The sequence below is a fragment of the Toxotes jaculatrix genome, chromosome 14 (assembly GCF_017976425.1).
Source record: "Toxotes jaculatrix isolate fToxJac2 chromosome 14, fToxJac2.pri, whole genome shotgun sequence".
Lineage (NCBI taxonomy): Eukaryota > Metazoa > Chordata > Actinopteri > Toxotidae > Toxotes > Toxotes jaculatrix.
The window spans coordinates 16,849,127-16,919,590 of record NC_054407.1 but is presented as its reverse complement, the minus strand read 5'-3'; the positions used below and the strand labels follow the sequence as shown (position 1 = coordinate 16,919,590).

Here is a 70,464-nt window from a genome sequence, read left to right as displayed (position 1 = left end):
AGTGCCACTTTGTGAAGCTGCCATTCACACTTGAATGGAGACAGACAGAGTGGCAGCCAGGATGATGTTTTTGGTGTTCTCATTGTTACGATAGAAAGATCACATGAGTGTAGGTAACTCAAACAAACATTCGATTAGTTTGCAAATTCATTCTGAGTGGAGCAGGCTCCAAAGGGAAAGCTTGACATGTAGTTTCTTTGATTTCAGATGCGATGTTCATTCAAAAACTTTCTAAAGAACCTCTCCTTTCCAATAACATTTGCTACATTGTCTTTGCACTGCAACCTGTGTGTCCATCTATAGATCTATAGGCACATTCTAGAAAGCACATGCTGTATCTGACATGCTTCCACTCCATCAACACAACAGATTTCCCTGGTCACAGGACAACAGAGCAATCTGTGTTTGTGCTCATAAAGTATGGAACAGCCATCCTGTGTGAGGTTGTGCTCTACACATGAACATGAACTTTGTATTTTGCAGTGAAAGTTTTGCTTGTAAATGAAGCCCCTCCAAAGGTGTATCAACAAAATGTAACACTGAGGATGATGAAGGATGATGAGCTTGATCTCTTAAAGACTGTGTCATTTCTTTGCATCACAGTAGGACAGGTCATGTAAATTTCATGACAAAAGGTACGACTGAAGTCGTAGAGGTTGATCATAATTATCATGATTATAGGACTGAGTCGTTTATTTGACAGCCCACAGTCCTGCAAGACTAAAAATGGTGTGCATGATTCAGTAAAATATTGTTTACTGTAGTTAAAGGCTCACGTTTTTCAGTATTTTCTTTATTCTGCTTGGTGGGGGTTGGGCTATGCTCAGTATGGATTGAAAAGGACATTTTGATTTGTGTGTGGGTGCTGCGATCTATTTTGATTTTGTATGTCTTGACACATGGAGGATGAAATATGACCTATCCATAAATAAACAAGAGTGAAAGCCAAAAAAAAAAAAGAAATAGAACACACTTTCTCCTGCAACTTCAAAGGCTCGATCAAGCTGAACAGTGTCTGTCTTTGAACTGTCCATTAAGAATACAGTGATATAAATTCAGTCCTGTGTCTGTGCTTTTAGATACAGATTTGTTGAATTTTTCATCTTGTATAAGTGTGCCCAACAAATGGTTTACTTTTGTTCACCCTACAGATCGGTCGTCTGTCATTAAACAGACTTCAATACATCTTTTTGTCTTTGCATTGAAAGATACTACTCAACAGCTGCTCTGGGCTTTTATTTAGAGCATAGACTCCCACACATCTCATGCGACAAAAGTAGAAACCAATCAAATCTGTAGCGGCAAATGGTGAGTTTTGGCAAGTCCATTGCCAGGATGCATATCCCAAACATGGCCCTCATCATCATTTGTTGGGCAGTGCTGCATAACATACATTCCTCTTATGTCTATCTGTTTGCCTTTAAACATTACAGCTGTTGGAGAGGAAATGAATGAGTTTTGAGATTTCCTGTTCATAATGAAAAGCAAAGACTTTTAAGTCAATATGAATTTTGAATGAGCTGAGAGATGCTCTCGCTCTGCGATGACAGGTCGGAAAAACCAACAATATTGTGAGAAGCCTGAAAATGGTGTGATGATAATCCAGTTGTCATGCATGATTAAAACAAAATCTACTCGTGTCAATCAAACACAAATCTTCTTGACCTAACTGGAGAATTAAATTTACATTCTTGGGGATGATGTCAGAGACAATACAGGCTTTGGACCGAGATGGTAGCTCACATTAGCACAAACTGTCAGTAAGAATTTGTTGGAAGGATTTGCACGGTTTGTTTTGAGATTTTTGTAGACAGATAAACCTTTTGATATAATAGCAGGTTGTTATTGTTCAGTGATGCAAGAGAGAACACTAAAACATAACCTAAGACCAAGAGAATCCCATCATTTAAACACAATTAAGAGAAAAAAAAAAACACAGAAAAACAATTAGACCCGCTCTGCTTCTCTTGCTCTAACCTTACTGTGGCCTGGACCGCCGTGGAAAAGATGGGACATCGAAGCTTAAAATATTCACCAGATTAGTTCGAGCTGGAGAAATAATTAGTCATTGCTGCGGTTTGTTTCTCATTATTTTCAAACATCACATGACTGAAGTTGTCAGTGTCTGGCTGGAGCTAACCTACATAGAGACACAGACGGAAACAGTGTATGTCAGTCTGAGAATAAATGGATTCAGCCCTACATAGCTCAGCGCCAACTCCCCCTTCAGATCCCACCAGGTGATTGCCATTGACAGGCTGCGGCAACAATTCACGACATGATGAACCTCATACAGTCAAGCTCTTAAAACATCCAAGACCTGTGCAGTTTGCTATTTTGGAGTTAGTCTGTTGTCTGGCTGGTATGTACCTTGGAAAGGCTCCAATCTGTGGACAAAGCCAATTGTTACTTGGACCCATCAGATGACCTTCAGTGCAGCTGTAGCCTTTGCTGCACTGTGCCTTAACAGCCTGGATGAAAGCAAGGCTGTCATATAATTACCCCCCAAGAAGTGGTAGTGCAATTCAGATGTCACTCAAACAATATTGCTGTTATTCATGGAGAAAGAATCTGCAGCTGAAAGACAGAAAAACCACAAGTTAAAGTCATTAACCATGTGTCCAAAGTGTCGCTTCCATAGAGTCTGATTCTGAGGCAGTGTATCTCACCCTGCTACATGTGCTGCAACAGCGGCTAGGTGTGAAATCCAGTTAAGGAAGATACAGAGAACCCTATTTTCAGAAGGAGGAGGTGGATGATGAAAAAGGAGAAAGGCTCTGAAACCGGCTGCCCCCCAACGGTCTTGACAAATCATAACACTGATCATCAACTTTGAATCAACTGCAGTGCTTATATTATTCATGTCAAAACTATGCTAAAACATTGATATTCTGGAATTTTGGACATACATGTCTAAAGTTTGTACCTGTATTGAAAAACTGTCAGTTGATTTGGAAGTGGTTGAAGGTTCTAGTCTTGGCACAACCCTTTTATTTACATTTAGATTGCTTTAAACAGCAGCATCAAGTGTACGTAGCACTCTCTTTCTCCATTAACAGACTCCCCTATGGCTCTGTATTACCTCTCTGTGGAGCTGTAGTGACACTGCTCCACTGTGATCGTTTACCAGCACTCAGGATATAGTGTGTCCATGCCAATGCTAATACTAATAAGGTGGTTAATACACCAGCTGGATTCCTGGTAGCTGTGACGTGTTCATTATCAAATCCACAAGGCAGTCAGTGAAGTGAGCGAGCATGTAATTAAACTGTCCCCTGTCCAGCTTGTACCTGAAGTGGTATCCAGTTTAGTGTGCAGAAGTGATGATGGTGCCAGTCTGTATAGGCTTTACTCCAACATAGACTCTGGAGCAATGTTGTTTGGCAGCAATTCTTGTTTAGTAAAGATAATATAAACACTGTTTTTGGTTTTTTTTTTGGGGGGGGGGGATTCACAGCAGGATTTCCGTTAAAACATTTCTATATCAAACATTTCAGCCTTAATAAACAACATTTATGCTGTTCCTGTTTATATGGGTTTTTGTGAGTGTGTGTGTTGTCAGGGTCCAACAAACAATTTACTAAGTCCCAGTTTTAACTATTCTTGGTTCCATTCTTTCACCGTCAATTAAACACCTCTAACATCAGCATGCGTCCTCAGCGTTCACAGTTTTGTACATCAAAGATTTCACTAACAGAGGAAGATGTATTATTTATTTAGGGGCAGGATGCCAGCCTACAGGCCTAAGTTATAAGTTGTCAGCATCTGTGCTGTCAAACACCAACAGCTGAGCCACAGCGCCCTCCTTTGGTCACAGTGCAACTAGCTGAACCTGAATAATGTCACTTAAAAACAAATCTTCTTTTCAATCACCAACATGTTTGATTTCTCCACTTTTGTTTTACTCATTTCACCAACTCCCTGTTTCGATCATGGGTGTTTTTATTTCAGGTAACATGAATTTACACACAGAGACAACAGAGTAATCTGAACATTTGGCTGCTGAGTCCTGTTGCACAGTCATCACCAAATCATTTTTGAAAATCACCTTGTGTAAAAGTATCCTCACATTAGGTGGATGACACATGACGTTCATTTGATTAAAACCCCATTACCCCCGTTCTCTGCTATCATCTCCCATCTACCCTGTCCCACTAGGACCTACAACACAGCATTCAATTTTATTGAGTCAGCGAGGAGAAAGAGAAGAGTTACTGAGGTATGTATTGATCCTCGTGGGGACATTTCACCCTCTGAGTTTGACCCAGCAGAGCGGTGGGCAGCCACTCTCCAGCACACATTGACCACCACACACCAGAACGCCCTTGCTGTGAGGTGACAGCACTAACTGCCAAGTCACTGTGACAAGTGCTCGTTTATTTAAAAATTGCATTCTGGGTTGTGATCTCTGCGCAGTGCAGAGACTGCATTAAAGTTACAAACAGCCCTCTTGTCGCTGTTGTGTTCTTCGCTTCACTTCAGCCGCGTTTCTGATTTGTTATTGATCAGTTAAATGACCTACTCTGCTCTGTCCACATCATATTTGTTTACCAGACAGATCTCTCTTCAGGGAAGAAGAACAAAGTTGAACAAAGAAGAACAAAACTGTGAAAAGCCCAAGGCTTCCATTGTAAACATACAGTATCTCAGTGTATGCAGCAAAAATGTGAAATCTGTGTTCAGCTTGGTATAATTTGGAACATCAGTTATTTCATGATTGCTTTTTGAATGCATTTTCCTTTTACTTTGGGTGACTACCATTTTTTTGTACAGAAAGAGTTGACACATGGTTGAATCAAGTTAAATCATTTTATCCAGTTTTCTCTGCTGAGCAGTACTACATATGAAGTGCAAAAACAGATTTAAAAGAGCATTCTGTTTTTGAAAGTTCATTCTTGACCTTGAAAACAGTAGTTGACAAAACAGTTTCTGTTCAAAAGCAGTTCTGAAGCTTTCTGTTTTATTTTCTTTGTAATTTAAGCATTCGAGCTTGAGCTCGAAAGCTCCATAAAAGCTACTAAATGGACCTTGTGGTGAGATTGATTTGTAGACCGTTGTTTCCAAGAGAAACTCTCAGGCTCAGCTCTTGAGCCAACAAGAATGAGAAGTCCTTCAAGTGCTCAAGAAAAAAATGGAAATTTTAACATCTTCAGTTCCATGACAACTGCGGGAAATCCATCTGATGAGAAAGATTGTATGATGATAAGCTCCCAAGCCGCCTCTAACCTTGTCAGGTTGTTTTGACAACTTATATTCTGATCAGTGTGTGCGAACTCTTTTTCTGTTTGCTGGACTTTGACATCAGTTACATACTCCCAGCTGTTTTCGTATTTGGTTGGGAGCGTTTTCTTCCTGCCACCACTGCCTTATTGCAAAACACTTTGGTTACTTTGGAATGTCTCTGTTGTCAAACGCTGCTGCACATTTTGTACTTTGTGTGTACAGCTTCTGTGTGTTTTTGCCTTTACTGTATTTGTGTTTTAACTGTAATTGTGAATTTCGGAGCAATTTGTTTAACACCAGCAGTGAATCTTGTGAAAAGCTTTTAATGGACGTCCTTTATAATGGCCCAGGTTTATGTTTTTATATGATGACAGAAACTTTGAAATGTAACGACTAAACATGTACTAAATCTATACTTATTGATTTCTTTGTCATCCCAGGTCACAATACAATGTGTCACAGAGTTGCTGATGTTACAGCAATCCCTTTGTCGTGTTTAGAGGTCAGTAAATGTCATTGGTTACCTCACTCTCCTTATTGTTCTGAGCCCTGTGTTTGATCAAAGTGGCCTCAATAGCCATTGACATCAAGGTGGAAGAATGAGGTTAGTAACCAAAAAGACCTCCACCTCCGCAGTGTGTACGTGTAACCCCCATTCGGGGTGTCAGGGACAAAGTTTTTTTGACTAGATTTGTTCCTTTACTCTATTTCTGGGGTATACCTTTGGGAAACCTGAGTGGGTGAGCTGTCAAGACAACAAGTGTTGCTTCAGAGAAGATGAGCTGACCCTGATCCGACTGGAAATAGCTTCCTCGAGGGGATTTCACCAATTGTTTTGAGACAAGGGAAGGGCATTGGTTGGATTGTATGTGTCGTTTTCAAATTACGACTACAGTAAATGGAAATGACTAAAAATGAAGCAAAGAAGAAGAAATGATTCCAGTTCCAATCCAAATTCCCATTTCCCATGAACATGGTAAAGTTCTTGCTCGTAAAGCTTTCACATGTAAATTAAAAATGCAAAATGCAAAAGAGGTGAAATGAATAAAATGTTCATATGGAAAAGATAAAACTGAAAGTATAAATAGAAATCCTCACATCTGAAGTCATAAATGCTACATGAAACCATAAGTATAGTACAAAAATGATCACACATGAAAACCATCATGGGTCCAAAACATACATGTGCTTTGAATTTATGTGTGGGTTTTTACAGACTTTCGGTGGAGGCGTTACACAGATATAGTGTTTCAGTTCCTCCATTCCTGGATTCTTATGGATTTTTAGGGTACAGTGTAGCGCTTGATTCTTTTCACTGAATGTGTCAAGCAAATGTAAGTGTAATGTGTGAATACCGCATATATAACTATATTTTTAAAAAATTCAAAGTAATTTTCTTTCAGTGTGTATTTGACAGATTTCTTGCAGTCTCTAGGGCATGAACCTGCGTCCAGCTTCCTGAATGATTGCAAATTTCTCTCTGCCTCGAGAGCGGTCCCATAGACACTGACATCTGACTCCCATCATTCAACTGATATAAATGCAAGAAAAGAAGCATCTACAAATTGACTTACTATTGAGTGGGACTCAGGCTGTGATGGCAGCTTGCCAAGATCTTTCTAACAAAATCACTCCATCATTTTATACACTTGGCTGCCAAAAGTGACTCAGTGAATGAATGCCTCTTATACCCCTAAAGATGCTGACTATTTGTCCTATGTTAATAAGCTCTCATCTGTTTTGTTGCCAGCGATGGATGGCATTTGCCAAGCACTTGGAATACTTACAGCAGGTGGATATTAATCATTCTAGATGGATGTCATGGATCAGAAATGGTGTGTTTCTGTGATGAATATGGCGGTGGAGGCTGCAGGACAGGGTCATGAGGTGAAAAATTAAGATTTCCATAGCCAGGGATGAGTGCCATAACCAAGGATAGTGGCATGGAGATACAGCAACTGGCTCAGATGTGCATTTATATTTAACCTATCAGAGAAAATTTTTCAAAAGAAAAGCTTGTTCTTTTTTTTTTTTGGTAAAGGAAGGAAAAAAAACCTGACGGATTAGAAATGGAGGAGAGATTAAGCATATGTCATGAACACGGTCTCCCCTGTTAATCTTTTGAAGCTTACAGTATTTTGAGTTTCCCATTGAGACACAGTGGGGTGCAATCTTCTGCATGGCAGAGGAGCAAATATATGGTCACATGCCTTATTGCTGGTTGTTTGCTTATGACAGCTTTCATATTGTTCATTATCTCTCACCCCAGGAATAACCTATTCATGATAGGACCGAAGCCTGGGCTAATTAAAGTTGAGGATATTGTTACAGTAAAACAGTGACCTAGGAAAAATGAACGCATTTAAAAAAGAATTTTAAAAAAGGAAGGGGAAAAGAGAAGTGGAACAAATGAAAATACATTAATATTCTGAGTGCTGTACAAGCACAGTGTGTTTCATAACACAGACTGTCGGAGAGGCAGGTGCTGCTGTCATACTGGTACTGAATGTTTGTTATGCCTTAAAAAAAAAAGAAAGAAAAAACATCTCATTATGTTTCCTTTTGTGCTTCTGTTTTGGATTTACTGAGGAGAGCAACTCAGCAGCAGACTGAAATCAAGTACACACTCCAAAATAAGAGATTGGAACGTTTTTTAAGCACATTAAGTGAGAGAACGTATTGTATCTAAAATCAAGATGGTTTCATTGTGTAAGTCATAATTCCCTTAAAAAAGTTTAGTTTGAGCCAATCTCATGTACACTCAGACAAAAAATTACTCTTGTATAAGTAGTGTTTAATGAAAACAACAGAGCCCTGCTGTTTTAGAAAATTCTTCTTCATTTTTAAAAAAATAAAATACTTGATAAAAATATACAGCATACTCATGACCCATTTTCAAAGATTTGTATCTACGGCAATGGGACTGGGACTTAGTATCACGGAGGATGGAGAAGTCAGATGTCACTGGAAGACAAACTAGCACATTGTTGGTTTTAGTCTCTTCGTGGGATTTGGTAACAATGACAAAAAAATTTCCTCATAACACGGTTGCTGCTCTGTATTTATATTATTTACGTCAGACTAATATCCATCCCAACACACAGAGAATGTGACCTATGGTATCGATCATTCACTCGTTATGGTCATTCAGTTTCATATACTACAAAAAACAATAACAGGAAACCTACAGTATATCAGCAAAAATATCTTGGTTGTTGCTATTTAAATCACTTTTGTGTGAAACACATATCTTTGTAGATGTGCCTTCTCGACCATGAATTCACGTGTATACTGTAGGCGAGTTAAAATTTGATATTGTCAACAACATGAGAGTCCACATGAGAATAAATAACACTTTAAGGGAGTCACTTTTGTGTCAAATCTCCTCTCTGTGTGTGACAGTAACATATGGCAGTGAATGACTCTGATGCTGAAACATTATTCTTTCCATTGGATAATGTATATGATGTTTCAGTGCACAACAGCAGTCCATCATCACGTGTCAGCAGTGAAAGCTTTTACACCAAAGCTATTTTCAGTGTGTCTTTGTTTGCTGCTCAGTTTGAGTTCAGTTTTTCAAACTGTAGAGCTGGAGAGGTGATTACTGAATTACACAATTATTCTGCTATCATAGCTGTGGCCCTGGATGGTTGCATAGCCAGAACATTTCATTCATATTGCCACAGTTGAGAGCTTGTTCACTATTGAGACCACACATGAAAAATCTGTATTGTACGTTTGGCTGTGAGTATAACAGCTGCTAGAATGAGCAGCACTGGTTATGCACAATGTTTGTTTGTTTGCTTTTTTTTTGGGGTTAGCATTATATTGTTAACAATTTCCACCAAATAAGTGTGATCATAACCGGCAGAATTTATTAAAGGCATGTTCTTTTGTTTTTGAAAAAAGATATCTTCATGCTTGAGTTGGTCTAAAGAGGACATCAGACTGACTGCTGGCCTCAGAGCAGCAGGCAGTAAAGGCTTCAGAATCAGAATGGGCGCTTTTTAAATGGGAACATCAGCACGACCTGCTTCAGAGGACAAAGAGGATGAACCATTTCAGTGGGGGTTCTACATTGGATTGCTCCCTGTCAGGATCATACCTGTCAGAAAACACATTCTCGTGCGAAAAAAAAGCACATTTTTCTTTTTCTTTTACTGCTCTGAGTCTGCTCATACATTCAGCACTGTGTGCCAGATTACCCAGTGTTTAATTTCCAAACACAGCGACAAGTTTTAGAAGCTGTCAGAGAATGCTTCTGCAGCCTTGATGTCTTGATGTAAATTACAGTAAAAGCAGCGGATGGTACCTCAGATTTAAAAAAAAAAAAAAAAAGAAAAAAGAAAAAAAATCTGAACATTTTATACATTATGTCTCAGTAATCCAATCCTATTAGATGCAACTTTTGAGAAACTGCAGGGGAAAAAAGTGGTTTGGCAAAGGCCCTGCGATCTGTTGAATGTAGAGTTTGTTTGAGGGGTGAGAAAATATGTCATTTCGGAGTCGTGGTTTATTCCAACGTAAGAGAGTGCGCACCAATGAGAGGCGTTTACGCTCCACCCTACCTGCCTCCTTTCCGCCCCCCCTTTTCCATCCACATACTCACTACTGAACACGACCTGCCGCCTGCCACATCTGGAGACGCTTCCTTACACGAGAAACTTCAACTTTCGCGTTTACTCTGCGCAGAAACACTCAGGCGTTTGCGAATTATCTGTCCGTCAGGGTGAATTTGGCTTTCTCTTGATAGTAAGTAGAGATTCTTGAAGCCAAGTTGGCGTTTCTCTCTCCTCTAAGCTTTTCACATCACCGTTGGAAAACAGAGCCCGTTTGAGAGTTTCATACATTCAGGTGCTGTGTGATTGCCACGCTAGATTGCTGTGTTGATTGTTGTAGTTCAGCTGGGTCTTAGGGAGTAACACAGATGACACGTTTCCATGTTGTGTTTTCATTAATGAGTGAGAAGGAAGCGTAGCCAAGGAAAGTGAAGAGCAGCAGTGCGTTGACTGAGCTGATTGGCGCAAATCAAGTAGACAAATCTATGAAAAGTTTGTAATTTCACGCTCTGCTCTGTCACAAGATTGTGTTTCACTGCTCAAATGCTAAAAGTGAGCCCTGTCTGAGATCCTGCTGGTTCACTGTCGCCTGCACGGTACTAGATGACCGCGTTGATGGTGACATGAGTCAGAGGGAATCAAATTGTGAAATTCAACAGCGACTGGTGATAGAATGATACATTTAGGGCTTATTTTTGTCCAACACTGATCTAACATTTGGAAGAGAGGACTGGAATAAGCCATAAGGCGCACAGCTCCATACTGAAGTGTTTAAGTTAGTCTGAGGGGAAATTTAAAAGACCTAAAAATACAGCGTTGGTTTCTTCCCTACAAAGAATCATTTGAACTTCCCACCGCAGAGCGAGAGCGACATAAATAGTTCTGACATGTGGATGTAATTTCAGAAGAGGAAAAAAGACAGATGCAGAGAAATAAAAAGAGCGGCTTGAGCCTGAGCATATAGTAGATTATAGGAAATTAAATCGAGGGCAGAGGGAGGCGATTACAGAGTTATGATATCACAAGCCGCCATAAGCATCGAGAGGCCAGATGGAGTAAAAAAAACACAACTCTCTCCACTTTGAAGAGAGTTAAGTAGATTAAATAATTTCATCTGAGCATCAGCAGCGTCTGCAAGGACTCTTGGAGGTAGACCCGCCTCAGGTCAGGGATGGGATCCGCTCTGCTGCTCCACAATCTGGACTTTCTTCTCATCTCACTGCTCAGCAGTTTATGCCTGGTAAGTAATTTTCCTTACATATATACATATACACATATGCAATCATGTGTTTTGCCTAAAAAGCTATTTTGATGTTGCACTCATGAACTGTCCACAGAGCATTTGACAGCATGTCACAGAGCAGACAGAAGCAGCAGTTCAAATGTGACTGTTTTTCTATTTTTCAATCAGACAAAACCTTTTTGATGATAATATCTGTTTTATCTGCTCACTGGAACTAAAATGCAAATTATGATGAAGGTATCCTGTTATATAAGGGATTTGGAAAGATCACTGGGGCAGTTAGGTGCTTAAAAAGTCAAAGCTGACATTAAAGAAAAGGAGAGAAGAATATCACGTCCCTTCCACACCCTTAATTGTCTCTGTGTTTCATGTGTGCATGTCACGCTTCTACAGGAATTGCTATATTGCCAGTGAACGTTGGCTGAATTGCAAATAGGTTGTATGCAAGCTTAAATTGCAAGAGACACGGTTGTGTATTGACACACTTATTGAAAGTTTCATAACCGGACTGAGGAGGTTGACAAGGCTTCAACCAGCGAGCTGTCGTGATTAGTGATTACACCCTTGTTCCATTAAATGCATCTTCCCACAGTTACAATACAATAACACAGTGTTTGTGTAAAGCAGCGCCTGGTAACCTAGTTCCTGTAATGGGCAACAAATTGTGTTTACTACGGATTGTTTCATAGCTTTGCTTAGCACTCACCCACCTGAACTAAAGCAGTTCTTGCAGTCAGAATGGGAGTAAATATTTCATTCATAACTCCAGCAGCACCTGAACAGTTTCACCCCTCCAGTTCACAGCTGTAATGATTTATGTTTGCCCGACATTGTGATTTATAATTGCGCTCTCAAATATTGCTATAGCTGTGTCCAGAAGGCCTGCTACACACACACGCACACGCTGTGCAGGCAGAGCAGCGTACCAAGTTGGTTCTGTGTGTTTTGGCTGAGGCTGTTCTGCATTCAACAGGCAGTTCGCCCAGGCTCTGAGGTACAGTGCATTTTCCCAGTGATGTGGTCCATCACTGTACCGCAGTGGACCTCTAGGCTCATTGGTTTAGATGGCAGAGGAAAACAATTATAACATAGCTGTGTATTTATAGCTGATTCAACATTCAGTCGTTAAAAGGCTCTGTCTGTGAATGGTGTTTACCCGTTTTCAAGTCTGATGTTTGCTTAGTCTTCCTCTCCACAAAAAAGTATTTTTTTTTTCCAAACTGTGACCAAACGGGACGTTGATTTCACTGAAAGCCACAGCTAAGAGTGGAAAGTCTGTGTCTCTGTTTAAAGAAAGAATACACAGCTTTTTAAATTGAGATATACAGTTGTCAAACTACATGGCTGTGCCACTTTCCAGAGGCTCAGCATGCAAGCGATGATATCCTGGTATGATAAATACAAATATTCACCAGCGCATCACTATGAACTGGTCGGGTCTGAATGTGTTATCCAGTATTTTTATCTGAAGGAAATTGGAAGATTCAAGAACAGACAAGGAATCTCTCCATTGTGTTTTACACCTCAGCAGGGCGTGCTACAGTGATAGCTCACAGACAAAGCGCCATACAGCCTTTGTTCAGTGTGACTGGCTGCCTCACTTACTCAGTTATTATGTTTATTAAGCGGAAGCACTGCTTTCAGGAACCTTAGTGAGCATTTAATTTCTACCTCATGACTGTGTTTTCCTCCGTGATGACTTGCATGTGTCTGGATCCTCACTGGAAGGTCTAGAGCTGTATCTGTATCTGCCTGCCATAGCCAAACATTATGTCAGCTCTGGACAAAATACGACTGTCATGTTTTGTAGTGCACAAGGCAATTTTGACTAGTTTGACTAGATGTGGAAAATATCTGTTGTTCACGACTTTAGCCCAGAATTTTTATTTATTTATTTATTTGCAGAGAAACAGTGGCTCGGTTCTTCAGTGTGACAGAAAGTTTTTAGATTCGATAGTTAAGCCGGTGTTGTGTTGAATATTTGTAACCATCAATTTCACACATAATATTTGTCAAGGTAATGCTAAACTAAAATGCCTGATTCTGAAGTCTTGATGATGGAAGATTTATGTCTGTTTTTCTTAGCAGAAAACCACTTTTTTGATGTTCATAGCACAATAAATCAATTTGAAACCACAGGATCACGACTGTAGTCTACGGTTTCATCAAAATGCATGTAACAGGAGAGAAATGCGCCATCAAGTTCACACCAACAAGAGCTTTTTATAATAAAGCACTGCCTTCCTTTTGCCCCTGGTTTGTCATTTGAAAGCCTTTTACAGTTAATGGTCCTAAAAAGCACAGACTGCGTGCCCCTCAGAATAACCTTTCAGAGTAGCTTTATCCATTGCTGCCAAATTATTCTCAGTGGAACCTCACAACCCAGATTAGAGTGCGGAATAATCTCATCTCAATCTGTCTCTGGTAATTAGGGGCAGCAGATAACTTCTCACTAATTCATATGACTGCTTGTGCATTTGTGAAATAGGCTTTAATATTGAAATTCATTTTTGCATGCCTCTTTAACAGATCTCCAAAAGGACTTATGATAATTTTCCCTCCATTTTTGTGACTTTGTGTGGGTATGTTCGTGTTTTCTTTTCCCTGACTAGTTTGGACAAAACTGCAGAGACTGCAGTTTGTTTGATTGCCTCTTCTAATTATACTTACTCTGCAGCTTCATGCACAGAGTTATTTAACTAACTTTCTCCAATAAGAGATGATGCAGCTGGCCCTGCTGTGTAACTCTGAACGGTAGTTTATTATATTTAGAAGTCAAATTTTTTTTCTCTCATTAAAAACATAGTGACAAAATTCTTATAGTTTAATACATTTTATTTTTGTAAAAACTTTGTCAGAATTTTATTTTTATAAAATACAAAAAAAATCATCAGACTCGTTGACCATTTTTGTTTCCTAATTTAATATGTAACACTCGTTCATTTCCATTTGAAAAACAAATGACACCTCTTCACCAAATTACAGGTGACATGAAAGGAATACCCTTATTATAATTGCCTCTTGTTGTAAGATATGTCACCCCTAATCAATGTAACTGGGCTTTTTGCATAAATGGGATCTTTTTTCAAATATTTGGCCATGTTTGTAAGGCAACTGTTTTTCCTCGTGCAAGGGTTGAAAGGAAACTTCTTGATTTCTCTCGTGTGAAGTTTTGACCGCAGTTTCATTTATAAGCAAATATATCCGTCCTCTATTTGAAAAGAACATCTATGCGACACCAGGCCTCTGACCATACATGTTTGATGTTTTCGTTTATTACATCATGAGATGCTACAGCAAAGTGCTACCTACAGCACACGTAACCATTATTTCATGCTGTATTTACTCAGGGAGTTCAAACAGTTTGGATGTGGCCTTGATCTTGAGTCCCTCTCTTATCAGGCCCCATTAAGACACAGAAGAACAACAAAGCCCTGCCGGGACCAGTTTGCTGCTCTCACTCTACATTTCTGTCAACTGTGTGTCATTTCTTATCCCTCTCATTAAAGGAGAACCCCACACCCAGAGATGCTGTTTTCTGGATTTCTGGGTTATTTCATGAAGGGTTCAGTTTTGTGTGTGTGTGTGTGATGTAAGGCCAGACTTTATATTGTGACCTTTACTGCTCCCAAGAGGGAGAAGAGAAGCAGTAGGAGGTATGTCAGCAATGATTAAGTGGCAAAGTGCAATTTTGGTGTCAAGAATTACCACAGTTTGCTGCCTGCCATCAGACCACAACAAAAGCATATGATTCAAATTATGCTATCTGCTATTTGTGTCTGTGTTTTCCCCCACACAATGAACAGATTTCACCCTCAGTAAAAGCCTCTTTCTAAGCAATCCATTAGTGGTGTGCTTTTAAGCTTGGTTCAAGCAATCTCCACTGGGATTTGTGAGCAAAGCCTTTTACAGTGTTGACATTGGCCACTTTTGCTGTACGTTGCCCGTTAATTTACCAATCAGAGCCCATTGTCACACTGCCCACAAAACAGTAAAACGACTATGAGGAAGCTCCTAGTCTTAACCCAATTTATTTTCTTACTTTATCCAGTTAGTTCAACTTTAGCAGCTGAGGATCTGTGGAGCGGATTGGTAATTGTTGCTTAGCTTTGAGCAAATTTGAGCTCTTGCATGGTGGGAAGCTACAGACCAGGCCAAGGAAGAACAGGCCATCTGGCCATGTGAATCCACCAAAGGTCCACACCAGAAACAATAAACAAACAAACCAAATGCTTGTTTGTCAGCTAGCATGTGGGCTCACAGTTTCCAATACTTATACTGGGCTATAGCATTTAAAAGCTATTAAAGTTTTTTAAATGTTTTGTATGTATATACATAGTCATAATAAATTGGATATATAGTGACTTTCAGGTCACTGGCTATGAATTATATATAGTTTAATTAGCTGTTCCTCGTTGTTTCTACTGAAAATCCTCCCCATTGCCTAACGTGTATTTGGTTTGATAGCTGTCATACTGCTCAGCTTCACAGACAAAATAGGCAGTAAGCTTGAATCTAGCCCTAAGGTAGTTGTGACATATTTGTATGCTGCCTAATTTGACTTTGATACTAATCCTACAAACAGGGACAGGATGAAACCTTATATCTTTAATTGGGTGAGATTTGAGTTAATGATTTTCTCCCACAAGGGAACTCCCACTGCCTTTCCAAAGTGCATGGGCCCAGATAGAGATGATACATAATAGTATCTGGTTGTTTGGAGAATTTTAATAATGTGTATTGTGTGTACTTCAGTTCGAGGGTTCACTTAAGAATGTCTCATAGTTATTACTCTGGTTAAATGAAGGTTAAATAAAATGGAAGTTTAATTAAATAAGTTGAATAAAACTATGGGCCAGGTAGAGATAAAAGAAAGTTTTTGCATCATCACCTAATATCATCATACCACTTTCCACATTGTGCAACGCCAAATGTGTTATCTCCACCGAGCTAATTTAATTTAAGGTGCAGTATAGCCTATTGATTTGTGGTGGATCCCTGTCTACCACACAAAGATGGTAGAAACTTTTATTCTGGATCCACTTCACATTGTTCTCTCCATCACAGAAATTGCAGAACTGCTGTTGTATGCAAAGCAAAAGCATTTAAAGTGGAGATAAAGATGCAGTTCTTACACCATCCCTTAGTGGTCATTTATTGTGTCTCTCCAAGTTTCACCCTGTTTTCAACCGTGCGTTGCATGCCCCTTGCCATGAAATCACCAAACAGTGATCATCACCAATCAGTCACTACCCTGTCTGTGCCCACACTACACTGATTTCTGACTATAGAGCCTGAAGTGCTGTAATCAACCACTTTGCCATGCTCACTTTTTTCTCAGCCTGCATCTCCGCTTTTACTTCAGTTAGTGTTTTCGTACAGAATAATGTTTGTTTTGACAATAGAGACAACTATTAAGTTTCTGCTTCGCAATATAGCAATATAATATGATATAGCAAGATAGTGGGGCTTGGCAATAATTCAGTATTACTGTTTATCAATCTTTAGCCAAATCACACATTGAATCTAAAAATGTGTATATCTTGTTCAACAACTGTGTGTATAGGGTGGTGACGGGTTAGATACTGGAAATAGTATCACATCGACGGGACACTTCAAAACACTAATTAGAAAGCTGACATTTATTACAATACTTCTTATGGGTGTGTTTGAACTTTTGAAAAACACTTAACAAGGCGTTGTGATAAAATTATTTATCCCACTAGTCTTGGGTTTGTGGTCTTGGTCTAAAGTGAAAAATTATCATAACAGTAACGAGCTTGACTGAATTGTCGTACTCAGTGTGGAAAATTACCAGTAAACGTCACTCTACAGAGCAGTATACTTTTATCATGGCCGCAGGGTAGATGTGAATTAACAGGTGGAAGGGGTGACAATAAGTCAGGAAAGCTTTTAAAGTTGTGTTTGAAGTATAGTTTTGGATAGTGTTTTAACCACAGAAAGCACAAAGCTCTGTGGAGACGATCCACAGATGCTGCACTCACTTCTTGAGTGAAATGTCACATCATTGAGTCACTGAAACACACCAAAAATAACATGTTTACACTCTCAGCTTTGAGAGTATCATGTAATTGTGTGTGATGGACTGTGAAGAAATGGAAATCAGCAGTAGTATATAAAGCTGAGGGATTTGAGAGAGGGTGTATTGTAGTGCACAGATGGTATTTATACCCACCTTGGTTAAGATGTAATTTCTACATCCAAACAAAATTATGTGTTGGCAGATTGGAGACGTCCTGTTTTGTAATTTAGTTTTACAGCACGAAATGTGGATTTAAGCAGCATGGTGGTGTAAACTCTGTATCAGCTGCTGTACACGGCTTGTCGCTGCATATTGTGAGTCACTTGCTGTCGTCACCGGTCAGTTAACATGTTTGCCTGAATTTTCCTGGGATCAGCATGGGATTCAGCTCACAGAGGCAACTTGTAGTGGGGAAATACCCTTCACACACATATCATTATGCTCAGTATTTCACTGCAGAGCTTTACAGTAGCTACAAGGATTCCTGAGATAACTGCAGAACAATCGAATTTCTTGAGCCCTCGTTTGGAAATGCATACATCCTCATGCCATAGCTATCTTTTTTGTATTGACTGTCACATTGCTCAGTTTTTAGAGGGCCTGTGAGTCAGACTCGTAACGTGTGTGTTAATAGGAGAGTCTTCAGTTTCACCCGCATGGTAAGGTTATACCATGGCTGTGTTTGACTCAGGAAAAGGCTTGTTTTCTTGACTTACCATGACCTCTGCTTTTTTTTTCTTAACTTTTCCACTTGAAGAATGCTAGAGTATGTGTAACTCAATGCCACTTTTACACCTCACTGAAAAACCCACACTTCTAACAGATATTTTAATGATGTGCCTCTGCCCTATATGAACTTCAGCCTTCATAAGGATCTGTTGTTCAGATACGTACTCTGTGAGATTGAGTTGGTGGCAACATTAGCGTTTTTTTCTTTTTTTTTTAAATACGCCTTTATTTTTTTAACCTTGACGACTTAATGATGCATTTAAATCAGCTCATTTGTACTCAGTCATCCTGTGAATGATGCATCCTCAAAAGCTAATGAGTAGCAGTTTGACAAACATCAGTGAAGGTAAAGGAGGCAGCATTTAATGATGCCAAAGATGCTTTGGTAAACTACATCTGACAGTTTCGTTCCCAAACCTCGCCTCTCACTATTTCTTTTTCTCATTGTCGACATGTCATAAATGAATTTTTTTTTTCTGCAGACAGGCAGTTTCCAAGTTTTAGCTGAATTCCCGAGACATGCTGCATGTGGTGATGGTTATCTCAGAGAAGTTAAAGCTATGGCTATGTGTCAAACATTTGACACATTTCAGAGTGATAGGCTGCCCCTCCTCTGTGAGTCTTTGATAAGGTGGTCTGACTTCCATCTTCTCCTCACTGAGTGTTGAGAATTGTCCAATATCAACATTGTTGTCACTCAAGTATTGCACTAAGAAATTGTTGGACAGAAGAATTGGTGTAAATAATTATTCAACAATTAAAAAAAAAAAAAAAAAAGAAAATCAGGGACACACTATGATGAGTTTGTGTCCTTTGTGGTGCTTTTTTCATCAGTTACCTGCTGTATTGATATTGTGGTGCAGACTTCCTTGTGGGCAATATGATTGGAATCCCGGAGTACCTCAGTTGAGTTGACATGTGAAAATTCTCAGCTATGTAGACGCCTTTGCCGTTGACCAAAGGTTCTGCTCAGCCCCTACCCCCACTGTCAGTGAAAGGATTGAGTTTCAAATATACAAACGCTCCCAGGACTCATTCTACTCTCCTAAGTGCAACAAGAATTGAGTTTGTAGACAGTTCTGAGTCAATTCCTTAAATGATCAAGAGCAGGAAGAGTAGGATTGCACACATCTGATCCAGTTGTTTACGTGATTTGGAAGCAGCTCAGATTTTGGGCAGGAATACTCCCCTGGCACATGGCTTATGGCTGAGGAGGAGGCTGCGTTTCTTAAAAGGACCTTTATTAGTTTCTTTGCAAAACTCAGGGGCTTATGGGTTTGTAAGTATGCAGTTCACAGCTCCAGATTTTCCAGGAATAAGTAAAAAATCCTCACACTGCAGTAACGGGGAATTCTTTGCCAGTTTTAAATTCAGATAACAGTTCAAAGTTTGGCTGGACTTTGCTGCATTAGCTCCATGGCACTTAACACATGAGCCAATGAGAGCACAAACTCTGTATGTGGTTGCAAAGTTATAGTTACTTATCCTTGAACTCATGGCAGATCTGAAGTCAAAGTGCTCCATATGAACACACTTGTATAGTTCTGGAGGGATTTAATTAACGTTTGGGACTGACATTTACAAGTGTGATGTTAATTGTGTGTTGAAGGTCAGGTAGATGATTAATTCCAAGTGTTTTTGCTATTTTTTTGCGTGAGTTCTTCCTCCAACATCAGAGGATGTTGGTCAAAGTCTCCCTAGTAAACTGCTGACGTATGTGTTGGCAGAAGCTGTAACGGACCCAGTGACTCTATACCTTCAGTGAACAGCATGAAATGACTGAATGAATTAGTTAATTCTCAAATTAAAATGACTAAATAATAAGTAACTGTATTTTGGTTAATTAGATTTGAGCCGTCTAATTATACATTTGTTGTAGGTTTATTTTCAAAGTTGAGTTGCACTAAGCTCATGTTTTGTTTTTTTTTTATTATTAAATTAAAATCAGATATTTAAAGTTTGACAAGCAAAAGCATGTTAGTGAATTAGTGCATTGCACCCATCAAATGTGTGTTTTTCACGCAATCATACTTCAACTCACCCTAAGTCTGCATTCATGTGTGTACAAATGTGCACAGAGGCAATATTTAAAGCTTAGCTTGCTGCATAGATTTGCTGTTGTTGCTGTTTGCTGTATGTATGGTAACCTGGCAATGTTTTAGCTCAGAGTTTCATAATTTATCAAACTTACCATGTGACTCTCGAGCTGGAACGTCCATTAGAAGCTGTGGCTTATTTCTGCAATTATTTTTATAGGTGATGTAATGTGGTGCAGCAGTTTTTGGAGGAAACAGAGCTCTGTGTGGAATAAACGAATTTGATGTGTTCTTATGGATGAGGGCTTTTGACGGATAATGTGCATCATTAAGACTACAGCAAATATCTGTAAAAGCCAGTCAAGAATCTACATTCAGCACACACTATAATAGATACTGGAGTGACATCATTTGGGAGGACTTTATTTTTCTTACTTATGTCCAAAGTTGTATGATATCATGTCTGCTCATACAAAGTGTCAACACTACATATCTCTTTATGAATAGCCACAAAATAACGACGTGAATGGGTTTTTGAAAGGAGATTTAAGGCACATGTAGTAAACAGAAGGTTTTGAAATGCCTCAGTAACCCAGCCAATATGGGCAAACTATCATGATAAAAACATAAATGTATCCCAGCTACAGTATTACATGCTGTGCTTACATAAGAAATTTGCAATGAATGTATGAGTATGTCAGTATACATGCAGTCAGTGAAAGCATAAAGGAGAACATGGATAGGCTACTGCATAATATGTGAAAAAAGTTTTATGAAGCCTTTTGTAGCTCCACTGGGAGCTGCGTGATGTCCTGTGAGTCAGTCAGTGTTGGTAGGGACTAAGACTACAAGTTTGAAAGCAAAGTTATAGGAGTGCAATGCTAAATTGATGAAGTGGTATTTGGTTGATTTCAGTTTAACGTATGTGACAGGGCAAAAGTTGTGCTATGTGGGGTAAACTTGAAAGGGATTATTTATAATTATGCAGATGTGTGCAAGCTCAGAAATTCTGGTCTTGTATGATCCCTTCATATGCCGAGGATCAGTTCTACTTGAGTTCACCACTGCTTTAACCATGGATGTACAGTATACTATCTAAATTTAAACATATTTTTCATATTATTAAATAGAAAAAAAAAACACCCAGTGCTCCTTAAAAGTGGACTGATGCAGAAATCAAATTCAGTCAAACTGTGTTGCTTTGCTGTGTTTACAATGGGCTAAATGTGTGATCTTGACTTGTACCGTTCTCATGTATGCGCACTGTTTGCCTTTTGCTGTGGACTCTGCCTTTTACCCATGAGCTCTGGTCATTTTCAGTCAAATAAAAACATGGTTCAAAGACCTCAGCACCAGTGACCTTGTAGGAAGTGGAAAGTGGAAAGCTCATGCTGACAAGTCAGTTGCAGGCGTCTCAGTTGGACTACGCTGTTAACAGTCAGCCCATGTGTGCTTGCATTTTCTTCTCTCATTTGACAGTCTGAGCTTCTTCATCCTCGACTGTGTGCATTGACATTTGTGTCTCCGATGTGATTTAAATCCTTTAAATGTGACTTATAAACTGTATGTATCTCTGTAGTTAATCCCTTAATGGTTCAGCACATCATTTAATGGCTTTATAGAATCAGATTTGCGGGAGAATGTCTTTTTATAGACTTTTTATAGCAGGCTTATGGGCAGCATTTGAAATGTAAAAAGCCCAAAAATAATAAATATCAGTCTTAGAAAAATAAAAATTGGCACCTTGTTTACTTGCCTTGTTTGCTTTTTTTTTAACCTTTGTTGAAGTGTCACAGAATGAACAAACATCTTTGCTAGAATGTGACTTTTATTTAATCTTCCTAAACAGCTTGTATTTCAAGTGGACTTGTGTCGTGTAAAGGCTTTTTCTTGGAAGCCATGCTGAGAATTATGGTACATGTTATTTATGTCAACCCTTAAAGCAGTGCTTTAGGGCAAGATGCAACATCATATAATAATAATGTTTCTGTCATGTTTTATTCATTTCTATGCAGAAGGAAAATATTAAAAACAACCTTGTCCTTAAGATAAATTAGAATACCTTTAACTAATTTGTCAACATGGCAACATTATTAATACACTTTGAAATGGATACATATTTCATAATGATTATTCATTAATGAGGATGTAATTGCTTTCACTCTTTGCCGATCTCTTAAATTAGAGAGCTCCGACACGACTTTGCCTTTGATTCGTGATTCGTTTGTGTTAGAATGGCTCCACTGAAAAGCACTTCAATCAAGGTGACAATCTGTACAAGGTTCACTCTCCTCAAAAAGCCTCTTCAATAAGTAGGGTGGAATATTAGCAGGCAATGAAAGACACCTTGGGTGATTGAGCAGTGCCTAATTAGTCCACAATTTAGAGGCTTTATTGGGAAGGCAGTTAGAGTTAGGGGTCTTGCAGGCACCAGGCTGTTTGGTGCCCCTTTGGTTAACAGTGGAAAAGGGGCTGATTGCTTGAAGTGTTGCCCTCTACATGTGTCACCTTTTTGAACTCCTCTCCTTCTTCACTCAAATGTTAAACTACGTCCTGCACTGATTGCTGTGTTGTGCTCAGCTCTCACTGGTAATGGCACACAACATACTTTCGGCAGAAATTATTTTCATCAGGTTCGTAAGGTCATAAGGACAAGCGTCGCACCGGCTTTTGACATCAAAGTGTTCTTTTTATCGCTGAAGTTGCCAAGCTGTCCATTGTGCTGAGTGTTACTGGTCAGACTGGCCAAATTCTTTGCACACCAGGTCCCACTGCATGCACCTAAAATTTTGTATGGGTGTGTGTTGCCTGTGAGGACAGCCTTTGTCCAGGCCTTGGGTAGTGCTACTACTACAAAAGACAAAGAGGAGAAAAAAAACTGGCATTTTGGCTCATTAAACAATGAACTGATTATCAAAATAGTTGTTAATTACCTGTCAGTTGACTGAGTGTTTAACCCTAATTATTAAGGGTGATCAATATATATATTTTGTGACAATATATGTAAGTTTATACTGTATCACAATATGTATAAATTAAAGCTATAAATTGTCAGGTTTTTTTTTTTTTTGGCTTAAATACACTAATAATCAAGGCAGCTTCTTAAATTGGTGCTAACATTCTATATATCTAATACATTTTCATGAATTAGTAGTAAAAGGATAGCTACTTTAGGTTAAACAGTGTAAGTCTCAGCCCTTACTGACAGTGATATTTTTAGTATTTTTTCATCAGGTCATAATTACTCTTAAATTTTATGGGATGGAGTATAGTATAAACCTCTTTGTGTGGGTGTCTTCAGTTTGTTAATTTCAGACAAAATTGTGCACTGAACGAAACAAAGAACAAAACCATTTCATCAGTCATATAATAAATACTACCTTTGTGAAATGTGTACTATTACAGATGGCCACAGATGGTCATTTTTGAAGTCGTAGTTTGTGGTAGCAGCGACATAGCGCTGTCTGTTGTTGACACAGTGTCTATATGACATACAGGAGCAGGCTTGAGCAAGCAGAATGATCTGCACGCTGAGGTTGCTGATGGTGGCTCGATGGTGTTTCACATCCATTTAGACTTGCGAAAGCGTTAGTCTGTAATGACACTGGCTTTGTCATGTTAAACAAAGTGGAGCATGAATTGAAAATCTCCCTGCAGGCGACTAATTATAATGTTGACAGAGAGAGATCCAGGGCTCCAATACTAGGCTCCAGTACAAGGTTCTGCAAATTAAGTGGATTAATTAGCAGCTGAAACAGAGAAACATTTGTGTGGCAGTGGTGGAGACGCTGATTTCAATGAACAGAAACAAACCTCTGCAACGTGGACGCTCGACCTGAACCACTATGGCTACATGACCTGACAGTCAATTCACTGTCATCATTCATTTATGAAACCTTTTGTGTAAAAAAATGACCTTTGGAAAGCTTTCAGACATGTTCAGGCTTATCTTTTTTTCTTTCTTTTTTTTTGTGCAGCAGCACTATGTATTTTGGTGATCATTTAAAAATGGATGAGTCCATTAGAACATACCTGCTGTCCATCCCAATAAATATTGTAGAGCCCTACTTTCCGCCAGCTCACCTGCTTCATTTTCTCAGATATGTAATTAGACTGACCCACAAACTTGGCATTATTACAGCTGATACTAACAAATGGAAAACCTATTGTAATCAATTTTCAATGACTGAAGTCTATTTCTCAACATGTGGTGCGTGAATATTTTGCATCTTAAGTGAAAAAATGTAGTGGACGGTTGTAATATTCCTCTGCTGATGAACACAATCATGAATGAACCATGCTTTTCGCATGCTAATATGAACGCTGACATCATCTCGCTGTGATTTAGAGGATTATTGCTGAAGTTGCCAAGCTGTGACTGCGAGGGTATCATGTGCCATTAATGCTACAGTGTGTGTAATGAAACCACACGATCTGTTACATCTGGAAAAAAAAATTATGGATTAAAATCCACTCTAAAATATATATTTTTAACCTATAATCCTTATAATCCATATCTACAAAATTACTATATTTACTTTTACTGTAACTCATTGTCCTGATAGCAGTCTGCCATGTGTTATTAGCTGACACTTTTGTGACATCCATTAAGATATTATGAAACATCCAGAGCTTTTGATTGTTGCATAACCATTAGTAGTTTTTAAGCTTTTCATGAAAATTAAATTGCTGCATTTGCATTGCTTTATTGGAGGAATGGCCCATACTTTGTGTATTAAATCACTTATATAACAGAAGAATGTTCCCTTTTAATTTAGAGAACAACACAATCACAGCTATCTGGATTCCACGAGATGTGTGCTGCCTCTCACAGCACACACAATGTTTCCATCAAGGACAAAAGTGCTGTTCTTCAGGCTTACGACCAGAGCAGGGTATAATTAGGAACTAAATGCTGCTTTAAGTCAGAATGTGGTCTGCAAGCATTTCCAAAGGACAACCAGTCTTGTGGTTTGTGGTTTTTATCATCAAATGCAAATTGCACAGTTGAAGAGGAGTGGCACTGACTCATAGAGTTTATAATATCCAGGAACCTCATCCGCTAAAACATTCATGCGGTGCAATATGTCAAAAGTAACATATTCATGTTTTTTCCAGATAGAGGACAAGCCATTAAAAACAAGATTCGGCGGAGTTATAATTTTCTAGACCCCCCTATTTTGTGGAGAAAAAATGTACAGGAAAGTCAAAAAAGCCCTTGGGATCAAATTTTGAATATATGCCAACAACAAGGAAGTGAATGTTAGCTTATGGTGTAAAGAATGGCAAATGACCAAAACACGTACATAAAACAAACATTCAACTGTATTCCCATAATAGAGGCGCTTTACAGCGACCAGAGTAAATATTATTGTATATTATTTATCATCCATGTGATGAAGTGTGATCTGGAAAGGAAAGTCTCACTTTATACGACCATTTACCTAAAAATCTCATCCTCACTGACGGATCAGCTAACAGAGGGAGGCATTATTGAATGACTCTGAAGTGATAGAGAAAATTAATATGGTTTGTGTTTCCAGTCAAAATACCAGCTGAGTTGTGATCAGAGGTTTTATGTTGACAATGCAAACACCTCAAAACACTGAATTAAGACAGTGTGTGTGCATGTTTGTGTGCATGTGTTTCTTCAGTACACAGCTGACCCCTTCCCCTCACATGTATAAACAGTTTAATAGATGGTTGGTAACATCTACAAATGCATTCCCAGATACAGGATCTCACACTGACATAGCTTTGTTAAAGCCTCTATCAGTGGACAGAAAACATCAGAATTATGTAACCAGATTACATTTGGTTCATATTAGCAAAAATGAAGCACATCTTGGATAATTACACAATATAATACAGTATATTCATAATACAGTTACATGGAATTATTCTTATTTTATAAACACTGCATGCAAGGAGAAGTGCAGCAGCTCTTTCTTTTTTTCTGCTACTTTACTGTCTATAGGACATTTTCAGACTTTATTAAAATAATTCAACTGTCATGCAGTATTACTGTAAGATGTATCCATTAGGGATATCCTGATTTAATATGGACGACTGGTCAGTGTACTGGAGCATTACAATCTGCCTTTGGTACTGAATGATATGTCATTTTATTTTATCTTTATTATTGTTCATTGATGTGATTCAGGCGCATCACACCTCTGAATTTCAGCTGCTGGTTCAATGTAACTCATTTTGCTCATGTTGGAGGATGAAGATGGAGAGGCTGTCTACGTCCCAGCCGTTGTTTTGGCTCTCAGCCAGTGACTGACTGAGCAGAGTCGTCTCCTCGACACTGTGGACTCTCAGTGGTCCTCTAGTGCCACAATCAAGCTCACCTTTCAGTTTTCAAATAAATCCATCTCCGGCCACGTTACTCATGAATACAAAATATTTGTTTTGCACAAGTATGTTCGCAAAATGAAAACTTTCTCAGCCTACAATTATCCTCTTAGCACCAACATTGGGTCATACTTTTGACTAGCCTGGTGCATAAAACAGCGAAACTACTCTTTTCTTTCTATCACTTGAGCATCTTAGTGAGCTTTTGTCAGTTGCTGGTGTTTTACTGGTCTAAGCTATAATCTTGCTGGTCAAGCAGCAAGAAGCATCATAAGTGGATCTGATTGGTTCTTGGTTGGATTATTTATTGCAGCATTGTTAAGACATCTTGATTTGAGGGACTTAAGGATATTCCCTTGAATGACCATAGCTTAGCCTTTCTGTTCTGCATATTTATTTTATTTATATTTATTATATATATTTATTTATATTTATTATATAGCTTGCTACCTCCTATAATTCACGCTCCAGTGATGTTTCAGTAACTGGGGAAAGCTAACAATAGCTCCAAGGAAATACAAAAGCACTATCCTCTTCCTGATTTGGTTGCACAATGGCGGACACACCTTTGTTGATGGCTTCATTATTCTATAGCCATTACATGGTTCAATCAACGTTTACTTCATAAATAAAGTTAAGGCAAAAACTTGTCTATTGCTAAACATTCAGTGTAAAGTTCGTTGGTTTGGTAGTTGAATCTAGCGTTTTGTTGAACGATTTAAATACGATTGTATTTAGAGGACTTTATGGTCTGAGATACTGCTAATGAGATCACTGGGCTGTACTTTAAATCCAAATCCATTGTTGACTTGTTTGAGATAATTACACTCCAATAATAATTACACTTTTGCGGTTCATTTAAAGTTTTTGGATACTCAAGTTCTTTGTTTTGTGCTTTCTAATGAAAGTCTACCTCACAAGCTCCAACATTTGACTCTCTGATTCACTGTAGGGCATTTCAGGAAATGACTTTGGTCAACCACAACTTTCTCGAAAAAAAAAGGAAAAAGCGTAGGGTTGTCCACAATCAAGACTGTTGGTAATGTACCGGAAACCCAGTGTCTCCACTCAATGTATGCGTGGCGTCTGTCCACATGGCTCCATTTCTGATGGGCGATTTTTTAAATCTGTTTTTTTATTATTATTATTTTTTAATCCTTTTGCTACAAAATGGTCAAAAGTCAACAAATGAACACTGAAGACATTTGTCTGTGGCACTAGACAAGTTAAACTTTTAGAATTAACATTTGGTTACAAAAATAATTTAGTACGCAAATGCCAGAATTAGAAAACTAAAATATAAATGTGCCTTCACTCCCATACTGTATAGTGTCAGTATTTAGTCATAGTGGTTCAACACTGTCTTGACACACCAGCCTAAATATGGTTCTCTCAATATTGGTCTTATATCCTTGCAGAGAGCTGCAGTTTAAGTCATCAAGCCGCAGTTTGCAAAGACAAATAGAAACTTGTGGTTTATTCAAGTGGAGTTTGTATTCTAGCGACCAGTGATGAAAACACACATATTTATATGGTGTGTATTTTTCTAATTTTCATTTTGGCACACACTCAAAAGCATTTAACAAAAAGAATACTGTGTTTTGAATGAAATGCAGTAAATAAGAATGTCCATGTTTCTCCCTGTGAGAGTTGTGTTTACTTTGGAGGTTTGGACGCTGGCCAGTGGAGGAGGAATAGTTTTCAGAAATAATCAGGGGGCACACTTATTACCCAGGATTCTCATCTTAAAATGGTAAATGATACTCTTCTACATCCCTGCGAGCGGGAGTCTGCACATGAAGAAGAAATTCCTCTAGTTTTTGAGAAAGAAAATAAACCCTGAAACTCCATGCCTCATTTTAGTTTAATGTTTCACAGGGTCTCAAACTGTGCTGTAAAGGTTAAGATATTTGTTCTTAATGTGTTGGAACAGCAGTCTCACTTACCAGGTCTGTAGAAAAAAGCTGAAAAAAAGCTTTGTGTATTTGATGTGATATACACCCTCTGATTTCAAAGTGTGGTAAACGAGCTGACATTTCACACCACTTTGAAGAGTTTGTGAAAAGTGAAAATGACCCTGATGACAAAAGAAATGCAACTTATATGCAGTAAATCCATAAAATAGCTAATTTATTCCCATTCAAACTGTGAAAATCCACTTATGTATTTCAAAATTGCTTAACCTTTAGACAGTATACAGGACTATACTGTAGTGATAATGACACTTGTTCTTTCAGAGCAGTTAGCATCCAGATTCACTGTCTCTGTTTTCCTGTTGGTTAAGCTTTCACCTAAAGTAACACCAGCCCGTTATTTAGATGAAAATAGTGTCAGCGTCTCAGGAGCTGTCAGTGGAATATTCTATATTGGCATAGTTAGCACAGTAAACAGGTAGTATCTATCCTTGTTCGCCTGTGGTTAAATGTTGTTCCATCTGTGGTTGTTTACTGTGCAAAGCCATAAACGTCTTCATTCTGTAACCTTATTCAGCTCTCAGACTGGACATCCTTATTTCAGGGCTGAAAGTAGTGAAAATATTGATGGATTGAGGTATTATGGTTTTGTGTGCAGCAAACCCATGACGGCTTGGTATTTACAGTATAATTTTAAGCTCACAAAATTACGCACTCGCACCAGAGACAATGTATACACGTCTTCATTCCCAAATGACTCCTTGTCTCAGCATGCAGATTTAGCAGTTTCTTAGCTACTTATTCAGATTATAAACAGGAACCAGAGGAGGCTTAAAAAAGTCTGGAAAATATCAAAAGTTTGTTTTGCTGCAATATTTGGTTCTCATGTCATTTGTAGCAGCCAACTGCACAAATACAGGTACTTCTTAGTGTGCAGTACATCTACTACCATAACTGCATAAGCATTTCAGTGATGGAATATAAGTACATTTTCTCAACACTGCTGTAGTGCTGCTTTTACTTAAGCACAGGATCTGAATCCTTCTTGCAGCACTGCATTTCTCATAGTGAGAAACAGATGGAAATACAGTAAATATCTGGACTGAATTGTGTTCTTTATAGGATTGAACATATTTATCACAGCTTGTGAGATGCTTGAACATAATTATGCAAACATCATATTTTTAAAAGGTTTTCTGAACATCTGATAATAACTGTTGGCCAGATCAAAATCTTATTTATAAGGGAGACACAGACACATTTTTAGACAGAACAGAACATCATAACTATAATAAGAATATCTCCACTTTGCTTGTGCTTTTTGTAAGCTGGTGCAGAGACTAGGTTGTATCCTGCATTTTAATTTGTTTTGTATATCAAATTTTAAAAATCTAAATTGCCCTGAAAATAGCTGATAGGTTTTTTTTTTAGAAGTGTGATTATTTTTTTTTTTAACCTGTGTATGCATTTACCCTCCTCACTCTCACAGTCTCTTTTGCTTTCTTTCTTCTCTTCTCTGAAGTTGTGCCTCTTGGTAAATGAATTTCCCATTACTATGTAAACCAGCCCACTTGTTGTTGTGATGGAAGAAGAAAAATTGATTTCTTTACATCCAGTTTGTGATTTGTGTCTGAAACTGACAAATGCAACTGCAGCCAGGGAGTCAGCTGCTCTGAGTAAACGTCTGTCTTTAATTCTGCTGTTTGCTCTGCATCACTGAACCAAAAAAACAAGACTGGGAGTTTTTTTAGCCATACCTCCAGGCACACTGTACGACACACACGTTAGTTTGTGTTTCATTGTGTGGATACATATTGCATTTTGCTGCAATATGGCTCAAAGCACCATGAAAACCCCTATATGACAGCGTAGAAAATCCTGTGATTTGTGCGCTGATCTGTGCTTTAGGTTTAGCGCTGGGCTTGAATTTTTATGTTTTCATTTCCACTTTTCTTGTCACGCTCTGTTAAAAATGAATGTGGTCATTTTCAATACAGTCACATTTGTCATTGCCCAGAGGTAATCCATGGGAAAACAGCAAGCCAGTCAGTGTGACCTATTAGAATGGAAAATGTTTCCTTGACTGGAAAACCACACCTGAGGTACCACGCCACACTCATAGACAATGTTCAAAAGCTGAGAAAATATAAGGTGTAAGGAAACATTGGAAATAAAAAGTCATTCTTGACCATGTAAGTTTGTCATGTCTGATTAGTTACCACGTAGAGGATTTAACCACAGGAATACAAGCTGGAACTATGAACAACAAGTGAAACTGATACTGTTTGTACAAGGACAAAAAAAAACCCTCAATCTTTTATAGCTGTCTTCTGCTTCATGACAGTTAAGACATAAATAAATACACTGCTTAGCTCATGAGCACTTGACAGGTGAACTGTTGCGGTCAAACTACAATCTAATCTGACCTTCCACGTACAGACCAGGCTGTCTAACATCCAGGCCACCCTGTTACTTTCACTCATATTCCATTTGAGAAAATGTCAGCAGTGTGCATTTTGAGGAGTATTTCACTGAAGGAAACTGGATTTAGATTGTGCTGTCCGCAGCACTATGACCAGGGATGTAGAGAGTGGTTAGAGGGCTTTGAGGCAGCTGTGAAGAGGAACTGGATATCAGCCAACTGATGCATTTCATGCTCATTTCTACTCTGAGAGTCCTTAAGAACCTTTGCTTCAGCTCCAGATGGGACCATAAATGTGCAATTAGATATTCACCCAGTTTCAGTTATTTATTTATTTTATTTTATTTCATTTTAATTTTTTTAGAGTCTGCATCTTTGGACAGGTTAAAAACTGTCACGTTGCTTATTGATGTTGTAATTCCGTATCCTTGTCATTTTTGCAGGTGTACGCAGATGATGTGCTCACAAAAGAGGAACAGATAGGCCTGCTGTTCAAGGCCAAACGGAAGTGCGAGGGAAACATCAAGTCAAAGGACAAGATTCCTGGTGAGTTAAAAAACAAGACTTGAGAGTCTTGTTTTTGGTACAGAGCCACCATGCAGGTGGCTCTGTACCAAATGCTAAGGGCCAGTTAGGTGCATTTTCATCAAGTTGTTTTATGCTCATTTTCAATTTGCAGAAATGCAGAGAGAGAGGTGAAATTTGGTGTGTCAATAAAAGGTTATTGCGACCAAGTGCAATGGAAACACATTCAACAAATCAGAAATCATGTGACTTAAATGTCACTGAAGCTTTTGTTTCTGAAAGACTGACAAACCAATACTCCCTCCTCTATAGCCACACTACTAGCAAGAAGGTGACAAATATTACAGACCCTTAGGCCTTGTGTAGGATGTCTTTTTTTTTTTTTTATCATTGATCTGAATTTTTTGCAGCAAGGACATCTGTAATCACCCAACAGTTGGTGTACTGTTGGTCCGTCATTTTCTCCCTCAAACAGAATTTTTGTGTTGCCATAATAAAATGACAAAGTGATTACAGAGTTCGTGTTCATGCCATGCAAATCACCAAATTAAATTTGCGTGTTGGATAGGTAACAGAATCCATAACCTTGTCTATCATGGTTTGTGTATATTGACCATAATGTCTTGTTTGGCAACAGGTAGATACCACAGAGAGATTATGAAACATGTAAACTAAGGAAAGTAATAATGCAGGATATGTGAAATTTCAAAAGGCTCATATCATGTCAAGGCCCCACTTTATTAGCCTTGATTAGGTTTCCATTAGTGTGATTTTCCACTACCTGCAACAAGTTGCTTTGAAGAAATTTCAGTCAGAGATGCTTGTGTCAAAGGAGACTGAGCCATTTATTGCAGCAAAATAGTTTTATTTGTCAGAAAAGGCTCAGCTATTGTGGGAGCTCCCCAATGAAATTCCAGTTGGAGCAAGAGGTTCAGTGGGGGAGTACAGTAAATCCCCCAGGGGCACAGACCAGAACCTCATGGACTGAGATTTAAAATACTTATAATGTACAAGGCCAGGGGATGCCAGGGGTACCAGCAGGAGGCTGGAGTGATGGAGGAAGAAATCCAACAGCACGAACAGTAAAATTTATTGGCAACTGTAAGAGTAAACAGCAGCGTGATGATCACAGGAGTTAAAGTGAGAGTTTGTCAGACTGTAAAGACTGCCTTGTTGTCTTGATTGAACATGATTGGTGACTTGTTTGAATGTGATTGTTGATTATAAGAGCTTATACTAATCAGCCGATGTTGTGCACACTTAAGCACTCTACCAGAACCACCTTGGTGCTTCCTTACAAAAAAAAGAAAAAGTTATTCAGAAGTATCATTTTTGGGACTGTTTTTGCCTACTTTTTTGCTGAAGTCTTCAAATCAAACTACCTTTTTTGGAGCAGTTGTCAGGCAGTTGAATTTGTACTTTAAGTTAATGGTTACATGTGAAAATGCTGTTCTGTTTCCCTTGTCCTCCCTGTGGCTTTCCAGAGGCTGGGATCGAAAGGCAAAGCTGATCCTGGGGTGTATTTGTGTTTTTATGGGTGTCTGAGGAGCACCATTTTCCAGCAGACCCCAGCATCTACTGTATCGCATTGTGGTTACTGTCATTTTCCCAGTTGATTGTTCAGAGGAGGATTTTGGATTCCACAGTCAAACCAATCATATTATTTTCTCTTGAACCCCAGTGCATTGTGGTCGCATTGAATTCCTCGACCCTCCAAACGATACCCCCTTGTAAATGAAACACATAATTAAAATATGTTTACTTCCAGGCTCTGAACACAAAAACCTTTGTTGACCATTCCCTGTAGTTACTTTGCCCCGTGTGGTATTTCCCAACTTTTCATGGTTTTGATAAATGTCCACAAATCTCAAATTGGATTTAAGAAAATATGACAGAATTGCTACTATTGAAAACTGCAGGCGCCGAACAGCAGCTTGTGTAAGATGTCCAGGGTTTATATAACAACGCTGTGCTTTTAACAGGACGGCCATAGATGCTAATGAAAAGCAGAGCAGTCAGTCAAACATCAGCCTTCTCTCAGATGACTCTCAGATGAGAGTCTGTGTTGCTCATCTGACCACATCATGCTTAATCCATCCTGACATGTCATAGTGACTGGCAAGCTTGGTGTCACACTTCAGCAGTCACCCCCAAGCACATTTGCATCTGTCCTTTCATTTACACATTTACACACATTTTTCATTTTACTTTCTTTTTTTTAAGGGTGAATTTCAGTGTCATCATTTTAAATCTTTGTGGCATTAAACCAAATTAGTAATTTCACACAATCTTGACTTAGATATGGTGGCACATGTGTCTAATTTCTTACTTCCTTACAGTAACAGTTTGACATCTTGGGGAATGTGCTTGTCCATTTCCAGAGACCTATATGAGAAGATTGATACCATTTTCATATCTGTATTGTACAGATGAAGCTGAAAATTTAAATAACCAATCATGGTTGGACCAAACAAACAATAGGAGACATGATGAGCATTTTTCACATTTTTTTTCACTTAAATAAATGAATGAAGAAAATATTGACAGAAAATATATTGACAGCTCAAACTATAATACCAGAATGGCACTCAGTAGACTGCACACCTCGCCCTGTTCCGCAATGTTAAGAAAAGTGGTAGAACATTTTCCAGCCCCTTTAACCAGATATGCATCAAAACTCAGTAGCTTCCTCCCTGTCCCATACAAATTTGGCACAGATTGCTTCAGCACTTGTTGAGTAATCCTGCTGACAAACAAACCAACAGACAAGCCAATGAACAGACCAACAAACAGGAGGTAATAAATAATAGTTAGTTGCAGCCCTAATGCAGTGAACTGTACTTTCATGGGCATGTTTCTCTGTCTGTACATCAGGAATGTCTGATTGGGATTCTGTGAAATGCTTGCAGCGCTGTTTTGGGGGTACATCAGCACATGAGCACATGAGCGCTGACCTGCATACCTGATGATGCTGGCACACACTGGACGTGACTCATCCTGCATGTGGTGGCTGTTTTCTGACCTCTTTTGGAAGGTTGCACATGTCTGTTCAATCACTTAACAGCTGAAGGAATTAGAATAAACACATTACCTTAATAAAGAAAAAGTCCCCCGTGTGATTGTACTACATGCCTGGATAAGCACATATGTGCTCATTTAACGTGCTTGATTTGAGAATTTTTTTAACTTAATGGCACATGAATCGCTTTGACTTCACTTCATTTGAACTTGATTTGAACTTAAGAGTCTCATCTGGTTGTTTGTAATTATGTAATGTGGAAATCACTTAAAATCGTAACCGTAGTCGGGTAGTGGTTTTGCTGTGATGTAGAGTAAAATTATGGAGACCGTCAAGATTTGAGATAAAATTCAAGGAAAGCATTACTTGTTCTTTCTGATGACCCATGTAAGTGTTTTCCTTGAAGTGGTCATCAGGATTTGGATGGAATTTACTCTTGTAATTTTTTCTTTTTTTTTGTTGTACGCATTTTTTTTTTTTTTTTTTTTTTGTAATGTGGTGTAACCTTAAATCTGTGGGTTGAGGTAAACTCAGAGAATAGCAGCTAGTGTGCATTTTTTAGTACTTTGGCCTTACATCTGTGTTTGTCTTGCCTGTGTCCTGCCTGACCACCCCCAGAGTTTTTTTTTTTTCTGGCACTGTGAACTTGTGGTTTTCTGAGCTATTATAGGCGATGTGGAGTGATGACTATTTTAAAACGCTAGCAGTGTGAAATGGAGGATTTGTTCAGATGAACTGATCATGCAATTCTAGGTTCACTGAAAAAGATCAAGTCCCATATGAGGCTAAGACTTTGGTTTGGTTGTATTTCAGCATTTTATCTATTTGTTTTTATTTCTCATTTGTGCTTTAAATACACAAAAGTCTCCATTACGTGGCTGAGACAAGGTTTTCATTGAGGGAAACACTGAGGTTTGCCTGGAGAGGACAGTGGAGGGATGTGGGTTCAATGCCCCAGACCTTGCAGTGTGAAAATAGCTCAGCCTTCAAGCTTGTGGTCTGGGTGTAGAATAACATCAGCAATCATTCTAAAAGGCTGCATGTATCAGGAGAAAGTGTAATATGTGTTTTGACATCTGCAGGTCACAATCAGATGAGTTGGGGGGGCCAACCTTATTAAAAACCACAGTGACATCACTAATACCAAAGTCCTCCCATAGACACGTTTATATTTAAATCGTGGTCAAGAAATTTACGGGAAATTATATATGTGCGTGTGTTCGATGTTTAATTTAAGCCTGTTAGTAGGTGGTCCTATGGTAATAAAACCTATGGCAAAAGTGAACAGCAATTCTACTTTTACTCCCAGGATGTGTGGTCAGTGTGATTTTCAGAACTAAACGCTGTTTTTTTCCCACCAGGGATCTGTAGGAATCAGTCAGCTCCACTCAGTCTGCTCTTTAATTTTGTGCTCCAAGTGACAGGCAAATAAAAAGCATGCCGTCATTGCTTCAGATGTTTCTTTGTAAGTTTGATTACAGGAATGAGAAAATAATGGATCTACTGCAAAGAGAGGATAGTTTTAGTTTTATGCTTAACTACTTATTAGTGGTCAAAGTGGGACAGATGTTTTCAATAATACAACATAAATGCCAAGCCATAAGCGAGGCTTTTGCCAGGAATCTGTGGGGAAAGGGACTTTGCTCCCTCTATCAGAGGGTTGAGGTCCACAGTTTAGCTGACAATTAAGGGCCTCTATATTCCGATTTTTTTTTTTCTCTTTGAACCTGCAGCTCTTTGTCTGAACTATTACTACTAGTCATTACAAAGTCTCATGTAGTGCATTCTCTACTGAAAATAGATGATGGTTTTTCTGACATTCAGAAAAAGCAAACAGTCAACAATATTGTAGGAATCTCAAGCAAATTGAAGAAAATGCTGGAAAACACTGAGAGGTTCATGTTACAAGGATTCCTTGGCTTTTTACACACTAGATGTTCTTCACCACGGCCTCAAAAACTCTAAATTTTAATTGAAAATTCTTTTAAGTTACATTTGACCAGCAAATCTAACAGGAGATTATTCTTATTCTTTTCTGTTCTTCGTGTTTATTAGATAGTGACCTATGGAGATTACAGACCCCTAGACAACTATGGCTTCCAAATAATTGTTTAAAGCTAAAACAATTAGCCAATGATGTGATTATTGTGATTGTTCCAGCTTCTCAAATGTTAAGATTTACTGTTCTTTCTGTGTCTTATATCATTTAAAGTGGAATTTCTTAGGGATTTGGAGTGTTTGTCAGACAAAACAACCTTATAATACAAGAGGAAAATCAGCTATGTAACATAGCACTTTTATTTCGCAGTAATAGGCTACTTAGGATACCACAATGCAGCCAGTGTTGCAGGGAATATTTTAAATGACAACCACAGTGAAACCAATTCCATACTACATAAAAACAGTATGATGCTATCAACAATGTAGCAGCTATGGAAATCTGCTGCAGCTAACAAACAAGCTGTAATGAACACAGAAGATTCAGTGGACAATTTGTTATCAGCATTCTGGGAATTGCATGATTGCAAGTCTTAATTATATTACAATAGCGGAGCAGACAAGTACACATGTTCTCAGGGTTACTCATGCGTACGTTTAAACAAAACAGAAAAAAGGTCTAATGTACAGTCAGGCTTAACACAGATTACAAGGTTGATCTTCTGTGCTAATTTACATATAAAGTTCTTGCATTTGGCCTAGTTTTTAAAGGACAACAGGATCCTTAGTACTGTACCACAGCTATTGTAAATGCCGATAGCCATGTAACTCTGGAACCAAGGGAGAACAATTCTCTGTGGCTCTATTTTTAAAAGTCAGCCCTGCTTATGTCTCCGCAGATGGTTTCTGCTCACCAGAATGGGACGGCATTGTTTGCTGGCCTGAAGGGCCTCCAGGAAAGCTGGTGTCCACCGCCTGTCCAGAGTATATCTATGACTTCAACCATAAAGGTAGGTCTGGCCCTGGATACAGTCAGCAGTTGAAACCCTGAAGCCCATTTTGAGTTGGTGAAAGAGCAGATGCTCTCAGATGCTGGTGTATAAAGTGCAATAATAACTTGGGCTCCTTCCGAAACCTCTTTTGCAATTTATACAATTATGCAGGTTTAATTAAAAAAAAAAACAAGCTAAGGATGACTAATTGACTGTGTTAGCAAACAACTGGCAAATTCTGTAATTAAAAATAGACTTTTCTGCTTGATGTCTAGGGCTGGCATACCGTCGGTGTGACAACAACGGAACGTGGGAGCTGGCCACAATCAACAAGACGTGGGCCAATTATAACGAATGTGCAAAATTCCTCTACCATTACAACCATAGCCATGAGAAGGTGAGATCGGTTTCCATTTGCATGCTCATTGACACAGTTACAGTGCCTCCCTCCACAATTATGAAGAGCACTGGCCTCTGTGAATGCATCACCAGAGTAAATTGTCACTCTTTAGATATTACAGCCTTTTAGGCAACTATTGCACCCTTTTACCCTACAATTACAGTCCCTCTGAAATGTGTAGCACATTTTTGACTTGCCCTCTCAGTAATGTACAGTGCAGATAAACTTTAATCATATTTAATGAAATGTTGAGTTGATGACGGGGAGATAATGACAGGATGGCAGTGCGGTTGTTTTGTGATAATATGAAGCTGCAATTAGCTAAATGTCTGTTCAAATATGAACTAAAAACAGTGTCACATTAGTCTTAATTGCAAATTGCAAAACTTGCCAGAAAGCATTCCGTTCATTGAAAATGAAGAGCTGGCCAATCATGACCAAACCCAGTGTCTAGCTTCCAGTTAATAGAAAATAAGAAGAAAAAATGTAGACCTAAAGACCCTGCAGTGTGCTGATGCCATGATGTTGTTCTGCAAATGATGCAAAGTTGAGTAATACAGATGTATTTTATTGTCATTACTGTTTTTTTTTTTTCTTTTCTTTTCTTCAACAAACTCAAATCTTGTTAATTTATAAACATTACGTGGCCAAAAGTACAGGGACACCCAAACATTACACTCAAGACACACTCGAGTGTTGAACATCTTATTCCAAAATCGTGGACATTAGTATTCTGTTATAACAGCCTCCACTCTTCTTGGAAGGTCATTTGAAAAAGTTTGGAAAGTGGCTGCAGGGATTCGCTCTCATTCAGCCACAAGTGCATCGCTGGCGTCAGGCATGGATGATTGGTGATAAGACCTGGCTCACTGTCGGTGGTCCATCTCATCCCAGGTGTCATCAAGGTGTTTGATGGGGTTGAGGTCAGGACTCTGCGTAGGGCAAGCTTTTCACCACCAAATGCAGAAAACCATTTCTTTATGGACCTCGCTTTGATCACGGGGGACCTAGTCACATTGAAACAGAAAAGGCCGCCCACAAACTGTGGCCAAAAAGTTGGAAACGCACTGTTGTCACTGTAATATGACTAAGTGCTACAGGATTCTGCTTTCCCTTCATTGGAACCAACCCATGGAAAACAGCAGCAGAATAAGTACAAGCACACACTTTTGGGCACATTGTGTGTTTTATATTTCCTACTACATTCTTGAATAATCTGTGGCTAGTCATAACAGAAATTTAAGTGATTTCATTTTTACTTAATTAGCGTCCTTTGCCATTGTTATGAATGAAGAGAACAGTTATTGCATAATAATCATGTCAGAGCTCATATGGGGATGACACTTGGTTCATACGTGTCGCATCAGTAGCTGTTTTTTCACTTGTGTTTTGTAAACATATTGTAACATTATGCAACACAGTGGCTCTAAGCATTTCACACATTTTGTAACACACACACAAGCTCAACACAGCAGCCTCATTGTGGAGGAGACTCCTGGAAAAAATAACACATAATGAGGATCACATGACTGTCAGTATCTAACCAATTCCCCAGGTTCTCACGCTGACACTCGTCACACCCTTAGTATTTTAATATCTCTAACTTAAATACAGCCCCTCCATTTGTGATATTAACCCACAACATCCTAATATTGTGTAATACCTAAACGTATTCATGAAGCTTAGCCATCTGTAACATAAAATCTAAACATGATCAGCATGTGAGCGTCAAACCTTGGATCATAAATACCATAAGCACTGACTTCACTATTACGCCACAGCGCATGTTAAGAAGATTGTTTTGTAAACCAAACACGGCTGCTGTTTACTACCACCATCCCCATGTGACTGACAAAGGTAGATGTGACCCTGGCTGCAGTTGCTCCTCCTGTGTTTCTCTGTCATTGCGTGGGGGGTTGGATGTCAGAGCACAATGCCGGCAGTGAATAGGACTGTTGGGTATTGTAGTATTGTAAGAGGGGTGGAAAACAACTACAACCTGGCTGTAAATGGAAAATAACGCTTACTCATCCATTACTGTGTGAATGTGAACATGTTTTTCTTGTATAAGTAATTATAAGTAGCTTTTTTTAAATTACGATTGGAAAGATTTTAATAATCTTGCGTATTAAACATTCTGTTGCCTTTGAATGAATGAACTCTGTTCTCATATCACAATTTACTGTTAAGTGGATCTCCAGTTCATATTGTTGCTAGTGGTTACAATTAATCTTCCCCTTCAACAATGAATGGGGGGCACAGAATAGTAGAATATTGGTCACTCATTAATAAAAACATTCAAAGCTCGCTCAGGAAGTGGCTGTGAAGGCTGTCATAGTCTGATTTTTACTCCTCTCTGCCATGAAACAATACAAATATCAGTTGTCTCACATACATTTTCCTCTACCCTGCTTGAATGCAGTGTGGAGGATGTGGGCATAACCTCATCGTTTGGCACCCTTCAATTTCTTTCTGACTTCAGATGTTTATGTTGATGGGTTCCCGAGGGAGTGGTTGCAGCAGTTAATGACAAATACATCTGCACGAACGAAAGCCCCACACAGCAGAACTGCCATACCGCGGACCACCACCACAACTTAGACACCAGTTCTTCTGGCACAAGATCTTGATGCTAAATGATAACAGCAGTGGAGTATCTGGTTACATCACACGGGGGCTCTGGGCCCCATCGGCATGTTGACGCACAGAGGGTCTGGTTAGTGGTTCTCCTTAGATTGTCCCTCCTCTGCCAGCTCACAGCTATAAGATCAAGCTGCCCCACCCAGCTTTTCTCAGCTCCGTCACCCAAGTCAAATGCTGTTTCCAGCAGTAGGTACTTGAGACATTTCTGTCACCAATGCATTTTCAAGCACAGTGAAGTTAGTCCATTTTGAAGTTTTTTTGGGGGGAAATGCCAGTGAAGTGCGATTGTTTGACAACTTTTTTCTGTGTCTGTAAATTTACTTTGTCCATTGTGTGAGAATGTGCCTTTTGTAATACTGAGCTACTACTGAGCTCAAAGAATGACCTCCCAATGAACGTTAAATCAAGTTTTCAATCTAACAAAAAAGATGCAAACCCAGCATTGCTGAAACTGAATGACATCCTGCCAGTATGCATGTGATTTTCTGACAGTTAAAGAAATGTTTATTTATCAAACAGTTTTTTTTTCATGAAAAAGATGATAGTAACTAAATGTTATTTCATTAGTGTAGCTGACGCCACCTGAATCTAATCCATTTTAATGTAATACAAGTGGGCTGTTATGTACAGCAAAACTGAAAAAGAATGCATTTTCCCAGGTTGGTGCTTACTTCCATCCTGTTATATAGCTTGTGATCATTTGTGATTAATTTGTAGTTACATACAAAGAAACAAAGGCATTTTTATTTAGATCATTATTTTTGCCTTTATTTGATAGTAGTAGTACAGACAGGAAGTGCGGGGTGTAAAACACATAGCAAAGTTCCCTTGACCAGGAGCGCAGGTTATTTTTTAGATTTTTTTTTTTAATTCTATCGTGAAGGCTAAAAAGAGAATATAGTTTGAGTTTTTTTTTTCTTTTCTTACACAGAACTGTAGTGCATTGACTAAAACCTGCAGTACATCCAGCACACGCTGTAGTCCTTTCAGTCTTAATGTTCTTATCCATTTTACTGCCCTGTTGACATTCTACCAATTTATCCTTTTCCAACAGGAGGTCTTTCACCGCCTGTATCTCATCTACACAGTGGGCTACTCCATTTCTCTGGGATCACTCATGGTGGCTGTAGTCATCTTGGGATATTTCCGGTGAGTCGATGCTGTCACTGGGAGTTTTCAATCAATATTTTCAACCTCAAGAGAGATATTTAGACACAGGGTCAGAAATTAAGGTGAGAGCAATTGCGGAAGGGGTCAAAACAGGGAGTCTAAATGTCTAATGGCACGATGCACACAATTTCTTACCATGCCGTTTTAATCTGTCGCAAACACACAGTGAAGCAGAGAGTGTATTTCATGGCTTTATCATGAAATCATGCAATTTTCCCTCACTGCATAATCATGCATTGCATTATATTTTGTGTCACGGCAACAACATGAAGCATGCAAACTGTATCAGACACTTCTGACCTCTGACTTTTACTTTGACTTTTAACAGACTATGATATGTCTACCTTTGTAGAGGGGTCTGCCTCCAGGCTTGCAGTAATGCATGCCTCATTGTCTGACATTTAGGTTCTTTGTTATTTCCATGCTGATTTCAAGTTTTGATTGCAAAGCTTGGATATTGATTTTGTAGTTCCACTAAGCTTAGAAATACTGTGGTTCTTAAGCCATAATGTGTGTGCTTCTTTCCCTTTTTATCCACTGAAACATATAAAGTAGGTAAATAAGTTCTCAGAAAATGTTAAGAATTGAGAGTGAATTACACAGATATAAGGATTTGCCACAGATGCTATACATTAGCCTTAGCGGTCACAGTGCTTAAGGAAGAAAAACCCCAAAACAAGGCTGAATTCATTTTGCATATGGCAAGAGTCTGATATTTTTTCTTCACAGCTGATTAATGCAGGGCAGATTCGTCATTATTTGCTTATTTCGTTGAGCATAGGGAGTATCAGGAATCGATGTGAAGGCGCTGTTTACCAATGTTCCCACCAGCGTGACTTACTGTACAGGCAGGCAGTCAGAAAGCTTTAGGAACGCTCCCAACTGGCACCAGGAAATCTACGGGCCAAATGAATTTAATAAGTTATCCCAGGGGCCCATCTGACATTCTGGCTCTGTGCTCCGGAGCACTCCAGCCATGTCTTCAACATGTCAGCTTTTAGACAGGAAAGCTCATAAATGTTTTCTAGGGAGAGAAAAGGGATATTTCACATTAGCAGTAGTGCTCTGTACTTTTCACCAGGGAAATGTACACTAGATTCGTTTTCGCCCACCACTCCTAAATCAATAACTTTCTGAGGGTAGCTTGTCAAATATTCAGCTCATTAATGAGGTTTTAATAGTTAATGATGGACACAGTGGGTTAATTGCAGTATTCACTGATTGTTTAAGAATTTTTTTTCCCTGAGACTTCATAATATTCTAGTTCAAGTCGGCTTTTGGAATGTATTTTTTAATACATTCCAAAAGCCGACTTGTGAATATTCAGTAAATATTATTATTGACTCACTTTATTGGACTGTGTAATGGCTTAACCTTTAAGGCTATTGATCCAGCAACTTGATTCCAATACTGGAGCATGACCTCAAAGGCCCACTCCACGGTAAACTCTCAGACAGGATGTTTTGGGAGAATTTTTTGACGGATAAACTTGTGCTTGTCTGGAAGGAAATTTGCATGCTTTTTCAACACATGCTTGCAATTTTGTTTTTACAGCTCACTTTGAGCCGAGCATTTCGATATTTGTGCATTTCAAGCCTCTAAATCTCAAGAATGTGTTATAGTCAGCGTGGAACTCAGCTGGGTCTAATTAGGATGAGTATTGTTTGTGTGTATGTGTGCGTGCTTGTGTGTGTGTATGTGTGTGTGTGTGTGTAAAGATACTTACGCACACTTATATTAAGGTGTGCCAGCCTACACACACACACACACACACAAAACACATACACATACACAATTTTCAGGCTTTTGACCTTGCATCTCTTGTTTGTTTTCTCCCTAGACGATTACACTGCACAAGGAACTACATCCACATGCACCTATTTGTGTCCTACATGCTAAGAGCTATAAGTATTTTTGCGAAAGATGTTGTGCTCTACTCTGGATCGGCCTTAGAGAACATGGAGAGAGTCACAGTGGAAGACCTGAAGTCCATCACTGAGGCTCCGCCAGCCAACAAAACACAGTTTGTAAGTACGCCGGCACAGCTAAAACACACCTACTGTATAGATGGGCTCAACATAAAGCACTCTGTCCTTGAAGAAATGCGGAGAAAAGGAAAAACACTCACTGAATTGATTCCTCAAGAGGATTTTTCAGTGTATATGCTATAACATGGAAGACATATAGTGGCTGTTTTCATGTAACATATAGTATTTGGTTGGATTTTGGGACACAATACACAACATAGCCTACAAAGGATAAAAATATTTTCTCCAGACGAAATCATAATAAGAATCATCAATGTCTGATTGCTTTACATGCACAGATAATTTGATTTATAGTGCAGTTGGGTGTTAAACGTTTTGCTTCCAAAGAGGAAGTGGTATTTTGCAAAAGTCTCACCTGCTTTTCCAGTGCTGGAGCAAATAAACTGTACTTTTTGTCACCATGCCAAGCTTTTACTAGGCCACTACTTGGCTCTCCCTTTCAGAGTCAAGTTTAAAAAATGGGTGAAGACTGGGTACTTTTCATGCATGCTTTAATATGCAAACAAATAATTTGTGCAATATATTTAGTGGACATTTTATCCCGTGGCTCTCCAAATTGCATTACACTGGAAAGCTGTGTGTTAAAGAAGGTGACATACTACACGTGACACAATGAAGGAACATACTGTATATGTATGTGCCTATGCATACTGTGTACTGTAGTGCATGTTGCAAAGTTAGCATTGCTGCCTCACACCACGAACGCTCTGGGTTCGAGCCTGCCTGGCTGGCTGGTTCCTCTCGGTGTGGTGTTTGCATGGTCTGCCCGTACCTGCATGGGTTTCCCCCGGGTGCTCCAGTTTCCTCCCACAGTCCAAAGACATGCAGGTTAATTGGCAAGTCTTAATTGCCCGATGGTGTGAATGTGAGCATGAATGGTTTGTTGTCTCTATGTGTCAACCCTGTAATAGACTGGCAAATTGTCCAGGGTGTTCCCTGCCCCCCCCACCCCGAAAATTAGGTTGTCATTATTCACCTTCAGTGTGTACAGTTCATTTCATTTGGTGATTTTGACCACATATTCATCATATTTTGATAAACCTGTCTGATTCCAGACCTGTCTTTTATGTCTTGGTGTATTACAGTTGGTCTATGTGTGAATTTTAGGGTGAGTATTCTGGGGAGTTGCACAGCACAGGGTTTTGGCAAGAACTCAGTAATCGGCAGCTTTATAAATATATTTTGTTCCTGACTTAAGAAAAGATAATGTTAATAGGAACAAAAATATTCAATCACAGACCTTTGTCTCTATTAAAGGCAGGAAACTGCAATTAAAAAAAACTGCCCCATGGCAAAACCACGGAGCCTAACAATGCTTGTTAGAATACAAACTGATGAGAAAATATAGATATGACAATTATAAGACTGGTAATCAGTACAGGAAGAGACAGACACTGAGTCTCATAATCATGGCATGACAGCACAGAAGCAACAGCTGAAGCTGGGTAACAGTATGGAGGTTGACTTTGACAGGAGGTGAATCAATGGCTGACTAAATCATTATGGGCTCCCGAGACGTCCACACATCCTGTCAATACAACTGCGCATAATACTAACTGGATTATTATTAAACTCTGTTCAAACACAAATAAGCTATAAAATGATAAAATGTCACTGTCAATATTGAATATTAAAGGCACAGTTCTAGGATATTCATCCATATTTGAACCTTGACATTTATTTATTTATTTGTTTCAATTTAATTAAATCAATAACTTGTGTGATGTGTCTCCCGATTTTCACTGTTTTTCAATTCAAGCCAGTGGGACCCAGGGGAAATTCACATGGTCCACAAAGCAATTAAAGCGTACTGTATAACTTTAACACAAAAGCTGCAGCTTGCTGCTGTGACACCTCCAGTTTTCCAATACTCCCTGCCTGCTTCCTGAGTCCATTAAACATTGTGGTGTATATTGTCTTAACAGTCAGTCACATCACTCCAGCCAGTAAGCTGGGACAGAGCATTCACATCAATCTCCCTCCCATTTTTATTTATTTATTTTTCTTGTGAGGTGTCAAACATGTTAACTGACAGCTGAAAACTCTTCTGAACACTTGTTAACCACATGTTACACTGTGATAACTCTCTCTCAGTTTTGATGTTAAGCATAACATGTGTTCAACTACTTTCAGTTTCACTTGTGTAGGAATGAAAGTGGTTGTACTTTCAAACAATAAGCTCAGATTAAAGCTTGGTCTTTCACAAGTGTGGATAATGAATCAAGACACTGTGCCGGAGAGAAAGAACAGGCTGTGAATAACACCGGCATAAATGCCATTTTAAATGTGTGAATTTTAGGGTGAGTATACTGTAGGCTGATCCTCACACATGCTTTAGGATTATACTGCCAGGGGAGCCAAGAAGCGTGTTGTCTATTCTCCAAGAAAGTGCATTATGTCTGTTCCTTACATGTCCTTGCTTCGTGTGTGGTATATCTGCTCTAGATGCACTTGAATATAAAATAAACAGATGTAAACACAATCTTAAGTGCTTTCCTACTCTTAAATGCCATGTCCTTTACATTTATTAGAAACAAAATATTTTAAAAGAAGCCCAATCTCCCTTGGAATTATGTTGACTTAAATTGAATTAATCTGGAATACACAGTCCATTCAACACATCCACACCACCATTCAGTCCCAATTGTTCATGCAGCAGATTAGTGTCCTATCTTAGAACGACAATAAATGTTGGATTTTGACAGTGATTAACGATCACCACAATCGTTTCCTCGCTTTCTTGTTTTAGTTTTTGAACCTGAACCATGCGTTAACCATAGTGTAGCTGCCATGCACAGATATTGTAGGAATAAATTATTAAAACGTTTTAGAGTCTACAGTCTCATGGTAAAATGTTCACAAGGACATTGCTAACAGAAGAATATTTTTATCAGAATTAATACTAGTTTAACCCATTAACATTTACTGATTTCTACAGAGCTGAGGTTGATAGGAATGTCATTAGATTGCAGGTATTTTGTCATAAAGTAAAATAAGTGAAGATTTTGACCTGACTTTGGCACTAGATGAAAATTAATTAACATTTTCCCTCCTGGGACCTTGAATGTCTTTAGCAAATTTGTTTTCAAGAAATTTCATTCAAAACCAAAAATGCAAGTTGTGTATGTTGAAGGTAGATCAAAAGTCAGGGGATCACCAAAGTCATTATGATTCATCCTCTGAGGTTCTTCAGTCAGGACCAAAGTAGTGAACCAAGCGCTGTGCGTGGCCTAAAACATTGGCAGTGAATGTTATGTGAGGTTTTGCAATAATCCGCAATTAACATTTTGCCACTTAAAAGTAATTCAAAACAATTAGATAACATCACTGACCTTGAGTCATATAAGGAATCTTGGATAACATCTTTCAAATAAGAAAAGCAATCCATTAAAAGACGGAAAGACGAGATATAAGAAACACAAGGCAAGGCACATGAATGGAATAAAATAGAAGATACAAAATGAGCTGAAACTGAATAAAGCAATAAAACAGGATAGTAAAAATGACAGTTCGGTTACAAGAATGAACAGTACCAAATTTAATTTAGTAAAAGGCACAAGCAATAGAATAGTTTAAAGCCTTGATTTAACAGAAATGAGAGTGTGAGTCGACCTGAGGTTAGCTGCAGGTTTATCACATTTTCTGGAAATTTGTTCTAAAACTAATAGTTTTTTTAAAATCAATTCTTTGACAGACAGGAAGACCAAAGCAAAGATCTGAAAACTGGAGGGATGTGGTCCACTTTTTTGGTCTCAACAAGGACTCTAGCAGCAGCATTCTGAATCAGCTGCAGCTGTCTGATTTAACAGGCTATATGTATTCAGTAATCTTCAATGGAATATTCCAGTACAGATTACTGAGTGCATACTCCACTTCCAAAACTTGCTTGCAGTTTTTTTAATGATGTGTGACAACAGTGAAGATGTTATGGTGTTTTAAAGGGTGTCTTTTGGGTCAGACTCAGAAGTTGGCCAATTCTTACTCGTTCCATCTTTAGTATTTGAAAGGTGTGACTTTTTGTCAGAGTGGGTATTGATTACATCTGTTCTCCTTGTCTGCTGTTTTTGCATAGATTGGCTGCAAGGTGGTCGTGACCCTGTTTATGTACTTTCTGGCGACCAATTACTACTGGATCCTTGTTGAGGGTCTGTACCTCCATAGCCTCATCTTCATGACCTTCTTCTCCGACAGAAAGTATCTGTGGGGATTTACTCTGATTGGGTGGGGTGAGTTCTGCCTCATTTATTTTCCGCTTGCATGCACGTGATTACAATATGATTAGTAATCTTAATATCATGCAAATTAAATCTTAAATAAGGTATTTAATTTTGGATAGTGTCATTAGTCATGTCATCATCTGCCGCTTATCTGGGTCCAGGCCCAGGTTGCGGGGGCGACTGCCGCCCAGTCCACAATGCACCAAAGTCCTTCAACACCTCCCATAGGAGTGTCATTAGTATGCAAAGAAATTTAAACAACAAAAAAAAATTGTTAGGCACTGTCAAATCCCTTGCTGATATTTTATTGAAATGTAAGTGATGACAATAGAAACTGTGTAAAGACATGCATGAATATGGGCTTTACAGTTCCTGCATTGTACACACTGTGCGTATAAGTTATGTAAGCACAGCGCATACAATGTGGATGCTGTGCTACCCAGGTTCTTCTTGCCTGGCATATTATGGACTTTTATTTGGGAATCATTTAGAGTATTTTCTTATAGTGATGTATCATGTGATGTGAGTTGTTTTTTTATTAATATAATTTTTTTAAATGTATTATTATTTTGCAGGAGTACCAGCCATGTTTGTGACAGTGTGGGCAACTGTGCGAGCCACGTTTTCAGATACAGAGTAAGTGATCTGCATAACTGATGTAGACAATATTCTTGTTTAAATTTGATGCAGAAGTGATAAGGTCATTACTTTCTTGAGGCAAAGAGGGCACATTCAAACAGTCATTGATATAGTAATATAGTATAGTAATATAGTAGTAATATAGTATATTTGTCTTCTTTGTCAGTAGGAAAGCAGCAGAACAATTCTGCATCCCTTATAGGCTTTTTCAGACAGGAAAACAAATTAAGCATGATAATAACCACAGCTCTGTCGTGTGCATTCAGCAGTAATTGGTAGTGTCGAATAAGAAGTAATGATATTTATTTGGCTAAAAATCTAATCTAAATCGACTATAGATGTCATATGGTTAAAACTGACCTAAATCAATCACTAGCTATGATTTTTGTTTACAGATCTTGTTGCTAAAAGCAACACATAGACAGGAAAAAATACAGAGGAGATGACCTCAGTGTCCTCATTGGTAGCTAAAGCCGGAGCTAATGACATATGACAGTTGAGGCCCACCAAACTGTTTTGATTCCCACTAAAAATAAAGGCACAGATTTTGTTAGTTCATTGCCTTGGCACAAACTAAAAAAGTCTTTCCAGAACTGCAAAAGCCCTTGAACATGAAGACGCTTTATGTGAAGCCCTGGGGGAAATGCATCAATTCATGAGGAATTAAGATTGGAAATATTATGTAAACATTTATTTTGACAAATTGAATTCACGTCTGAATGGTTTCATATGATACGTATGTCTAGAACTGTAAGATAAATCGAAATATAAATCTAAAGAGAGGGATAGATAGAGTCAGTGCCCTGTCTAAATTTCTGATGGCAGTGGAACAGAGAGATCCTGGATCATCACATCTACCACCTTGATCCTTACTTATCTCTTGCTGATCCCTTTTTTGTTGTTGTTTATCTGCTGCAGGTGTTGGGACTTAAGTGCAGGCAATTTGAAATGGATATATCAAGTGCCTATCCTGGTGGCTGTAGTGGTGAGTACATGCTCGCTGCTTGCACCTTTCCCCTGCTGTGTAGGAAATGACAGTGTTCCGCTGCACCTGTGGCATTGCAGCTGTTGGATAAGACACCTTATTATGTTTTCAATGACACTCAATTATATCATTGTGTTTCTATTTTCTCTCCAGGTTAATTTTATGTTATTTCTGAACATCATCAGAGTCTTGGCAACGAAACTACGAGAAACAAACGCAGGAAGGTGTGACACAAGACAACAGTACAGGTACAGACTGAGTACTAGCATTGTAAAAAATTATTATTTTCCTTTCTACATCTTTTCATTCATCATGTGACATATTCGGAACCTGCGTCACTGCAAGCATGATGAATCTGTGAATGTATTTGCTCTGATCACATTTCCATCATGACACAGATTTGAAAATGGGAATTGCAGTACATATAATAATATGTGTAATAATGTCCCTTCACTGTCATGAACTAAAGGCTGCAGCTAATGATTAGAATCATTACAGGTTAATCAGTCGGTTATTGTTGTATTATACAATGTATTGATAAATCACTTTATAGTCTCAGCAAGTAATGTAAAATAGATAAAAATTCTGTTGTCCTTTTTCTAAGGTCCAAGATAAAGGTCTGTTTTTAATATTTTGCATTTTTGCATGATAAATTGCACAAAGTTCACTTAAACAACTAAAACAACTTCACTTAATACTTTGCTTAGACAGCTACTGCAGGTGTGTGTTGTTTTCAGCTCATGAGTAGGTGAGAAGATTAGATACTTCAGTTCTATAATATGCAGAATGGTTGTCAAACTAACTGTGCAATGTTTTGTGAAGATTATAAAATGTTACTTTACTGTTGCAGAAAACTGTTGAAGTCCACATTGGTGCTGATGCCGCTGTTTGGTGTCCACTACATCATATTCAATGCCATGCCATACACAGAGGTGTCTGGAATTCCCTGGCTGATCCAGATGCACTATGAGATGCTGTTTAACTCCTTCCAGGTAAAGCTGATGTGGTAGAAATGCCAGAAATGCTAATTTAGTTCAAAGGGCCCCACATGAATATTAATGTGTCCTTTCAAGCTGAACAAATCTGATTGACCTGATCAGGATTTTACAAGCCCTCTGGGTTAACATGTCTTTATCATCGAAAACACTGCCAGCTTCTCATGATAACACGAGGAGGGATCAATTATCTAATAGTTACTCATTGTTGAGGTATTTGGTTGCGGTTAGATCTTAATTAAGATAAAGAGGAAGAGAGGGGTGGCTGATGATTTAAAATATCATAGTAAATATCAAATTATACAGCTAAAATGTCATATTATCTGCACATTAAAGATAGCTGACCTGGCAATGCATGGATGATGCCAGTAAAATCATTATCTTCTCTTTTCCAGGGATTCTTAGTTGCAATTATATACTGCTTTTGTAACGGAGAGGTAAGAAATCATAAAGTTTTGAATTTTACAGCAAAAACTTCTGTATAACATTGAAGCTCTCGCATGACTAAATAACTTATTCTTTTCTAAGGTACAAGCTGAGATCAAAAAGTCCTGGAGCAGGAGGACTCTGGCACTGGACTTCAAAAGAAAAGCTCGGAGTGGCAGTAACACTTACAGCTACGGACCTATGGTATCACACACCAGTGTTACCAACGTCACGGCCAGAGGACCGCTGGCCCTCCACCTCACCACGAGGCTGGGACCGGTGCCCGTGAACGGGCACAGGAACCTCCCCGGGTACGTCAAGAACGGCTCAGTGTCAGAGAACTCTATACCTTCGTCAGGACAGGAGCTCCACATTCCTGAGGAAGAGCATTCTGCTCATACGCGGCCCTGCGAGGATGAAAAACCCTCGCCTGTGGTTGAGGAGGAAAGGGAGACTGTCATGTGACCTCCAGGCTGCTGTGTATAGGGATGAAAACTGAAAGAACAAATCATAACACAGTCTCAGGATGGTCAGAAGGGGATGGCTGCATGCATCAACACTGCCAGTTATTTTCTCCTGTGAATCGAGCCAGAACATTGCCGACTGATGAGATGGCTCAAGGTAAAAAGGGTGTATCACTTTCGTGAGCTGGGCCACCTTTACTTGAGGGATTATGACCCTCATATTTTGTGGCAAATAATTTCAACTCTTTTAACAACCACCTGCCACAGTGAATGTTTAAAAGGCTGAAAACAGACTGCCGTTTCTTATTTCTTTTCCACTGCCATAACTGTTATCTTGTTTTCTCTTTTCTTTTTTGACAAATGTCTTGTTGTGCTCAGCTTTTGTGCATAAATGAGGTTAGTTAGTTACAGTAGTTGCCAGAAACAGCCTTAATCACCTATGTACTGGTGGATTTTGAGTGCACTTAGAGGCACACGTGGGGGCAATTTCATCAGCAACCTTTCGTATTAAGTCAGTGTGAATAGATGAAGTGTAGGCTCGGCTTAAAAAAATTATTAATGCTACTATTTTGAGGCAACTGTTCATGTTTTCTGGCATGGCATCTAATTTGTTCTGCATCGACTTAAATCCACTTCAGTGTAAAAGGGAAGGTACTCAGGTAATTGAAGTCTTCTGTTGTTGCACACCTATTTTTATACTTTTAAAGTGGTGTTTTAGCATGGTCAGCATTTCTCTCCAGAGGATGTTGGTGTGTTGCATAAGGCTGTGTTGAATATTCTTTTTTCAAAATGTTGTACAGTTTCTGCTGATTAGAGAGACCCAGTATTCATCTTGCTAATTACAACAGATTTCGAAGAGTTCAAATGAATGTTTCATATTCAAATTCTCTACAAAAACACCCAAACACACACACATACACACAACATGATGCCAAAGTAAGAATATTTCTTTGAAAACTATCTTTCTTTGGGTTCAGTGTTAGCTGGGGTAAAGAGGAACTTTACATAAGTCTGACAGAAATCGTATCACGTGTTCTCACAAAATTTTCAAAGGAAGAGACCCCCGTTTAAAAACAGAGGGCACAGGAAACGGTCATATATTCCAGTGGAATGTTAATTAAATGAGGAATCCAAGAAAATCTCAAAGTCCCCTGGAATTCCAAGAGTGACATTTGTGGCGGATATGAAGGAAAACCCAGGAATGAATAACACAGTAATTTTTACAGATGGTCCAGTGTTATGCTGCTTTTTGATGTGTATATATACAAGTCACAATGTTTACAAAGATCAAAAATACATTCTAATTGTGAGCTAATAGTGTTCATATGTATTGATATGTTATAAAGCTGTTTCAGTGTGTATAATTTTTTTTTTCATGTTTGTTTACGGAATGTTTGCAATATTTGATCATGTACATAGTCCAAAACAAAAAAAAACTGATGAATATATTTGCAGGTGACGGAGGGCATTCAAACTAGCATTTAATGACGCATTCCACAAGATATTTTAATCTCTGTAACTTGTAACTTACTGCACTTAATTTGCATGGTTTGCAGGTTAGGTCACATAATATACCAAAGAGAAAAGGCATAATGTGCTGCCAGGGAAAATGTTATTTTGCAGCATTTTTTTTTTGTATTTTCATCCACCATCTTGTTTACAGTAACCAAAAAGTCTTAACTTAAATCACCCTCTCTCCAAAAAGAAAAGTATTTGCTACTGGTAGTTAGTGTAGTAAAATGTCAGGATAAAAGTGTTAAATACAGCCCCCGTGTAGCTTGAAGTTTCTTTTTTTTTCTTTTTTTTTTTAATGCTCAGCTTCATGTAAACAGCAGCACGGCAAATGAGAAAACCATTTGCAAAACTCACAGTAGCTTAGTTACAATGGACTGAGACCATTAATATTAAAGGCAGTTTTGTTGCTCTTAAATCCTCCGCTTGGATTTTTAACATAACTTGGTCTCAAGATCTGAATTAGTCACTATTTGGTTTGGACTAATGTGTCTGATGGATTTGTTATTTAGTTCAGATTCAGCTCAGATTCAGAGTTTTACCTCACATAAATTTCAACTAATACATGACCAAAGCTAATATTTGCCCTTGTTCACAGTGTTATCCCACATGTTTTTTACATCTGGTGACCACTGTTCCATTGCAAGCTCTCTTGTCCTTCTTGCTGTCATCTGATTTTGGTGACTGAATTATGCTCCCAATCCCCTGATTTCCAGATTTGCTTCACCAGTTACAAGATCCGTTAAGATGTGTACTTTGACTTAAGTTTGGGTAAAGCCTGGTCTGCTCAGTTTGTACTGCCTACAAGTCCACCCAGCAAAAAGACCAAAATCAACATTTAACTGACCTGTAAGTAAGTATTGTCTGACCTAGCTTATTCCTCTGAGCCGTAGAGCTCCATTGTTGTTCAAACACTATTAAAAACACATAATTGAGGCTTCATTACAATGCACATGGGCACTGTAGTTTATTGTGAGTCAGTGCCATGCTGGGGGGTGTAAATACTCACCAGCTAACCCAATGTGTATTAATCTGCAGCTAAAAATAAATAAATAAATAAAAGCCCCCACAAATGCCGTATTTACTCATGTCTGAGTTACATTTTCAAAAAGCTACAGTGTTCAGGTGTTCTGGGAAATTACATAGCCTTTCTCTTTAAGACGAATCAAAATATTTGTAACCCGTTTTGAAAGATTTATATTCTTAGTGGAAAGATATTAGTTTTTACATGAGGGACAAAGGCATGGTAGGAAACTACTGGGAGACAAGCTAATGCACGTATTTGGTTTTTTTATGGAATTTTTTTGCAATAAGGAAAATACAAAATAACTTAAACCTTGTGATAATTTTAGAAATATCCACAACACTCATTTGAGTCAGATAATCTCCTGTTTTTGTCAGCTGGTCAGAATAATTGGTGGTGGAATTCTGAGAAGAGCATTTTGGCCCCAACGGATCTTAAATTGAACCCAAATTGGACATTTCCATGGGGATCGGGCATGAGTGGAACTTGAGGTTGAGTGAATTGACTACAATAGTAATTGTAGTCAATTCACTGTGGCTTCAGCCCACAGAAATGGAAAAGGGAAAAGACAGTGGTTGATAATAGCGTACAGTCAGTACAGTTGTACTTAAAACATTCAAGACAGCAGCTGACTAAGGTGGTTATTCTTCACATCCAATCTGACTTTCCACTAATTGCCGCTGGACAAGTAAATATATTGCCGTTGTATAATCCAGACAGTTTTTCATTAAAAGGGTGGGCGGTATCAGAGCATGAAAAGCTTTTATTACAAAAACACTTGGAAAATTATATTTGAGCACTTTAATACCCTATAATACAGTATTTTGTTCTGATTGTATCATGTAAAATGATTGTGTTTTGGAATCAAGTGTACAATAAGGCCAATAACCATAGAGCTAATGTTGTATTTCATTGTTTTCAAATACCTCTCATGGAAGTATAAAATGTGTTTCATTGTCTTTTATTTATCTTGTGCCGAAATGTACTCAGTGGAGTCGACATTGGTTTTCATGCTTTAGATGCAGTATGTGGGCAATGTTTTCTAAGACACATCTCACCTTCTCATCACACCATAGTGATGTAGGCACGTTGTAGATATCAGTGTTAACTTGGAATAACATAGGAAGATGTTTTCTGGTTTCTAATGTCCATCAGTGAATTGTGAATAAGTCAATAAATCTATAATTTTACTGTACTTATATTTTTGCAACTTTCATCATCTTCTGATGCGCACAAATACCAGTAATGCATTTTCTTATATATAAGCTTGTCTTTTATTTTAAATATAATGTCATACAAATGTCATGTTAGAAAAAAGTGTCCAAAATGCTTGCAGTGAAAAATATGAAATCATCTTTTTCAGTGTTTGTCAGTGAAAAGCAGGGTTCATTTTTGAGCTTTCTTGGCTCCCCCTTTAGCCCCTCCTTTGCCTCCTTTCTCTCCTTTTTCCCCTTTGTCTCCCTTCTCTCCAGATTTCTTCCCTTTTCCTTCATCGTTTTCTGTCTTGGATGCTCCCTTTTCACCTTTTTCACCCTTCTTCTTTGCTGATGCATCCTTTTCATCTCCTTTCCCATCTTTGGCACCCTTGCCCTCCTTCTTTCCCTCCTTGGTCTTCTTCTCTCCTTTATCAGCATCCACTTTCCCAGAGACTGTTGTCACCTCCTCCTTTTCTTCTGCTTTTGCAGCTGCAGGAACACAAGAAAAAAAATTGTTAAATGCTCCATGGCAGCATCAGGTATCATCAGAGTCCTTCCTCTAACAGTAATTGGAAGGGAGGATTTAATCCAACAGAATGCCAGGCTAAGTAGGTTGCATGTAATGAAGGCACATCTGTTTCTATCTGTTCTAATAAGCATGGTCTATTTATTCTTTTAATAGGATTGCTTGAAGTGCTTTCTGGGTGAGAAATGAAGAACAAAAGTTTACAGTCAGCTTTGTGTGTTGACAAGGACAACGTTTTTCTCATTATTATTCAAGAGGTGACACCCTGAGGATGTACACGGCAAACAGAGGTAGTGGGGATGAATATCTCCACAAAGCCCCCAGATTTAGACTGGGCAGTGGTACATTTTTATAGCAAATGAAATGAAATGGGTATTTAGAATAATATATTTCTTGTGGATTTAGAGCCATAATTTTACATTTTGAGAAATGCATTTCCCCAAATTTGTTTTTGCTCTCACCAATAGTCAGATGAAAAAATTCATTCTGCTCTTTCGTCTGTCCAGTAAACATAAAGCTACAACCAGCAGCCTGTTAAAGCATAAAGACTGGAAATAGAGGGAAACAGCTGGTGGGTCTCTTTCCAAAAGTTACAGAATCTGCCTACCAGCAACTGTAAATCTCAACAATTAACACATGACTTTTATTTGTTTAAGTCATAAAAAAGCCATAGTGTAAAAACAACAAGCTGCCGTGATGTGAAGCAACCAGCAGAAAATTCACAGTGACAAATAGTAATACTGGAAGTTATAGCTCCCCGTCGATAATCGGCTGAATAAGCATATATTGCTTCAAATTCTCACTGACTGTCCCTACATTTTCTCTGAAGAACATATCTCCAATCCTGCTTGATAATGCCTGAGATTATACATGCAAAAAATAATACCAAAAGAGGTCTGGCTGTCTGTGGAGATTTTGAACCATTAAAAGCTGTTAACCTTTAGATGCAGACTAAACCCTGCAGCCTCTTCCTTTTATATAATTTTAATATGTTCAAGTTAAGCCTGAAATTGAAATTGTTTGCATTAACATTTCTTTTTTTCCTGAAACTAAAAACTAAAGGCAATCAAATGATTCTTATGTGATCCTTAGCTTGCAGGAAAAAAAAAAAAAAAATTCAGGTAATTTCAAAGTCCATATAAGCTCACAACACTTGTTTGTTTTCATGCATCAGATTTGAAAAATAAGAGATGCACACCTTAAATAATACTAAGCCAACAGGGTACAACAGACTCCCTCAAAAGAATGCAACAGCTTCAGACAAGAGTTGTCAAGATGGCTGCTGGTTAGACACACTGTGCTGGTCAGCTTGAATAATCCCTCAAATATCATGAAAAGAGTTTGACATCTAAGCTCTCTGTGAAGTTTTTTAACTTTACAAGAAAGTGAAGTTTAAACTTGAAGTAGCATTTTCTGCTATTTTGAAGTATTGAGCACTTTTCATGACGTGCTTGGCAACCAGCATTACTGGATTACCTGGAATCTCAGCAAGATCATTTTTTTCTTCTTCTTCTTCTTTCCCTCATTTTTCTATAATTATTTAAAGAAATGGCAACTAAGAAACTTGCAGAAGATATGGAGGAAGTGAAAAGGTCTCTGAGCTTTATGTCAGAGGAACTAAGCAAGGTGGTGAAACAACAGATGGGCCTAATGGATTTAATTGAGGAAGTGCGACAACTGAACGCTGTGATCAAAGAAAAAGACAAGAAGATTGAAGAGCTGGAAAGAAGAGTGGAAGATTTGGAACAATACACAAGGATGGATGATTTGGTTATATCTGGCCTTGAGACGACCCATCAGACTTATGCATGGATCATAGCAGGTGACAAAGAGGGGGAGGGACAACAAAGACATCCCTTTAGCAAGTAAAAATATAGCTGGTTGCTACACCATATCAAAAAACCAAAGCAAAAGACCAAACATTGTCATTCGCTTTGTGAGTAGAAAACATAAAATTGAAGTGCTAAAGCTTGCAAAAAAACTGAAGGGTACAGGAGTATATATAAATGAACATCTCACAAGGAGAAATGCTGAAATTGCGCGACAAGCAAGAATTCTGAAGAAGGAGAGGCGAATTCAAGACAAATGCTGCAGATACACAAACCAGAGAACCCAAACCAAACCCAAATGACAAATACGCACCAAATGTCAAAAGTTGCTGGAGGGGGATCAGAGTAAACCTGAAATTATTTTGGTCCCGTGTTTTACTGTGTTGGGTGAATCCAGCTAATCAACTAACCATCAGAATGTTTGTGAATAGATTTCTTTGTGTTTTGACTGAATTCCGAAACTTCTTCCGCTCTTATCCTCGGGCATTTCTCCACCACTCATACGCTCTTTCCTCTTTTTCTTCACGTTTCTTTTCATACCAGTCTAATTTTGACAAAACCTGGAGTCAATGATGCATCACTGCAGAAAGTAAAAGCCAGGGTTGGTGATGACTAAATGGGACGCTGTAATTAAATGTCGGATCTTGAAACCCAGATGTGTTTCAGACTCAGAGATTGTTCCACTTTTGGTCAAACATGGCCTTTTTGTCCCTGTGTCCTGCTGTTTACATACTGTGCTCCGTAGTGGAATAATTAAAGGTTAGCATTGTCTTCTACAAAAGGCCTTCACCCTAACACCATCACTAAATGTCAGAAGTTCAGCACAGATACAGCTGGTACAGTTTGTTAGGGCACAGTGCATTGACATTTAAAGAAAAAATAACAGTTCAGTCTGACTGAGGTGATATAACTTACTGTCAAAACTGTAAATGTAATCTCAAAAGTGATGCTCCTGCAAGCCAGGAACTTTCTCACTGATATCTCTACTATTGCCTGTTTTATTAAAATAAGTTTATATTTTCATTCTGGGGAACAGAGCAGGGCTTGTAACCAGACCAAATTCCTTTTCGCAAATCGGTCACTCATCAGTCGGCGTGCTGTGAACCTCAAACAACCTTTTCCTCTTTGCCCGTGCAGAGCTAGAGGAGACAGACGTGTGAGAAATATGTCTCAGTTTTTACAATAACTGCAACAGTTTGGTGACAGTGAGATCACCTTCATTTTCAAATAGAGAAGGAAGGATTGATTCACAACTGTCTTATCGGTCCCTGTATTTCATTGACTTTGTGTGAGACTACAAGCTTTAGTTCCTTCCCTCTCTCTCACAATGTGTTTGCAACAGATATTGGCAGTGAAACTGGAAACTGCTTCCTTTTCTCTCTGTGCTTTTAACTGTTCAGAAAGTATGTGTGAATGGAGGCACAAAGAAAATCTTAATGGACAATGTCAGACATGGTGCCCACACTTGTATCTTAAGAAAACAAATTTAGGTCTGTTGACTGTATAAGCTCCAATTCATTATCACAGTATATTCCTTGTTGTTTTTACACACATACACACACAATTTTCTTTTATCCCTGAAGTATCTGATCTGATAAGCTTCTCCTATGTCTGAAAAAATATATCCATGCACACATCCGAGAGTTAAGAATGGGAGTTTCTTGATCCTTATTTGTAGCATTTATTCAAATGCCAAGCTATAGTTGGTGTTTTTACTCATTTCCTAAATTCACTGTTCCATTGCATAATCAAGTCCTCATTTTAAAAAGAACCTTACAAAAGTTTTGATTATGAATTTCATTTTACATTAAGATGTTCACTTCTTTATATTCGACGACACTGCATTCACATGAGATTCACTGTATGTGGTCATTTGGTTTGTCAGATTATTATTTCATATCTTGGTACACCCCAAACATGTCATGATCAGGGAGGAAGGCATCGATTTGCATATTTGCTTATATTTATGTTGCCTTTCTCCTTAGTTAACCCAGAACCAAACATTACACTTTGTTTTGAGTCTATGGTTTAGAGCAGCGAATAAATTTGTTCATCCTCACTCTTTATAATGGCTGCAGTCAGCGTATCTCCCCTTCAGCTCCTCTCCCAGCCACATGGTTGATTAGTTGTATAGTCACGAAAGAGAATGTACTCTGATGCATATTAGATCAACGCTCTGTGGTGACTCTAGAGACTCTAGAGAAGAGATATGGATGCCCTCGCCACAGTAGGTTTATCATGTGATGTTCTTTCCCCCCCTCTAACCCAGGCCATATTTGACACAATTCTCATGCAAGAAAAACTTATTGACAGCCCAGTGCTTTTTCTTCCATAATTAATTTCACAATAAGCAATGACTACATTTGTGCACATGAATGCATAATATATCATTGCAAAGAACAAGACGAGACAGATGTCAGTCTGCATCTGTCACCATTCTTAAAATGAAAAAGCCAAGCAGCTGAGATGCTTGGACACACACAAGGAAACACATCAAATTCCTGAAAGAAAGAAATAAGAACAAGAACATTTAATCACCAATGCTGACATCCATGAGCATTTTTAATTAACACTAGAAGGGGATTGTGTGAATGATTTGCTTTGGTAAAATCTAACCTTGGGAAAGGAAACAGGTGAAGAAGAAGACTGGCACAGAGCACAGACAGGCATGCTGCATGCATTACAACTTTCACTGTTTTTTTTTTCTATGTCTCAGAATTCTCACAAAGTTATCAAACTCATTTGCTCTTGACATTTTCATGCAAATGTGCATGAAGCAAAATATGTGCATTTGCGTTAAAAACATCTCGGCTTTGAGAACAGAGACACTAAGAGAGAGAAACTACAAAAGTTGAGCTGCCCGATAGAAATCATATTCGGAAAAAGCAGTACAATCTATTTTTTTTTTCCTACTGCACACAGTTAACACTGCACTGTAACGCCACTACCAAGCAGAATTTTGAAAATTCAAATTGTGCTCTACTTTTTGGGTGTAAATTTCAAAAGTGATGTGGTAAGCAGTTGAATGAGAGATGCATTCATGCAGGACAGATGGATGCTACCTGCACAAAGGGGACTTTTATAGTGGCTACCAGTGTATGGACTATGTTTGTTAAAGTCACTTAGCCAAGAGGAGTGTCTGAGAGAAGATAAGATTAGAAGAGAAGGAGGAAAAAAATCACTCCGTCTCTGGCAAACTGAGGGAGCTGGGTTGCTCCTCGCTGACCCTAACTACTGAGAGTTGGCTGTTGTTAGCACTTTGAGCTTGGACCTGCTCAGAGACTGTCTGTACAGCAGAGGCATCTGGGGTAGCTGGAAGAAAAGCAGGAAGAGAAGAGAAGAGAAGAGAAGAGAAGAGAAGAGAAGAGAAGAGAAGAGGAAATTAAGTATAACAGCATAAAACAGAAGAAGAATTTCACCAAGTGTGGGGCATTTTGCAAGATGAAAAGAAGAGAGTGAAAATTTAAGAAATTAAAGCAGACCTAGAAATGCTTGAATTTATTTTTAATTAATGTTATGTAAAAAGTCAGCTGTCCTCATATCCTTAAACATAAAGTGAGACTATAACAGAGAAGAGTCTTGTAAGGCCCTGTAGATTTAAAAATTGTAGTGTTAAATACTCATCTCTGCCCATAGATAGAAACCCAAAATCCAAACTGCAGCTCTCCATTTACAGAAACCAGTTATTTCTCCTGCTTCTCAGATGTAGGGTAAAGCAATCACATTCTGGTCTAAGGGGGCATAATGTGAAGTTTATTGATGTTACAGGACTTCAGTGTGCAAAAGTTCAAACAGTTTTCAAACATTTATCTCCCATTTTCTCATTTGCAGCCACCAGCATTTGAAGTTGTCCTGTGCAGCTTCAAACAGGGTATTAAAAGAAACGGTGGCACAAGAAAAGGCAAGCATAGCGATTCCAGGAAAGCACCACAGTTGACATCAGAGTTGGAGCTCCTGCTTGTTATATTTACCAGTTTAATGTAGTCATATTAATACTGGAAAGACATTTAACAGATACTTACATCCTGGGATCTCAGTCAGCTCATTCAGCGGTGGCACTGTCTCTAATGTGTTGGCATATTTCTTGGCGGCCTGTCGTTGTGCGTGCCGTGCCTCTATTTCCTTTTTCGTTCTTGGGATTCGACATTTGAATATACAACACAGAGTGATAACTGAGGGACAAAGACATGAGACACAATGGGTTTATGAGAATAGAACATTGCAACATCTTGTACATTATTTAAATGGATTTAAGTGTCTTAAAGGGTCATGGTACACATAGTTTTGGTTTTATATGCCCATTATTTTAAATACCTGTCCCTAATATTCCTACCTCCACCTCAATACAATGGTATGATGGAAATTTGGTACAGACATTCATGTCCCCCACAAGATTCATTTCACCAGCTTGACTGCTCAAACACCATTATCAGGTCAAAAATTTTAAGTGGTCCAATTCTTTGATTTAAAATGAAATACCTTACAAAGTGCATAATTTCAACTAATGACCTTGTGTTTAAATGTTAGCATTTGGACAAGCTAAGAATAGCTTAGCTTAATTATGAATATCTGTAAAATACTGGCATGTTATCATCGTCATTGTGAGCGTGTTAGCATGCTGATGTTAGCATTTACTTCAAAGCACTGCTTTTTAAATCTTCTGAGCTCCAAAAACAAAACCCTATTAATTTCTATATTAGATCCACTTGGACTTTCCATTTCCTCCTTCTACAGTTACTGCTATTATTTGGATGACTCATTTCCAGAAACACAGAAGTGATCCCTGTCATAATTTAGTATTTCCTTACATAATATCAGTGCCATTACTACTAATCACACTGTGCGTGATAATCATACTGTTGGAGGAATAATTGCATGCATAGATATCTTTGGCCTGCACTTATTTCTCACTATGACTGTCTATCACAAGAATGATTTGTGAAGGCAACAACAAAGTGATTTCATGAGAAATACTGACCAACTGCCAAAACAAACACTGCAAAGATGCCAATGACCTGCCATAACCGCAGCCCCCAGAAAACAACAGTCTCTGAGGTCACAGGGTCTGGCTTCTTTGGGGGATCTGTTGGTAAAAGCTGTAGAAAAAAAAAGAAAGATAAATGTTTTTTTTTTTTTTTTTAATATCTGCACACCACAATTAAATCTCTACAAACAACAGAGAGCAAACCTCAAGGAGTAAACTATATCTTAGAGGAACTCAAGCTTCACATCATCTAAGTATTATGCTCTTTTTTATGTGTGAGATTTTGATCTTTAGGCATTGTAGTGTGTCAGTTGTAACATTTTTGAGTCAGTTCTTTGTCTTTCTGACTTCCACAATGATTAACCCTTAATGAATCTAAAATACTGTACATATTGCAGTCACACATTAAGACAGTTCTGATATGAAAGAACTGTGTGTTAATGTGTCACGTGTCACATGTCACTATACAACTTCACCTTTCTGATCCCATGATGTCATACCCTATTGGTATGGTTGGCATATTCATTTAATTTATTAGTTTTCTATTTATTTAGATTTAAGAAATATAGCTGAACTGACATACAGTTCCAGACAAACAGAAATACCCCAATAACAAACTACAAAGCTGACTTGGATAGGAAAAGTTGTTTTTTTTTACGGCACAGAGCTAAATGTTAAAAAACTAAATGCCTACTTGAAAAAGTCTTTAGTGTTTCTTAAGCAGCTGCCAAGAAAACAAACACCCACATAACCTGTGGGTTTTTGTGCCTCTGTCTCCACCCGAATCTTCCCCTTACTCAACACCAACAAGCGCTGAGGTCTACAAACCTAGGTGACATGAGACCATGCAAGCCAAAGTAGGCTGGTTTCCAGACTTTGCCTGCATGTTCTCTGAACTTTCCAAATGGTTTTAGATGCCTTAATTCTCTGCTGCACAGAGTTCGGTCGATAGTGTCCAAAACAAACACTTTTAGCATTTCAAAACACCTCTTTCCAGAGCTGGGAATTGGGGAACAATAAGTATAAAAACTGTGTATGTATGTGTGTGTGTCTTTGTGTTAGATCAATGCCTTGGATCAGCCAGCAGAGCATCAGTTCCCTGATAAAACCATCAGGAGGATTTCTCCCTGTCTACTGTTTATCGATTACTTGATTGGATGATACAAGGTTGTTTTGGAAACTCTATACTTTAGTCCATAAAGCAACAAGCAATGGATTAGAAAATGGCCATTTATTACATTTGCTGCTTTTATTGATAACATCATTATGTGGTTAAATAGAAAAATGTTCTAATAATAAGATAAGACAGTGACATCATTATGAAGGATACAAACCACTGTATATAAAATTTTCAAGATTGTAATGGTAAGTAGTTCGAGATCATATGGAGGGAAACATATAAATCAACAGTGTCATAGTCTGTAAACAATGTTCAGTTCTGTTTTTGTCTTGTGTCTATGTTGTCTTGTGGCTTCTGCTTTTATTTAAAAATTTTATCTCCTCTTGTTTCAGGTTGCTTGCCCTTCCTTCATGTTTCCCGCCTGTCTGATTGTTTTCCCCGCCCTGATTGTTTCCACCTGTTTCCCATTACCCTGTGTCTATATATTGTCTGTCTCCCTTTGTTCTGTGCCAGTTTGTCTTGTCTTTCGTCACGTGAATGAGCGTGTAATTCTTGCCCATGATCTTCTTGTCAGGTTTTGTGTTCTTTTGTATGTTGTTGATTTGATTTTGCCTTGCTGCCCTGCCTTTGGTTTGAGTTTGTTGTTTTTTCCTCGTAAGAGTGATTTTGTGTTTCCTCGTTTGAGTGATCTTATGTTCTTCTTTTGGGTATTTTGTTTCCTTGCATTTTTCCCCGATTGGGTGATTATCATTTGCTACTTTGTTTATTAAAGACTTTATTTTTGATTCTACTCTCTGGAGTCATGCTTTTGGGTTCAGTCTTAGCTCAGTCGTGACAAACAGATGTTACTTTAATCTTTAATGTGTATGTCTTTTCTCTTTTGTGCTAGCACCAGGGCAAAATAACCTATTTTTACTGTTTACTGGACCTGATACTCTTGACAGTACAAGCTGTCTTCAGGGTCCCTATATTGTTTGCTGTGGAGAACAAAAGAGGGACTGTGAACTTAAACACAGAAGCTGCAAAGAAAATGATCAGACTGAATTTACGCTGTTTGTGCAAGTCCCACAGAAGGATTAGCCTTGATGAGAATATTTAGCACAGCTCTTAAGTAATAACAATTTTTTTTTCTTCAAAAGTGATTATGTAATGCTAAGTCCTTCCCTCTGGGTGGGGCATTTCATGTGGCAGGATTACTGGCTATAAGCCTCAAGTTTTCTTTTGGTGGAGCAAACAACACAAACTAAGAATCACAGTGACCCCGAGTTACCTTATGCTAATCATTATCCACCACATTTAAAACATATTTTTCTTTTTTGGATGGTTAGTTGTTTTGTTTGTTACATATCCGTTGGTATGTTTGGATATTCTTCTTCAATTAAGTGTTCTGTTTTGTTTTTCTGTGAAGATCCTTTAGGGACTAATGAAGGAAGATTAGTATAATTTCAATGGAAGATTGACATCTAAAAATACAAAAATCAGCACAAGGTTATTCCACACATAAAAGACCAATTTCCAAGTAATAATTTACTAAACTGATATTCTGTATCTATGTATTTAGATTCTATTTCCTAATGTTGGAAGCCAAGTTTTTTGTTTTTTTTTTCCAGTTATTGTACTGTGTTTTCCCTTAAGTTAATTAGCCACTTATACCACACGCACATAAAAGTAAAACCAAGTATTAGTTGATGTGAATGTCAGATATATGAATATTAATAAATATAAACACAAGCTATTATCTGCTGCCTCCTTATAACTATATACAGGAACATAATCTATGGGATTTCTCATAATCCCATTTCCCCCAGTTTTTAAGACATACTGACCTTAATCAGTATTCAACATAAAGTTTATTGCAATGTCAAGGCTGGTTTGTTAGTTGTTAGTATAGTTTGCTACTATTATCTATAATACACAACCACAGCTAATGAGTTTTAAATTGTAAATCATTCTGAATTCATAATTATAAAGCAATGTATTGTCAGTGACATTAATATGATCCACAAGCTACTAACTAAACTGTCTATTTTTCAAAAGCATAATTATTGTTTTTGAGACAGCATAATGGATTTCTATTTCAGTAGTCAGATCAGGATAGTCATGTTGTATCATACAAAAGCACAAAAACATCTTGTCTTTAGCAGGACTCATCTTATTCATTGCTCCTGTTTGCACCCGTTTAAACATGTGTTGCTTTGCTGTTCACGTAAGACCACATAGGGTATCAGGTTTCAACATATGGTCGTCACACATCGTATAGTAAAGCAAATAAAGCAATAACTCTGACGACAAAGCAACAAACATGAATCACATGAAGCTACGTTTTAAACAGCAAAGCACCTGCTCCTGTCACAGAGAAACCCTCCAGGTATTCCCGAGAAGAACCTGTGGAGGATTGTATCAGTCTCTTACCTCAGGATCCGGGATCTGGGAGAACACGGAGGACAAGCACTGAGACAGCAGCACTGCTCCCCAGCCCCGCAGTAGGAGCTGAGGTGGACATACAGGCTGATCCCCAACCATTCTCTGCCCCTCTTTCTCCCTGCAGCCACCCTGCCCCCTCTCTTCCTCTTCCTCTCCTTCTCACTCTTTCTCTCCGTCTGCCTGCCTGCCTGTACTGGCGCCGTGTACAGGACAGGACCACAATGGCCCTGGGTGATTAATGGTGACTATTCTGCTGATGGCTTCCTCCCATCCACAGTTATCGGCTGCTCTTTTCTATCCCTTGCCTTTCTACCACAACACTGCACGAACACAAAGGCACACCAGCGGTCACCACTGCAGCCAGATGAAAACTCCTCCACTACAATGGAGGGAACCAACCCAGCAGTTAGGGAGCATTAATTAATTAATAGACCTGGTGTGGTTTACAGCCAGCTCATACTGCTGGGGACAGGCAGTTTACACAGTGTGGGGGGATGGGCAGTACAGTTAACCATGAGGTTGGCTTGCGCAGGACAGCGAAGCAAATGGTTGTGAGCGTCATCAACTTTTCTGCTTCAGAGTGTGGAGTGTAAAGAAATTCTGACAGCCTCGTACCTTCAGTGTGGCAAAATAGCAAGAGCCATGGTGCTGTGGAATCCAATTTCAATATACACCTGCCCAAGGACAAAACAAAAAGTGGGAGTCAAATTACTTTGGCAGCAGTCATTTTGTGCTCAACTCAAAATGTTTTTTGCTTGGTGTTTTGGAGGATGTGGCTGCCTTTTATCCATATAATCTCTTTCCATTATGTGTCCTGTAAAGGGAAACCAACCAACTAAAAGTTCCACAAATTGCAAATACCACAAAATTGGGGCTCTTTTGGCCTCTAGGGGGCAATACAAAGAAGCTGTAATAACAACACTGACATATTATCGATTTATTTCGATTTATTTATTTTGGGGGCAGTTATCCAGTCTCATCTTATCTGTTGTTATTGTGAACCTATAATTTTCACACCTGGTGCTATAAAAACCAGACATTACACTTAGTATACAGAATATATAAAGATTTCAGTTAAATGACTGTAAAGCGACTGACAGAAGCACACTGCAGAGAGATGCTTTTCACCAGGATTCAAGCACCATCCTGATGTCGGGGCAGGTCTAAAAGGTCCTTTAATAAGAAACGCCATTAGTCAAAGTGGATGCTTTGTCATTAAAGTTCCATTTACTCAACCTCTTCTTTGTCCTGGGTAAGTCTGTGATTATCGGTGATGAAATATCTTGTCTTTAAAGATTTTCTTCAGAGTAAAAGACACCAGAAAACACTGTTTATCACCATAGAAACTGAGGCTCTATGTATTATGCGCATTGATTGAGGCACATACACGTGCATTAAGAATGCAGCACACTTGAATTTGACTCCCCTGATGATGATTAATAGGACAGATATGCTAGCAGCCTGCAGCCCCATCTCTTGTCCTTGGGATTTGTGAAATACTGCACGAATCTACCTTGGAATTTTATTTTTGTTGTAGTTGACAATACAACAAAGTGGGGTGTCAGGACACATGTCTTGTCCTAACAATATATTTGTAATTATTTGAAGATCAAAGAAAGTAAACAGCCAATTAAATGATGATTATTAGATGTTTGTTTTTACAAAAGTCAGTGATGCACCAGCTGATGTAACTGGAATATTTAGATTCAGATGTGAAGCGCCTCATGAACCCACTCACTCATTCAAATGTTTGAGTGAGTGCACCACCTTGTTTAATTTAGTATCATTACCACTGTAACACTGCACTTGTGATTCCCCTCGCTCCACCGATTATTCCCCCTTGATCACAGAATGCAAAAATGAGAAAAACAACCAAAACGGCACCAAATGGGAGAGAAATTCCTAACTACAGGGCACATATAGACATTAAATTTGTTACAATGTAGGCTGATCTCTTTTTCCCTTTGTTCTCAGCCATGCTGCCACACCAGTAAGTTACTCCATGTTATCTGCTGGTTTATTTATACTCAATTCTGTTAAGTAACATTTGTTGTATATTAATTTCTTTCTTTAAATAGATAATATGACAGAGCATCACTCCCTTTAGGCCTTTTGGTGGATGCATAAACATGTAAGCAGATTGTTTCCTTTTTGTTCATTTTAGCTGGTTGTGACATGCGTGGCAGTATTTATTATGTATTCTTTTGTACAGAAAATCATCCATTCATCCACTCATCCTTTGTTAACCTTCCCCTTAATAAATGATTGAAATGTGCACACCAGACAGAGGTTCAAAGCCCAAAGACAGCCTTTTACAAGCACCATTTTACTCTTTCTGCAACAAAATCACAATCACTGGTGATTTACTGGTGTTAGAGAGATGCTTTGCATCTGTGAGTTTGTTTTCTGAAGTTTTTCTTATATGTGGATACCTGTGTTTTTAGATTACCAAAGGTGATTAAGTGAAATATACAGTGCATACTATTACCAAATTATTTCTAAACCTTAATGGGTGTTTTTACAAGAAATTATAAATGCAAAATTTGTTAAAGTGGAGTGTCTGAGAAACAACAATGAATAGTATTGCATGATCGGCCCTGCAGGCTTGCTGAATGAAAAAAAGTAAAGTATGAATTTTACTGTTTGAAGCGTGATGAACACACATTTTTCACATTTGTAGATGCACTTATTTGCTTTTAAGGATATTTATGCCAAATTCCATTCTACTAAACTAGATTAAATAAGCTTTAAGGGCATTTTTCTTACCACAATTTTGCGGTGTTGCTCAAGAATGATTGTAATACAGGGAGTCAAAAGGCTTCCTCCAGTGGGACAAACTCTGAGGGTTTGACATTTTCGTCCTATGGCCGTCTGCTGAGCTAGATTCTGTGTGATAGAGGAAACACGCTTGGAGCCATTAAAGCCTGGTATCAGGGGGTAGAGGACAAGTAAGGTGGTAGAGCCTCCACATAGGGCCTGGAAATGTGAGGTATATTTAGCAAATATTTCGATTGACGGATTAGGAGGAACAAGTTGAGCAAGAAAAAAAAAAAAGCCTGTTCAGGATACAGCAGCTGACAGAAATAAACAGAAATAAACAAAACATACCTACACTTTTAAATTGAATCATTATCTGGGAAGCTTAAAATAGCTTGCAATATCTGAACATCTTGCTTTTTCTTCGTTGGGTTTGATAATATTTAATTGAGCATACTATCCTTTTCTTAGAGCGCTACATAAAGAGCTACAGCATATACAGCTGTGCAGATACAATGAGGATCCATTAAGCATTAATGGTGGATGCGATTGTTGTCAAAACAAAGCTTCACACATTTATATTCATAAAGCATGCACAGGCAGTATTTCTCAGAGCAACAAGCAGCCTCCTGGGGCGTTGTGGTGGCTCAGCTGGCATGTCATCCCCTTTTGTCTCTCCCAATTATTTCTGTTTCTTACCACCGTGAACTACTAGATAAAGGTAAAACTACAAAAATCAGCAGTCTGCGATCAGTGGTGCTCAGCCGCACACCTCCAGAAGGCAGCAGATCCCACTGGCAGTGATCATATTCGTGGGCTAAAGGTCAATGCCATTGTGTCAGCATGTGTTAAGGGACTTGTTTAACAACTTTGTTCATTAAGGGGCTTGCCCTCACATTACTGCTTCTCCTGCCTTGCAGCTCCAGTCAGCACCAGAGTCTTTGTGCGTCAGGTGGTGGGAACATTAAGGATATCTGCACCAGTGATGATGGGCGCACATGACACAGCCAGTGATTCAAACTTCCAGCTCCAGTACATATTCTTCATAATTGGCTATAAATAAATATTTCTAAATGTACACACTCTGTGTCTTTCTTCTCTGACAGTGGTAGTTTTTGAGGTGTATTAAAATACAACGATGAAAGTTGAGTACTAGATATTGAATTGAAACAAAGCAGCAGTTTCTTTTATTGCCAGGACTGTCATCAGATGTGAGCCGGAGTGTTTCCTGAAGAAACTGATTATTTCCACGTTTGACAGAACACAGAGAGCAATTCAATTTTGAGTGAGAAAATTGTTATACCGTTGGGGGCGGGGGGTGAGACGAGGATGAGCCATGAGTCAAGACTGACGGCTCAGTTTCTACAGCAACTCGGGGGTAGCCTTATGTGGAAGTGCATGCAGGGCACAGTCTGTGAGGAGCTACAGTTTGTCAAAAGATAGCAGTTTTTTAAACATGGTTGTCACCATTTCAGAGTCACTTTGTTTTAGTGTCTATTTGCTCTCTGTGCCTTTGCACAGTACGTTTGCAAAATATAGCTGCCGCATTCTGCAGCGATGTCATCACTAAGATATACTCCTACATTTTTACATTTTGATTTCTGCTTGCCTGATTTAAATTCACAATACTGCCTCCACAGGGACATAGCGACTGTATCATTATTGCATTTATCAAATTTCTATTTACTTTTATACACTCCATAAGAAAAGAGATAACTTTTCTTTATAGTCTATTGATTTAATCACAACTGGGCTATGACAATGGCAACTACAATGTATTGTGTAGAAAACATACTGCACATTAATGATGTTTATAGCAGATTAAGCATGTTGTATATGTTTAATTGTTATTTTTGGCTTTGCATTTCATTGCAGGACAATAACAAGTCACCCACTGAAAACACAGCTGATAAAAGTTGATATGAGTTGATACACAGCACATGACTAACCACACTGCCATCTAGTGATGCCACCTATTTTTAAACTTGATGAAATTAACAAATTACTTAAAAAAGCAGACCATACAGTATTGACATGATAGCCCACTGCTCCACTAGAATTTGTCTATTGGGAAACTACAAGCAAAGCCAAAGTTTAAAAATGAGC

The 70,464-nt window shown here is 38.5% G+C and overlaps 2 protein-coding genes across 2 annotated transcripts; one reads left to right on the top strand and one right to left on the bottom strand.

Moving 5' to 3' along the window:
- The first annotated feature begins 9,868 nt into the window (after positions 1–9,868).
- pth1r (parathyroid hormone 1 receptor) lies at positions 9,869–54,705 on the top strand. Its single transcript, XM_041055064.1, has 13 exons — positions 9,869–11,022; positions 30,969–31,071; positions 36,907–37,017; positions 37,275–37,396; positions 41,097–41,191; positions 43,053–43,239; positions 47,333–47,486; positions 48,053–48,113; positions 49,035–49,101; positions 49,255–49,349; positions 49,952–50,093; positions 50,492–50,533; positions 50,625–54,705. The coding sequence occupies exons 1-13, from the start codon at positions 10,954–10,956 to the stop codon at positions 50,985–50,987; spliced, it is 1,611 nt and encodes a 536-aa protein (XP_040910998.1). The 5' UTR covers positions 9,869–10,953; the 3' UTR covers positions 50,988–54,705.
- Positions 54,706–54,908: 203 nt separating this feature from the next.
- On the bottom strand, positions 54,909–65,740 carry tmie (transmembrane inner ear). The gene is made up of 4 exons (XM_041055089.1): positions 65,590–65,740; positions 62,052–62,169; positions 61,096–61,245; positions 54,909–55,207 (listed from the first exon to the last, which is right to left on the bottom strand). The coding sequence occupies exons 1-4, from the start codon at positions 65,698–65,700 to the stop codon at positions 54,909–54,911; spliced, it is 678 nt and encodes a 225-aa protein (XP_040911023.1). The 5' UTR covers positions 65,701–65,740.
- Between the last annotated feature and the right edge of the window lie 4,724 nt (positions 65,741–70,464).

What these genes read in the sequence shown, in the direction of transcription:
- tmie (XM_041055089.1), bottom strand. Translation starts at nt 65,700, where the DNA reads ATGGTTGGGGATCAGCCTGTATGTCCACCTCAGCTCCTACTGCGGGGC. An exon ending in CCCAGATCCCGGATCCTGAG is followed by an intron (nt 62,170 to 65,589) that starts GTAAGAGACTGA and finishes TTTTTTCTACAG; the next exon opens with CTTTTACCAACAGATCCCCC. An exon ending in AGTGTTTGTTTTGGCAGTTG is followed by an intron (nt 61,246 to 62,051) that starts GTCAGTATTTCT and finishes TTTGTCCCTCAG; the next exon opens with TTATCACTCTGTGTTGTATA.
- pth1r (XM_041055064.1), top strand. Translation starts at nt 10,954, where the DNA reads ATGGGATCCGCTCTGCTGCTCCACAATCTGGACTTTCTTCTCATCTCA. An exon ending in GCCACGTTTTCAGATACAGA is followed by an intron (nt 48,114 to 49,034) that starts GTAAGTGATCTG and finishes TATCTGCTGCAG; the next exon opens with GTGTTGGGACTTAAGTGCAG. An exon ending in CTATCCTGGTGGCTGTAGTG is followed by an intron (nt 49,102 to 49,254) that starts GTGAGTACATGC and finishes TTTTCTCTCCAG; the next exon opens with GTTAATTTTATGTTATTTCT.